The 72,089-nt window shown below is 39.2% G+C and overlaps 2 protein-coding genes across 3 annotated transcripts in view; one reads left to right on the top strand and one right to left on the bottom strand.

Moving 5' to 3' along the window:
- Positions 1–12,414: 12,414 nt before the first annotated feature.
- LOC140238961 (kazrin-like) lies at positions 12,415–39,838 on the bottom strand. The gene is made up of 13 exons (XM_072318856.1): positions 39,677–39,838; positions 28,504–28,621; positions 24,983–25,195; positions 23,727–24,034; positions 22,928–23,153; positions 19,465–19,674; positions 17,922–18,124; positions 17,166–17,278; positions 16,195–16,429; positions 14,670–14,771; positions 13,938–14,104; positions 13,109–13,262; positions 12,415–12,598 (listed from the first exon to the last, which is right to left on the bottom strand). The coding sequence occupies exons 1-13, from the start codon at positions 39,767–39,769 to the stop codon at positions 12,461–12,463; spliced, it is 2,280 nt and encodes a 759-aa protein (XP_072174957.1). The 5' UTR covers positions 39,770–39,838; the 3' UTR covers positions 12,415–12,460.
- A 25,891-nt stretch (positions 39,839–65,729) lies between these two features.
- The window catches only part of LOC140239007 (uncharacterized), an 11,625-nt gene continuing 5,265 nt past the window's right edge, over positions 65,730–72,089 (top strand). Inside the window, exons 1-2 of one of the 2 annotated variants that reach the window (XM_072318904.1) lie at positions 65,730–66,935; positions 67,970–68,034. In XM_072318904.1, the coding sequence (XP_072175005.1) occupies positions 65,730–66,935; positions 67,970–67,978 (1,215 nt within the window). In that variant the 3' untranslated portion in view covers positions 67,979–68,034. Of the gene's footprint in view, positions 66,936–67,969; positions 68,043–72,089 lie in introns of both variants that reach the window. The other variant, XM_072318905.1, reaches the window with a different exon arrangement.

Genomic DNA, 72,089 nt, shown 5'->3' with positions numbered 1-72,089 from the left:
CTTCTTATTTCTGCGACCATATTTCATCTGGATGTAGCACTCTTATGCTTGTGAATGTATGCAGTGACTACAGTACTTACGTTTCTGTTTGTGAGAGTAGGAAAATCTGTGATGTCAGACCTTCAGAGAATTCCATTTTTACCATCACTGTTTTGTACCATTTTCCTGTCAGTTTTTACAGTGGAATTATGCGACAAAATTTGTCTTGTAAACTTGAAAGTGTGTTGGTTGTCAATGAAATTTTAATATTCCATTTATGTAAATAATTTTGCTTCGAGAGTGTTTTTTTCTAGAGAAATTATATTTGTAAATATTCAGAGATATTTATTCCAGATCGAAGTTTTAGCAGTGGGAGGAGCTGTGATCGGCAAGTTCTTCTATTTTGTTGTGTTTATTTGTTTTAAATTTTAATGTCATCTGGCAAACACAAAGCTGAATATATTAAAGATACTAGCATGATGGCTGCTTTGATGATTCTCGAGGGGCTCACTAATTTGTTTGCTTTACCACACTGTTATCAAGTATTACCATGAATTGTCCTGCTTATTTTTCCTTGTCAGATAAAGTGCCAACGTTCTGTCTGATGGAAAAAAAAAGTTCCTTCAAGGGGGAGGATAAATAAATATGGCAGTAAGAAGTCAGTTGATGAATGCATATGTGATAGTTTTGGCGGCAAAAACTCAAGATAATGGTTTTAATTGAAATCTAGCTCCAATGCATGGAACAAGAAATGATATGTGTGAAATCCTGTGATATGCAAACCTTTTTCTTTATTCATTATTCTATTAAATTCAGCAATACCAAAGGGAGAATGCAGAATTGAAGACACGAAGAATGAGTAGTGTCATTCATATAGCTTACACATGCCTACCTTCATGTATATGGCCATTTTCTACTTGTTTAGATTTGACCAGCAAATACATGTAGCATGGACAAAATACAAATATGCTGGTGATATACCTCTACACTTTTATAGATCATACATTGTATGTACCAGTGTGACAATTGCATTTTTGATGTGCAGAAATCTCTAGTCAGAAAGACTTAATTGTCAACTTATCATTATTGATATCATTATGATCTTGATATTATTTTAATTGTTATTGTTCTGCTTGTTAGCACTGTTATGCTAATTGCCATCAATTACAGACATATTACTATCATTACTATCCTTGTGATTGACACTCATGGTGATTATTCTGATTTGAATTATTATCATTATTTTCATTGTTATTTTGAAATCATTGTAGAGCTTACTTTGAGCATTCTGCTGGCAACAGTTCTCAGTATTAAACAAAAAGGTATTAGTTCATGTTACGGGATAGTTTTCATGGTACAAACACAAAATGGCCAAACAGCACTGCATTACGCATCTCAGATGAGTTTAACCTGTGATATTTGTGTCAGTAATGTGCATCATCTTCACACATAAATACCATGTGAGCAGTACCAGTCTCAGAGTCTGGATGTCTTAAGATGTATTAAGATGTATTGTCATGGTACAATTTACATGTACATCCATGAAAACTTGTAATAACTAGCAGCAGAAACCATGAAGTCAAAGGTTAGTACAGGAATATGCAATTGTAAAAGTTAAGGATTTCAGTTAACACATCCTAAATTGAAAATGTGAGATACAAGAGTATAGTTTGAACTATCAATTGGAGAGAGAATTTTTATCTGATTCAGTTCTTGCTGATTATCAGTCATGATGAAAATTCAGATTTAAAAAAAAAAAAAAGAAGAAGAAAAGAAATGAACTGGGAGCAGCACAAATGATTGGATTTCCTGTTGATGGCTGTGTAAAAAATTTTGAAATTGATGTGGATGACCCCCTTTCAGTGTCATTGGCTCAATAGCTATGTAATCTGAAAAAGGAAGTTAGGTCTAGAAGTCTTGCTTTCAGCTGGCTTTGTTGACAATGAAAGGTATACAATTTGTATCTGCATGTTGCAATGTATTTATAGTTTGCTGAAAAAAATATTTCAAAACTGCCTCCTAACCAACAAAGCACTCCAGGAAAGTCTCGTCGTAGTGGAAAGATGTTTTTTTTTTTTTTTTTTCTTTTTCTAATGCATAAATGTGCATAGTCCAAATGTGAGTCGTGAATCTTGAATCTTTGCACAGGACACTGTGATACAAATTGCTGCTTGCTTAATGAATTTTGGTGGCATTTCACTGAAGGAATACTTACAAAAGAAGGCTGCATGTTCACTTTAATATCCAATTTTGACAGTCATTATATATATTTTTTCCTTTGCTGTCAGGATTTGAGACGTCATCACACCTACCCACAATTGCAGACAATCATCAGTGGTTTCCCTTCATTATCAAGCTGGTCATGATGAACAATTTAGCCAGCATTGACATGTGAAGCCCCATTTGAATTGGAAACCATATAATTTCTAATTACGATAATTCATGTGTCCACCAATACTCTTGGAATGGATGTGTGCCCAACAGGAGTAGTTAGCACCTCTTCTTCAACGTTCAAACCCTCACATCTCAATACCTTTTTTCCCCCGCTTCTCACGCCCGAATGAATTGGCGAATGCATACATGTCATCTCGCTCAATTTTGCTCGCTTGAGTGTAGATTTGGCGCACAGTTTCGCTCAGAAATTGCCGTCAGTGATTGTCGGGGCTGTTATGCAGATGGGTCATCTCCACCGACGCGAGTAATGACGGAACGCCTCGGGCATTTATACGCAGCATGCGAAGAGAGAGAGCACATTCCCCTCTCGTTCCTTTCCTTGAATGCACAGTCAGCACAAATTGATTTAATTCTTGTTGTCGAAGTCTATACTACCAACGTTGAAGTCAGGTGGCATTTACCATTCATAATGTGTCAAAGATATGACAGCCTGAAAAAATGAAGAACCTAATAACTTTTCAACATGCAGCTTTCATACATCTCTAGGGATGCAATTTAGCAAGGTGGGCAAATTTGTTCTTTGTATTTCCTCCACAGAATTTGCAATCCTATTGCATTTGATTGAAGAAAAAAAAAGACGCTTACTTGAACTGTAGAAGGTGAATCATTTGTGTGTGTGTGTGTGTGAGTTCATCAAAACACATTATACACACATACCCTTTAGATAAATTTATCGTATGTTAAAAAACAAAAACAAAAGAAAACAAATTGTTCAAATTGTGGCAAAATTGCAATTGCAAGTTTACAATCTATTTCCCGCTCATTGTGGAACCTGCATGAGTGATCATTTTAGGTTCTTTTAATTTGAGGGAGAAATTTCCGTGTTCGTAGTCCGTAAATTTGTGTCTTTTTTGCGACAGGCTTCAACATCAATGCATGTCTCAAAGCAGTTAGTCTGGTAGCAATTCACTCATGGTGAAAAGCAGAATGCTCGATATTGTATCACATGGTTGAGCAGGAGGACTGTGTAGGCGAGTGAGTTGCTATGGTAACCTTGATGCTCTGAACCCAAATGATGTGATTGTGCCTGCCTTATCACCTTGTACACTTTGTCTACTGTCTTTGCTGTATTTACTTTGTGATTGTATTCATAGGAAAGTTTGCTTTTTCATATTCAAAGGTGTCGTTTGTAGCCTTCTAAATGATTGATATTCAACTTCCTATACTGCTCAATTTGCATTGTAACAAAGCGCAAGGATAGTAATTGGGCGATAAACCGGGCTTTGAAGTGGTGTTTAGTGGTGATGGTTGTGACCATGGCAACAACTAAAATAGTTGGTTATTTCTTGCTGCACAGCTATTATGGCAACTGCAGTTATTGTAACAATGCGAGTGATTTTTGAGAAGTGGTGTCCCAAACGTTCCTGCCTCATTTTGTAGACAATCCCAAATGTACCTATGTGAGAATTCAATTCAGTTTTGATGGGATGTCTATGTCCTACTTGCAGGATACAGTCAGTTATATGACTCTAGAGATATTCTGTGAATTATGATCGCACACATAATTTTAATCTCTCAAGATTTGATTGTTTGCTCACTTCGTTTTATTTTGTCTGCAACCTCTGCTAGTGTTGAAAGAAAGGTCTTCTGCCATTGTTTAACAAATTTGTGACACACAAACTAATTTGACCATTTGTAACACACATGAAAAGAAACCAATTTTATTAATACAAATCGTTCAGTATGAGAGATACTCCTCTTCATTTTTTATTGTTTTTCATGCTCTTACATTCCAGGGAACGATCAAGGTTAGTCTGTAGGCCTATACTGTTTTTTGTTTTTTGGTTTTTTTTGTTTTTTTTTTTTCATCTGGGCTTTCGCATAAGTTGTTGATACCAATTTGCCCAGTTTTCTTTCTGTGTTGATGAGATAATCAAGGGCCTCTGGGTAGCATGTTTACCCTGCATAAACTCTGTTTAAAAAAAAAGAAGAAGAAAAAATACTGGTAATATAAATTCCAAGATAAAGGTGCAGATAATGGAAGTTTTGTAGTGTGTGGTAAAATAATGTTTGAACTACCATGGTAGTGGCATTGTAATTGCACCTTTCCAATGTAAGTTCACCCATCTTGATGTGAAAAATGAGACTTTCTTTGTTCAAAAAACTGTATTGAAAACTCAAATACCAATATTCTAGGCTCGAAGAGAAATGTACTCTGATATGCAATGTGTACATGGTGTATGGTTAGAACAGTGTATTCATTCATTCATTCATTCACTGATACCTTTTGCCATTATTTTATTTTTGTTTTATACACCCTTAATGAATCTAAACCTTGAATGTGATGACTCCTTCATGTGTCAAATATATAATGCATACATTATGCACTGTGCAGCAGTCGAAGTGGCTGGTGCAACTTTACAACCCATACCCTTTCACATTCATTATCAGACTTTGTAAAGTATACTTCATTGTACATGCTGTACCTAATGTGAAATACCTGTAGTTCCTGGAGACCTACAATAGCCATGGGCTGTTTTGTTATCTTGAAAGAATTTCAGAAACCAATCTTTGATATGATCTTCACTGTTCTCTGTCTTGTTTCCCTGCCTCAAGTGTGCCAGTTGTACTTATTATTTTTCCGTCCTCAGTTTTGCCATTTGTAGAAAGAGAGAGATTTAAAAGAAACACCTTGTTTGCAAAACTCGATGCCAGACTGGACAAAGATGCAGAAAACAGGGAAATCACTTGGCCTATGTAACTTTTAAAGGTATGACAGAAATATCTACGTGTGTATACAATATATGTATAAATTTATATGAATATACTCTAGAATTTTACTATGATCACGAGTAGTCATGTGAAATTCAATAAAAATGCGACTTTACAAGGAGATGTACTTGTGCATCCATTGCTGTATTTGTTCTGGGTGTGTTTGAGGTTGTGATGTGATGGTCGAGGTTGTGATGTGGTGTTCATATTATTAAGGCTGTCTATGAAGCATTTTCTCCTGATGCATAGTATCACTAGGAATGACCCCCTACGACTTAGTGTCTTTATTACTGCCGGAGGAGTGCAATTCATTCGCTTCATCCCTAAATCCTTTTGATCTTTCTTCTCCATCCTTGGTCGTAAGCTATTGTCATCATTGTTGTCATAGCAACCAGACTACTATGACCAGCATCTTTGCGTCAGATATCTTCAGACATCATTATTTTATTACTATTGCAATCATTCTTCTCATCCTCCACTTCATCATCATCATCATCATCATCATCATCATCATCATCATCATCATCATCATCATCATCATCATCACCATCACTCGGGGCCAGGTGAGGTTGTTTACAACCAGTTTCCATGGTGATGAATGGCTATGACATCACACTTTTGGTACTCTAAAGTGGTTTATGGTTGAGGAAGGAGGAGGAGCAAGTGGATGAGGAGAATGTGATGATGATGATGATGATGATGATGATGATGATGATGATGATGATGATGATGATGATGATGATGATGATGATGATGATGATGATGATGATGGTGATGATGGTGATGATGGTGATGATGATGATGATGATGATGATGATGATGAGTTGGAGGAGGGAAAACCATTATCACTAAAGCCCCTTATTGTCATTTATCATCTTGATGGTTACCATGACCACCATCTTTGTCAAATATCATAGTCATCAGGACTACTATTACAATCATTGTTGTCACCGTTATCTTCACCACCATTGTCATTCCCCAACTACAACATCATCATAACCATCATTGTGGTCTTTCATCAAACAGCCTATTAAAGTTTCCTCCTCTTCCTCCTCCATCCCCTATCGTACACCATTATCACTATCATCGTCATGGCAACAATGAGCACCAGAGCCCCCTCCTCATTGCTGCTGACATCAACACAGTTAGGAGTACCACCTTTGTGTCAAAATATATTGAGCTGCCATTATTACTATCTATCACACCACCACCATGATCCTATCTTAGTCATCATTATCAGTATCAATCGGTCCATCACAATCACTGCTACAAGAATCTCTACCTACACTAGCACCACCGTATCAGTCATCTTAAACATCATCATCATCATCATCATCATAACCACCATTATCGTTGTCATCATCACTATCATCATCGTCACCATCATTTCATCGTCACCGTCACCATCACTATCATCATCATCATCATCAAAATTAACATCATAATCATCGTTGTCATCATCACAATTACCATCATCATCATTGCCACCTACTAGTTAGGATGAGGCAGACACTCACAACAGAAAACAAGCATGTTAATAAATGCTGAAATTTTTCAGGTTTTATTTCATCAAACTATGATTACCCAGATCACAGTTGTCCTTTTTTCTGTTTGTTTTAAAATACAATAATATATATAGATATATTTATTTTCGTCTCTTACAAATCTTCACACCAAATACTCACTCCTCGCTCTCTGTCACACGCTGGCAGCTCTATTGCCTCTCAGTTATATACTGTGACACTTAATGAAAATAAAAAAAGTGCGAACAGGTTAAAAAATGAGAAAAATAGTGACAATTAATGGGCAGGTAAATCCACTTTTTCTACACAAGTGTTGGGGAGAATATAAAATGGGCACACTTGGTATAATAGTCAGATCAGTCATGTAGGTGGGCAGTAGACACTGCACTTGCTTTCCCTTCTTTAGGTTTCTGCAAATGACCGAGAAAAATGTGAAATACTCTAGGAGGAAAGAGGAAGAGAAAGCAGTGAAGAGGTGAATCTTTTGATTAGATTGTTAAATCAGTTACGCTAATGGGATCCTTGAATACTAAAAAGTGGTGAACAGTAATCTTTCATATCAACAATTCATTAATTTTACAAGTCATTGTACCTTCCCAGCATAACCTCAGTCTCACAGCCTTTCCCCATATGTCTGCTCGACAGCTGTTCTTCTGTTGATTCAACCATTTCAAGAGGAACATCTTATAATTCTATGAACACTGTTAAGTAAATAGTTCGCCAAAAGGACCGTAATAGTTAAGAGGAAACAGCCTACTTTTGGTTACGAAACAAGGAATTTCTCCTATTACAGGCCTTTGATTACATCTGCCACCCCACTGAAAGCCTTCAAATCACAAATTTTCAACACTTTGCCTCAAAAAGGAAAGCACAAACTTCCTATGGTGCAAGTAAGTTGACTTTTAGGTTTGATTAAGTACAAAATAGCAAAAAGGCAACCGCACTTGCTCGACCACAACTCACAGGTGGCAAGAATGAGACTTCAAATATGTAGTCCACAGTAGCATTGCCAGCAGCATAGAACACGGCGGGTCAAATACTGAGATCTAATAGCATCAAACATAGGAAATGAGGTTTTAAAACTTTGACTCTGTTATGAATTCAATGACACTGCAGCATTTGGCTAAGAGCATGGGCTCTATATTTTTCCCCCGTTTCCATAATATCACTTGTGAGGTCTGAACTTTGACCTTTGCCTGTGATTTGAAGGCATTTTATTATCTTTCTTTCTTTTTCTTCCATACATTGCAAATACTGCATGACCTATCATGAACTTATCGTTGAACAGGTGGGTCCTATCAGATGGATTTCCCCCCGGGCTTGAAAGAGGGTAAACTTTTCCCAACTCTTTTCACAGGCACTTCACACCTGCGATTGATCAGACAATATCCCTTTTAGATCAAAATAATCACCTTTCATCCTCGATCATCTGGGTTCACCTAGATGATTCCCCTTCTGAGTAGAAAAAGGAAAGAAAGAAAGCGAGAGAGAAAAAAAGGCAGGTCCTACAGGAGAAATATACCAAAGCTAAAGAAATGAGGTTTTCACAGAGATTGACAAATTTAAGGACTCTCAACAAAGAGCTGATATTTCATGTGCAAGGGTAAAATTTTGAAAGAGAAACATAGAAGAAAGAAACAACTCCAGCGAGCCCACAGTACAGAATATCAAATCATGCTGCAAATTAAGCATAACAACAACTAAAGTGACATATTTCACAGCATAACTGTATAAAGTGAACTGCCATAACGTCTCACAAACCCACAAACAGTAGTGATTCCTATCAACGGCTCTGACAACAATTTTGCCGTCTTTGTTGAAAATAATCTCTAAATATCTATAGAAACTCTTCAAAGTGCAAAATATACAAATATCTTTTTTTTTGTCAATTTTTTTTCTCAATATGTCATAAATGCTGTTTTAATCAATAAAACATACCAGACTCATTCAGTCTTGATTAATATGCATAATGATTTTGTGACAATTCAATTATTTTCTCACAATAGCTGTATGTATGTTGTTGTTTGTCAGCATTCAAGCACTGGAAAGGATTCTTCTGACAAACAATGGAAGTAGGTACAGTGCCTCCCTTTATCCATTATACGCCATGAATGGTTTCTCTTGACAAATATATACATATATGTCGTCACTCCTCTTCTTTTCTCAACCAATTCAGCATTAGATGGCAGATGGAAAAAAAAAATAATAATGCTGCACAACCACTCCCCTTCTAAGCAAGGACCATGAAATGATTTTTGCATTATTTTCTCCATGTTGGATACAATCCCCTTTTGTTGTCATGTGACTGACTTTAATCCTTTCCATCCCTCGCACCCCTGCTGTTCACTGCCACAGTGATGGTGCATTGGGAATAAGATGATGGAGTCAGTCACGCAATTTGGCAGATGCAGCAAATCGTTAAAACGTGTCCTTTGGCAAACTAGGTGGACATTTTAAGATTAAACTTCATCAGCACGGCTGACAGAAAAAGTAATTTGTTGAGATTCAAACTCTGGCATTATGCAACTAACAACGACAGCAAATAGTCATTGCATCAATGTCTGAACCTAAGGGGGGGGGGGGGCATGTTTTTTCCCTTCTGCTGCTCTTCTACACCTATTGAAAATCATACTGTACTGAATAAATATCAAACATACACACTGGCATAGCATATTATGTCATTATATCTACACTTGCTGAATTATGACTTGATGTGGCAGTAATTTTTGAGAAGCGTTAATGATACCACGAAAGACACAGGTGTGTTAATGTAAATAAACCTGACATGGATTCCAAACTGATAAATGGCCCACTTCTTCACAGAAAAGCTATGATTTGCATAAACTAATCATTTTGGTAGTTGCACTAGATAATCCCCCACCCTCTTTTTTAAAATCTTTTTATATAGTCTTGCCATTCAGCTCTCGAAGCAGCCTCATACAAATCACTAATCCATAGCATCTCCTCTTTACCTCCAATAACAATACAGAAGCAAAACCTCCAACAAAAGGATGGGAAGCAATTTATATGTCTGAAAATGTTGGGAAAGACCTTTTTCTTTTCTTTTCCTTGAAAAGAGGCTCATTATTATCACTCTTATCACTATTTATCACATATGACATGAAATCAGTCGCCGCTGTGCAGAAAGTGGTGTAATACACTAGAGACATTGATGGAAGAGTGTGCTAAAAGTTGAATGACCTCAGACATAGAGAAGATAAGCAAAGATAATGACAGCAAGCAGATGACATCACAATAGTCCAACTAGCAATAAATGTGGAAACAAAAAAAAAACAAAAAATGTCACCTACAATGTACGCTTTGACTATGACCACAAAAGTAAAATAAATTAACACGAAAAAAGATACACATGTTTGCACATTATGTAGCATGTGGTCATAACAAAATACGAGTGTCCAAAATAGCAATGTGCATCTAAATCTTATTCCCTCATTTCCGTTTTCCCCCTTCAAACATAAACCTCGTTTGGTAAGCTGTAGGTTCTTTACGGTGTAAGCAGTACGCAAAGAGAGACATCGGCATATATTGTAACAAACCTTCTATTTATGATTGCACGTGAAACATGTATACAGTGTAATACAAAAGATAAAAAATAACTTTGACACAGTGGAAAGCAGAACGATTTTCAACATTTGGTTATGTAACAAATATATACATATGGCTTGCAGTACATAAAGGGACTTGTGACAAATTTGTGCTATGATAAGTAAGGGTTTGTTATTTTACTGTTTTTTTTTTACTAGCAATCAGGCAATACATCCTATGCTCTGCTGATTTGATTGCATTTTCTATTTGATTGTGCATTTAGACAAAAATTATATCAATCTCACAAAATATGATATATTTGTGTACATGGCTTCTATTTCAATATCTTACTAATGGATGGTGTTAGTATTTTATAATTATTTTCCCTTTATTTTCACAGAGACATTCACCTCCACTAATGGCATGATACGTAACTGTTGCCAATTTGCATTAAGTTTTTTACCATAATCAAGCACTGTATCCTACTACTTTGGCGGTCTTTTTAGAGCACAAAAGATAGTTTCATCACTCCTTCAAATAAGTATATGAACTGCATAGATGAATATTTTCTGTACAGATGAAGAAGGGAAACATCAAATTGAATATTACTGACTGTCCTGTAAAGTCTAACTGATGTAAATAGGCATCACAGAATCTGTATTCGTACAAGAGTCTGGTCATACAAGTCTATGAATACATCCTGAGAAGTATAATGCATGTTCTACAGTGTAAGTTATACGTAGAGCACAACCGGTGGTACAATATACATCCAATATTTCGAGCCATAGTTAATTCTTCACCCTCTTCTTTTTTCTTCTCTCTCACTAGATGAGCTTTTCTAAAGGAAAACCTCCAGCCCCTCAGCTCTTGTGAAATCACCACGGCATATAATATCTGAAGACTACTGATCACAGTGTCTTCATTTCATTCGTTGCCGATGAATCCCAATAGAACCCCATTTTCTTTGCTCATTTTTCCACTAAAAAAAATTACATGTCTATCACTTTATTTGTTAGTTTGTCTGTCTGGCCGTCTGCCTGTCTGATTGCTTCCCAAGTTTATCTTGTGCACAAAAAGTGGAGGTTGTTCCCTCCTTCACGAATGCATGGGATATACCGAACGGGAGGACGAATCCCAAATCGATGTGTGGCCTCATCCACCACTGCTGGATGTCTTATGAGCAGAAACCCACTAGCTCAATGTGTGAGAAGCACGACTGAATGAGTGTAGCTCTTGTCTATCACTGCAATATTCAGCAAAAAGTTTTATTCCATGACCAAATAATTCTTGCACCTTGCCTCATTAATGTCATTCTCAATGTACTGGTAAAATTGTCACATTCACTTTGCTTTGGTAACAAATATATTTTCCCCTATAACAAAGTTATTGATGCAGCAATGGAGAGAAAGTGGGAAAAAATGTTTATTTCTATTTTATTGTTTGAATACACAGATTTTCTTGATATAGACTGAGCAGTTATCCTCATCAACAATGTATTCTGTGACACTGGAGTTCTACACAAAAAAGTTATTCTTTGTTTTGAGCAAATTATACAGGACACTTTGTGTATGGTATCAGCACCACATAATATGTGTTCCTCTCTTGGGAAACTGTTGGAGGCTTTGTACATAGATAATTTGAGCAAGAATTCGTCAGTGAAACCAGAACAACGCTAGTTGGTTAACAAATACGTCATCCATCAGCATTTAAGGACAATATCTTGCACAACTCGCCCTGAAAACAGTTTTCTTGCAATCTATGAACCTATGTGTTTCACGCATACAAAATATGCAATGTCACTGTCAATGATATTTTTAATTCTTTCAAAGTCTGTTTAAGAGCTGAGATGTGAGATTTTTCCAACGCTTTCCGAACAGCTCGTTCCAACACTTTCCCACACCATGCCTTCGCTTTGCATCATAGTCGTGTCAAGTAATCCATAAACTCCAATGGCAGGTCCTCCGTGAAAGACTCAAACTGCTCCGATCGATGAATTGCGATTAGATCCACACCACATGTCGCTAGTCCTGTCTGCCTCTGAACGTTCTGTATGTGTGGCGCTCCTCGTGCGATTCGGGTTTGTCTCACAGCAACAAAATGAAGTGATATTCTGGGATCGATATCGTGGCAAGCTTTCGTTGCACTGCATAACAACTCGATGAACTGTCCCACAATCTTCTTGCGTTTCTGTAGTGGGTTCGTTCGCTCTGAATACTACACAGTCAGTGATGATAGAGGGTGCCCCACTATACCGCTGTGCTCTCCCCGCTCAGCTCCTGGCTCCTCGACTTCGATCTGATCTGTTCCGGTGTAGCGTTGAACGTTGAGCTGTACGCGTTCATGTCTTGCCGAAGCTTTCGGCCCAGGGCTCTACCCAGTGAGCCCTAGAGAGAGAAGAAATAACGGAGACATTTGATGTCAGCCTACGGTCTGGGAAAGCTCCATGAAAATAATTATATACTGTAGGGATAGGGTGCTATCTTAGTTTCTTTCAACATCAAAAAAAAAAAAAAAAAAAAAAAAAAAGACCAAAGACTTTCAGCACTAATGCAGCTCTATGGTAATCTCACTATAGATACATGTATTGAAAGATTGATAATGAAAAAAAAAAAAATATCACCACAGTCCCACATACCCATCTCCATGTTGGTTTAAATACTATCAAAGATGGTCCTCAGCAGCTTTAAAAAAAAAAAAAAAAAAAGTACTGTCAATTACAAGAGATCATCATGAGAATAAAAAAAGGGGAAAAAAAGTTCTGCTACAAATTTCATTTATGTCTTTGTCTTCCATATTTTTTAATTCAGTAATGACAGTAAAAAACAGTCAATGACGTCATTTGTCATATTTCGGGGTACAAAATGAACTGCCTCTTCCCAGAGGTGGAGACTCACCCTAAAGGTGGGTCTACTCCTGCCACTCTCCCCATTGCTATGGTAGGATCTTTGGAAGGAGGAGCTGCCGAGGGCACCGGCACTGGAGCGGCGGGGTCTGGTGGTGGTGGTGGTAGGGGTTTCTCTGTCTCCACTGGTGGCTTGTAAGGCAGATCTGGACATCATTGGGGATGGGGGGTGGAACAAAACAACAACAAAACAATGCAAAGTAAATAACATGGACGAACAATGAACCCAAAAGATCTGGAATGTGGACTTAATGTTACTCTTAGCTCAGCTTTAATATGTCCATTCATATGAATTACACCAGTAACACTCAATATTCTTGAATAAATACATACAGTTCTTTTGTCTAAAGCAAATAATGCCTTTTATATAAAGTTGTAAAGACGGAAAATGCATTACTAGTATGTCCTCAGCTGAGATACAGAAGGGCATTACTGCTACAAAACTAGATGTAAGTAGTGCCCTTCTTGTTCTGAATTAAGGAATGACAGCAATCATCAATACCAAAATGTCTCTCTGTGCCATATTGAGGGATCCTAACCTTGTACAGCACTGCACTGCAGTACTCTGAGGGCTGAGGTGTAGTTTGGTGGACAAACAGTATTTTACCCTTCCTGCATTAGACTTTTGGAAAACAAAACAATTCAATATTTTCCATGAAACCTACAGAATTTTTGGCTAAAAATTTTGGCAAGAAGAGAACACAATATCGCAAAAGAAAAAAGAAAAAAAAAGTAACAGTTGGCATCACTGCATATTACAAAATGATCTCCTGGTAGTTGGAATACAATGACCAGCATCACTGGTACAGCCAAGCTCTCACCTGGCAGGCAGCACAAGTGCATTGAGTTCGGTGGTCAGGTGCCTCCTGATGATGTTCTTGCTGGATGGAATACCGAGGGCATTGGCCATGGCCTCCGCATCAAATGAGGACTCTAGGACCATGAGGGCTCCGTGGACTCCACTGTCTTGTAGATTCTCTGCATATTCCTGATATTGAGAGATAAAGAGGAGATATACTCACCACTCCATACTTGCTTTGGTACTGTTTGAGCCCAATACAGTGAATAGAACTCTAATATACTTACTTATAAAATCTAGAATCATTCCTTTTATCAGTAATATGTTTCCAAGAAAGAATGATGCCTTCTCCTAAATCAATGGTGAAATACAGGGCAAGTTCTTCAAAAACAAAAATGCAAACATACAAAAGTTAGGATATTATGATTTACAATTTTTAGTATCTTATCTGTTTCTTTTTTCCTTTTTTTTTGGGGGGGGGAGAAGAAAAAGGAAAAACAACAGCACACAATCTTCTTGCACTCAGAGGAAGGAGGTTGTTTCAAAGCTCTAGGGCAAAACAGAAGAGAAAAGAAAAGAATAAGAAAACAACAACAGCAACTAATCTTCTCTAATGCGGGAAGGGGGTTGTTTCAAGGCTCTACGGGCAAAACACAAAAGAAAAAAAGAAAAGAAAAGAAAAGAAAAGAAAAGAAAAGAAAAGAAGAAGAAGAAGAACAACAACAACATCAACAACAACAAACAATCATCTCACATTGAGGTCAATACTCCTTGCCCACTTCATGACCCTCTGTGTGGTCCAGACCAAGGGGTCAATGTCCACGTCTTGGCTCTGGGCTCTCCTCTCGGCCAGCATCTAAAATGGGGAGGTGGAGAAAAGGACAAGACATGCATGGACACGGTCAGCATGTGGTCTGGAGTTTGTATCATTCCACAGGGCTGTCAACAACATTTCACACATCAAATCTTGGGAGGTTTTTAACATCTACATGTATCAGAGAGAAAACTGTTATACAATGTACATACAGACTGTACATCTTAATAGGTGATAATGATATCCAAATCATCAGGACACGAACTAATAGTTGTACATTGAAGGAACCATGAGAGGTGTGTGGGCACTTAGCAATACACTTTGCCCTTTAACTTCTAAAAGAGCCCTCTGGTGCAAAGTTGTATCTTATTACAATATTGTATTTCATTCTTAATGTTTCATAAGCTCAAATACTTCAGTTGTGGAACCATCAAAAACATGTAAACAATCTAATAATTGGTCCAAAAATTGGCAACACATATTGAAAGATGAGAGTTAATCCCCATGTTTAAAATTCACAAATGACTGTTCATCCCCCCCCCCCCCCCCCCCCCCCCCCCCGTCTCTGCAAGATTCCGTAAATTGAACCAGTTTCACCCAATCTCTCTCCAACTGTGAGATGGGCAGTCAAATCCAGAGGTGTCAGTGCAATGATCGTAAGATGACGGCTTCTACAACAAAATTCACCCAAGGCTATGCTGAGGTTTGAACGCTTCATTTCTTGAGGCGCTGATATTTGGACTGTGAAATTGATTTTTGCTCTCCCCTTCTTCCCAGCCTCTCTTAGTGGTTTCTCCTTACCAAGCTGCCAATAGATATGGATGGGTGACTGGCAAACTACTTGCATCACATGCAATTAATCAAGAAGTTTTTATTCATTAAAATTGCTTGATTTTAAGCAGGCAAGGAGTAAAAATCCATTCTGGTGTATAATACCAATCATAATTCTTACTAAACTGAGAACTAACAACAGTTTTGCGAACAGAACTGAATAAACAATTTACTCAGGGGAATTTAAATGCAGCAGTTTTTCTTTATTATCAATCATTATGTGAAATCATCCATACACTGCCTTTCACCAAATTAGAATACAGTGCTTCATCTCAGGCATACTCGTATGCCTCATTTTCACTTTGATTTCAAGAAAACAATTTCTAAGTAACAAGACACACATGCACAAATATGTCCTAAGATGATCTATTGATTTTTTCCAACTCAAAATGCCCAGAAATGTGTGGCTTTCCTACAAAAAAAGTAACAGTATTGAATTGTGCAGACAGAAAAACATATCATGATTTGCACAGAGGAAATTGGCTTTTGTTGTCTGCAAAGCCTGAAGTTCTTCAATCAGCACTGGACGAAATATTTGAGCTTCTAAACACACCTTAAAATCACAAATCCATCTTGGTCTATTAATCCAATGACACAATCAGACATACAGACATACAAACAAATGAAAACTCACTGCTTTGTTGAACTTGAGCATGCGAAGAAGCTCAATGCCGTGCTGCAAGCTGGCCTGGTGGAACTTCCTCGTCACCTTGAGGTACTTCTCGAGGTCTCGCTTGGTCAGGCTATTCAGGACGTGGCCGTCCACCCGCTCGGCTTCGAAGGTCAGCGAGTGCTGGGACAGACCCAGGTCCCCCAGCCAGGTGCGGGCCACCCAGCAGTGGTCCAGCTCGGCCGCCTTGGGGAACTTACTGCAGGGCCACGGGGGAGAGAGAATGGCAGGTGGAGTCGGAGGAGGGGAGGGGGGTGGGGGAGATGGAGGGTGGAAGATGTGAAAGAGGAAAATGGGAGCAAGGGGAGAGAGGAGTTAGAGGAGTTCGGTGAAGCAATCTTCAACAAAGTTTCATGTGACCAATGCATGAGCCTTGAATATATCCATCCTTTCCTCTTCAGGTCTTGAGAATTCACTTGTTGTTTTTTGTTTGTTTGGTTGGTTTTGGTTTTGGTTTTTGTTCTTGTTTTTGTTTTTTGTTTAAGAATATGTTCTTTGAATGCAGCTCTTTGTACAAAAATAGAAAGAAGAAGCAAAAACTTCTTCCCTGCAAAACCATAACAGTCACTCAGGATGACTCGAGAGAAGTTCTTGTAGCAGTGGCCCATAATCTGCAGCAAAAACCCTTATCCCATGACCCGATTTATCACACTATATTTGCTAGTTCCTGAAGATGTGGGGTACATGGCTTGTCACTGACATGACACACAAATAATGTGAACTTGAATGAGTTTTCGTTTCATGGTCAGTGTGCTATTGAGGAGGTGGACATCTCCAACTCCCAGGTACTACTGCGTGCATCAGGCATTGAAACCTGTACAAAAGACTCAAATGGTAATCATGGCAGGTGTGCTGGGGAAAATCATCCATTTAGCCAAGAAAATCTTCTAGCAAGGACATTAACACCAGAGAGACGAGAACGACCCATCACTCACCAGTCGCTAGGCACTTTGTGTTGGTTGATAGCCAGTCTCAGCTTCCGCCTGTGCAGCACGTTGCTGACCCCCATACCGGACTCCAGCTCAGCATTCGACAGACCAAGGAGCACCTGAGGGGGAAGAGACAAGACACAACATTCCACGATCATAACTTGTATCAAGGTTCTCTGAGCTCATTGCTTGTTCAGACTCAGATTCATTCAACACACATTGACAGAAAATACATTTAAAAATAAGATCCATACACATTTTGAAATGGTGTGTACTCACATCTTTGTTACACACTGGACACCAATTACTGTAAAACGAGGAATGCTCGCGTGCATTTGAATTTTGAGAATTTAGTGAGCGCCAAATTTTCACGTAATTAAAATGCATGTGAAAGTTTCTGTCTACAATATATGCATTAAACATCAGTGGCAATTCGTGAAAATTTTACGCCACGAAAAAGGCTGCGGCTCCAATTAGCGAAAATTTCATGCCGCGAATATATCATATTTTACAGTATAAAATGATAGACATGAGACATACACATCGAGTTGATGACAGCATTACTTGTGGCTGAAATGATAATGATGATGATGGGCATGATGATGATGGTGATAATGATGAATGATGATGGTGATGATGGTGATGATGATGATGTTGAATGCTGATGATGATGATGATGATGGTGGTGATGATGGTGGTGGTGATGATAATCATGATGACAATGATGATGTTAATGATGATGATGACGATGACAACATTTACCTTTCCACTCTTGATGTTCTCAGCACAGGCCCTGCTGTATTGGGGCAGACACATAACCAGCTCCAGCCACGCCACCACCATGTTGGCCTTCCACTGCGACATGGGTGTCGACTTGCACTTCTCGGCCAGCCGCGCCTTCTCCTGCTCGTCCAGCGAGAACAGCTCCAGGGTGCTGCTGTGCCGGGAGTTGGACAGGTTCGTGTCTGTAGAGGGCGACATGCAGCAAAAGACAAGAGCGTTAATGGGAACACTTATATAGATATATACGTAAACGCACGATGTCGTGACAACCTTGTGAAAATGTGTGGTGTATTTTTTGCTTGTTTGTCGGGTTTTAATGAAACTTCATTGTTTCCTTCATTTGACTTAACCCTTTAGTTTGAGGTAACTATTGAGAAGTCACTTTGTACAATCCTCCCCCACCCCTACTCCTGACTCATACAACATTGTATATCATTATCTTCCATGAAAATGGAAGAAGTGTGTGGGCATGTGTGTTGCTCACTGCTTATCAGATACGGCCTTGACCACCATGACCCTTTATGCTTCAAACTTTTGGTTGATGCCTGTCGCCACAACTTTGATTTCACCCTGCACATTTCCACCCATAGTATGCTCAGAAGTGATTAATCCCTGACTTCAGTCACATCTTTTTTCTTTTCCCTCTTTTCTTTTCTTTCCTTCTTTTGTTGCTTCCAAAATACTTTCCTAATGTGAACAGGAAGGAACTTTCTCTTTTCCGAGGGAACATCGCTCGTGACGAAGCATCAAGCCTGGTGAAATTAGTCACTCTCCCCGCTGGAAATAAACTATCACCGAGTGCAAACTCTTAAGCTGCAGATGACAATGTGGAAGGCACTTTAATATGATGTGCAACACATGGTCTGCCTGTTGTTAGAGAGTCTACAGTTGGTATCTTCCCATTCTGGCCCCTCAGAGCCACCACCATTTCCTTCACAAAAAAAGAAACCCCAAAAAAGTCAGGGAAAGGGGGAGCAGAAATTTGTTTCTTTCTTTTAAAGCGAACATCTGTGCATTAACCTCTCGGAAGCATATTCATCGTGGACTGGCACGCAATGTTCACATTTGTAGCAAATTTTTCTTACTACAGTAAAGGTAGATATTTTTGCGTGAGTAATTATTCACACTCGGTGGGGTGAGATGAGTTTCACGCGCCTTTAATTCCACGGAATCAAGACATGAACGACTTGAACATATAGCAAGCAAAAGCATTCGCATGTTCTTATTTTTTGTGCTGGTTTCTGGTTGAGCGAAATGTGCGAAAATTTTCAACACCACAAAAATTTCCACTTTTACAGTATGTGGTTTCATGGCTCATTAAGCATGGCATTTCCCTATCTGCAAGGACATGAGGACAGCGTCAAAACAAAAACGTTTAACACAGTACCTACACATAAAAAGGCACAAAACAAGGAGATAACATCACATGCTGAGAAGATATTTGGTCCAGCTGCCAAGTACTTTTCCTCTTTTTCCAACGACCATTGACCAAGCAACGATCTGACGGGAAAAAAAAGCTCACCGTCAAACACGATCTGTTCCAGGGTGGCGCGGTTCTTCTTTCCGAAGATCTTCGACAGCGAGTTGAACTTCTTCTGCTTCCGCTTCTTGAAGCGCTCCTTGGACGTCGTCGACGCCGTCTCCAGGTTGCACAGCTCTTCCGACGACCTCGACAGGTGCTCAGCCGGCGACAGGAGGAACTCCCGGCTTTCGCTGTCGGCTGAAGTATTATCTAAATTTTTTTAATCAGGAGTGTCGATGTATTTTGAAGGGACATTTATGGGGACATGGGATTTGATAAGTGTCGTGATAAAAAAAAAGAAAAATCATATATATGATGGAATCGGTGGGTATCAGATGAAAAGGGTAGCATTCAGTTATGGAAAGTTTGAATAGATGAGACGTCAAAATGATATATATGTAGGTTGGTTTAAAACATGTTGATACAGACAATTTCATATATGACCAGTGACACATCAGGCAGTTTAGAATGGTAACAAATCAAAAATCATTTTGAATTTCAGAGAAATATCATAGTTGCATAGAGAGGTCATTTTGTGATGGTACATGGCATGCATACAGGAGAAATACATATTCATGCACAGGTAAAGGTGGTTGATTGTCACGGTATGACAAGGTTATTTTTTTAAACAGAGTCAAAAGTAGGACGACATTAGATAAACAGGGAAGTAATTTGTCAGAGGTATTTAAGGTAAATATGGAATAGGGAATGGAAGGAAAGGGTTGTTAATTTGACGTTGGATTATTGGGCAAATCCGGGATGGGGGAGAGGGGAGGGGGAGGGGGATTTATGTTTTAATTTAGTTTTGTTGTGGATTGAGAGATTGAAAACAGGAGAGACAGACAGACAAACAGACAGACAGACAAAGAGAAACAACAAAAGAGAAGAAACAAAACACACGGGCATAAGCAAAAAGGTGCAAATGTGCAAATACTTTGGCAAAAGCACAAACGCCATGATGGCTCTAGTGCAGTAAGTACACACAGAATCACACTCAAGATCATATAGTTATTATCAGAACAAAGGATCAATGCTTTCATTTTGTAGTCCATTCTTTTTCAGTGGAGATGGGAAATGACGCAATGGTAATATTAACTGTGTTTCTTCTCCTCAAGGTATTTAAAACAAAGCAAGATGTGGGCAAGCGAGTTCGTAGTTAGGATTGTGAATTAGCATAATGAGGTCATTTGCATTGGGAGGCTCAAAATCTTTTTAATATTTTTTTTTCTAATCCAAAATATTCATCGATTTATCTATTCTTATTTTGTTTTGCTTTGTTTGCGAATGAGCTGCTTCAGGGGTTGCGATTTGATGGCGACTCGAAGCGCATGCAAATGACCATTCATACCGTGACACAGACGCGGAACTTTTCTTTTCCACGGTGGGCACGAAAGCTGTTCTTGGAGAGCCTCAACAGCTGTGAGAGCATTGTTTAAGAGTATAGATCGAATGTGGTGTGGACTGGGAGACGTGTATAGCAGGTTTCAGAAATTTGTGATTGAATGGATTCACATCTGATGGTACTGTGCTAACTACGAACTGGCTTTGCAAATGCTTCCCCATCTGGATACAGCCTTCCTTTTAAAGACAAGTAACTTTTCCTTCTCTCTTCCAACACATATTTGATAGACAAAATAAATAAATAAATAGATACATAAATAAAAAGTTAGAATCAAGGGCACATCTAGAGAAGGAACATATTCAATTAGATAATGACAAAAGGACTTAAAAGATGCTGAAAGGTGGTCAAATGACAAGGATATCTCCTGGGATGTGAAATCTGATCACTTGTAACCCACTGGATGGCTAAATTTTGATAGCCATCACTAACAACTCAGCACATTTACATGGTACTAAATAAAGTCCCTGTTCTAATACTTGTACAGAATTCTATAATACTAAACCCATTTATAACTGCCATAATGCAATTAGAAATAGATTTCAAGCCAGATCTGAGCATGGAAAAACTAAATGACATATGTGCATTCCAACCTATGCTCAAACTTCTGCTTTTCTCGCAACTCAAAATGCTGAAATATAATGTATTTTCCTACGCTACAATGAAAACAAAAATGCCATATGATCAAAGCAACTGTCTAACCATCACTACGGTGAATATACTGAAACAAAAATGAATTGGGACATCTGTCCTTCATGCTCTAATAGTATGTACATGTACATGATTGATATGCATAATGGCAAAGTAACCTCAAAAACCGAACCAACTGGCTATCAACTTTAAGAGCAGAAGGGCCTTAGTGCTGTACACACACTGTACAGCATTAATACCCTTCCAATCAACTATTGAAATGACTCTTCTGTATTGCATAACCTTCCAACTTTTACATTCCAGTATTTGGTCAAAATGATCACCATGGTATAGACATCCTCGCAACAAATTTGAAAATGAAAATGTGACAGCAAGATCACAACACTTCATATCTTGCAAGTTATGAATGTAACACACGGAAACAGAAAAAAATCTGACCAGAAATGAATATAATTTATTAGTGGAAAAATGAGCAAAGAAAATGCTCATTTTTTTCCACTAATGAGTTATGAATGTAACGGTCAGTCTGCAATCCAAATGAAACAGAACACTGCATCCCCAACATTCATCCCATGTTAACACACTGAATGTGTATGATCACGCATGATCGACAACACAATGAGCAAGATGCTTGACTCTTGACACAAAAAGTGGGTCATCTCATTCTGATTTTGAAATGATTCACTCCATGTTAGGTGAAATGCTGTTAAGGAGGAGACCATACCTCTGTACTCTTGGACTTTGCGTGTAACAAAAAATAAATCAAAGATAAATGCATTACAAACTTTCACTCTCATCATTGCGTGGATGCAGAGATGGATTCAGTTTCATCAACACATTGTATGGACTATATTTTGTGTTCTGAATTGGCTCTGGTGTGTTGTCGTCTTTTGTTTTGTTCGGTTTTTCCCGTCTATAAAGCTTTGTTTTTTCACTTTTATTCATACAGCTATCCTATAAGAATAACTTGAATATTGTAGTGATACCCTTCAACTTTATCTATGCAAAATACTAGCAGGACATATTGCACATTCAATTATTTTCTCTTTAATTTTTCCTCCCATTTTTCCCTAAGGTGGTAATTAATTTTCTTAATAAGCATTCTGAAGGAGACCCAACTCTCCAATGTTCAATACATTGGAGAATGATTCTCTTCCCTCTATCAAATATCAAGCCCAGAATGTGTCAGTGTTTTCAAAAGTAATGAGCAAAACCTGAATGCTACATATCTACACATACAAACAGCAACACTATAACCCCTCACCATATACTTTAGGTGCTTCCAGCCTAAACAGATATTCCAGATATGCAATAAAACACCCACACATCTGCTTTCATGAGATGCTTAGTTGGCACGAACTGGTTTCTTTCAACCACAGGCATGTCTACGTCGGGATACCCCGGATGCCTCACCTGAGATGAAGGAATGGGTGGTCCGGATACTTCTGGCTGACATGGGCGGAGTCTCCGGCAGGTCGGAGCCCGGGGTGCTGGCCTCGGCGCCCTGCGAGAGGGCGCTGTCCGATCCGATGGACCCATCGCGGTGGTGGGAGCCCATGAGCATGGAGTCGTTGATACTACCCGACGTGCTGAGCATGATGCGAGGGGCCTGCCTCTCCATGATCAGCTGCCGTCTCACCTAGCAATGCACAGTATTACTCGGTTAATATCTTCCTGCTTTTTCTCCCTCTCTCTAACTTGCATAACTTACAAGCTGAACTTAAGTTTTGCTCGTAATCTCTGCAACTTCGCTGATGGAAATTCAAAACTAAAAAGATGACAAAAGAGGATTTGGGGGACTTATACAATTCTACTGGATGTGGCAACTTTTAATTTTTTTTTTTTAAATAAATTTATCTATTGTTATTTCACTTACTCAACTACCCAGTTATCATTCTTTTAATCTGTTAATCTATTGTTATTTTGTTTATTTCATTTATTTATTTATTTATTTATTTATTAATCCAATTATTCATGTATTCATTCATTCATTTATTCATTTTGATTGGGAAAATGTGGGAACATGCATTACCAGATGTGGGATTTCTGTGAATCTTGTTTTGGTCTTGAGGATAGCTTCTTTCCCAGAACCTCTCAAACATTTGGACACAAAACCCACGAAATTGGGGGGCAAGCAAAATCTAAATAGTGGACGGTGACTTTGATTCCTTTGAGCACTATCTATGCTTTACCTTTGAGACCCCAAACTCACCTTTTCCTTCTCCTCCTCCAGAAGTTCATTCTCCTTCTCCTTCTTGTCCAGCTGCTCCCTCAGCGCCACCGAGCGCTCGGCCGCCTCCCGCGCCCGCTTCAGGATCTCCCACCGGTCCTTCTCCACCTCCTCCTTCTCCGCCACCATCTTCTGGAGGCTGGCCTCGCTCTCCGTCATCCGCTGCTCGTACTTGCGGATGAAGTCCCGCATCTCCTCCTCCTTGGCCTCCAGGGTGCAGTAGAGCTGCTTCATCTGGTTCAGGAGGTCCACCTTCTCGCTCTTCAGCCGCTTCCGGTCCGCCTTCATGGCTGGTTGGTGGATTCGAGACGGGAGGAAAACGGCACAACATTTACGAAATAGTACACAGACTGACCAGACGGGTGTTTCATAAAGCTGTTTGTAAAGTTACGAACGACTTACGAGCAACTGGTGATCAGTTCTTGTGCTGAATTATGGAAATTCTGCTAAGTATAGCATATCAGAACTGATCACCAGCCGCTGGTAAGTTGTTTGTAACTTTACGAACAGCATTATGAAACAGGGCCCAGATGCATGAGAATGGTTATGCTTTGTTCATGGACTAGTACAGAAAGTTTACTCCTTTTCAACACTACTCTAAACAACTCAACAGACTTCATCTGCTTCTGCTCTGCCTATACTCTTTACAACAAGGACCAAGATACTCCACAACATTGCTTCTATTACTCCTTCATTTACAGTTTTCATAGACATGCCAAACACAATGAATCTTGTGCAACGGTTTGTTTTTCAATTTTGTTTTTATTTCATCTACACATTCTGACATATGAGCCCCTCACAAGTCAGATTTGTCTTCATCAAATTATGATTAGTTTACATGGCCATGAAGGACTATATGAATGCATGTATGCAAGCAGCTAGAGAACTGATTGCTTAAACCACTAAGTCCTCTTGGAAGAAGTGAAGCCACAAGAATATTTAAAGAGTAATTGCCTAGGGGCACATTAGGTGCTACAGGGGGACTTGAACCAGGGACCTCATGATTGACAGTCAGTGCGCAGGGTCTTATCCACTAAGCTACAACAGGGCTCCTGCGCCACAAGTCCTCGATCCTGTACATCTGCCATCATCATTTCCTTCGCCATGGGGAGGGGAAAGGGTAGGAGGAGGGGAATGGGGATGGGGGACGGGGGACGGGGGAAAGGGATGGAGGAAGGGGGATGTTGGGACGAGGGAAGGGAGGGGAGGGGAGGGGGGCTGACATCATCACCACCCACCATTCAGGGCCTCCTTGGCCCGCGCCAGCTCTTGCTCCGTCTGTGTCAGCTGGATCTTGAGCTCGTTGGCGCTGGGCACCTCCTCCTCCGGACTCCGCCCCAGGATGCGGGCATCATCCACCTGTTTCAGGAGACTCTTGTTCTCCATCTCGAGCCGGGCGCACTTGTCGCGCAGCTTCTGCAGCTCGTGCTGGTCCTGCTGCTTCTGCCATTCTGTTGAAACATTGGGAAGAAAGTAAGAAAATGTTACTTTACTGAAATGGGTTTGCAGTTTCAACAATGATGATGGTAACACAGTGTTAGTTGTGACATTATATCAATGATTATACTTAGTGTTATCATTGTAAGTAGTAGTAGTAGCAGTAGAATTAGTGGTAGTGGTAGTAGTAGTGGTAGTAGTAGTAGTAGTAGTAGTAGTAGTAGTAGTAGTAGTAGTAGTAGTAGTAGTAGTAGTAGTAGTAGTAGTGGTAGTAGTAGTAGTACTGGTAGTAGTAGTAGTAGTAGTAGTAGTAGTAGTGGTAGTAGTAGTAGTAGTGGTGGTGGTAGTAGTAACAGTATTAGGAGTAATAGTAGTAGAAGTACCTGCAGTAGTAGTGGAAGTACAATAATGCTGATATAACATTGATGCTAATATTATTGTTTCATTGTTATCACTACTATTATAATTATCATATCATAATAATTATGATAAATGATGACAACAATAAATGAGTAAATAAGTTCAGCTACAGCTATTAAAAAAATAAAGTGAAATCATGCAAATCAATGTATCCTGTAGATGATTAGTATTGGTCCGTGAACCCAAAGCCACACAGTAATGGTGCAACGTCGTCCTACCACCAGAAGCTCTTCCACCGTTTGGTACCACTTCCAAGGGTGCAAATAAATCTTACAGATAATGGTATTATGAGTAACTGTTTTGAGATTCTAAATATCTAAGATCATGGTAAGTGCATGAAATGAGATAATTCACAATATTCTGGCACCAGACTCCCCACACGCCCGCCAAAATATATCGACAATCTATGGCATTAATGGTCCATAGCTGGTCCCGTTATGATAACAATGTGATTCATTTCATCGCATTAGCTAACTTTCATCCCCACTCGCCCAGCATTTAGAACATCAAATTTGTGGAAAACGAGGCCATTAAACTTTAACACTTCCCAATTACATCAATCTTCTCCCCATTACATGGCATCTGAGGAAGAGATTAAAGAGAGCCAAATGTAGGTCATGTATACACATGCCACCCTGGCGCCACATCGGTTGCTATTGTTACCCTGATACGTGCTTCTCAAAACCCGTAATAAGTCCTGTTGGCGAACTTTTCAGTAAGCCTACAACATGATAACTGCACTCTTGTTAAATATAATGAACATAGTTATAATGAAAATTCCTTTCAGCAAAGTGAAAATATAGGTCCTAAAAAGATATCTAAATCTATGTATATATCTTTACATGCTTTGTTTCCTTCGTTCTTTCTTTTCTTTTCTTTTTTTTTGGGGGGGGGGAATAACAAAATATGGATAAATGAAAGAAACCTGCCGATCCCGAGGACTACGTCACAACACGAGTCACCTCACTTTCGATTACAAGCCGACTTGGACAAGTGGGTGTGCTTCCTACAACAATTATTATTGTTTCATTTTTCTTTTCTATATGAAACTGAACACGTCTAGTGTAAGAAGCTTATCAGCTATTTATGTAGACCCAAATTTTTGACACATGAAACTTGTTTTGGCTGCTCTCCACCGATGAAGCAGGAAAGTTTATGTGAAAATCCTACACAAATTTTACAAAAGGGTAAGAATGTTTTCTTTGAAACTGAAACTGATAGGTGCATCCAACAATGTGTTGAAAAAAAAAAAGTAGACAGAGCTTCTTATAATAACTATTTATCTCTCTGGTGATGGAATAATCCATGCCTATATACACAAGGGCTAATAATGCAATTTCAGGGGGAGTGGTCTGTCATCGACACAAGTTAATGGATTTTGTGCTTATCCCCTGCTGAATGACCAGCTACTGCGGGCTCCCAACATGTCTTCCAGAGTCTCTTTTGAGTTGGTCTGACGACAATGCCATGCCATCACATGGACTGGGAATGTTTGCATGCATCGTGTCACGTTAAGTGACAGTGGCATCTTTCCCTGCATGCTTCGGGATTCCCCGCGGCTGCTTTAATGGAATACTTCGGTGTGACTTTGTTATTTAGGTGGTCAGATACCACGTGATGTGGTATGTCGAAAGGTACTACTGTACACAAAGCACTGAACGATGTTGAAAGGGATAGATATGTTTTGGGAAAGAAAGAAAAGTTTACTTTACACTTTAAAGGTGATGGATACATAGATGGAAAGGTTGAGAGACAGATTGACAGATGATAAAGCTAGGTACTGTAGCTATGACATGGATGGATGAATACTGATGGCTGGATGGTGGGTGGGCAGATTAATAGAATGATGGATAGAAAGATTGAGGATGGACAGACAGAATGATGGAGGGAGGGATAAAAGATTGAATGATAGATGGACTGATTTATGGAGGGTGGGATGGATGGATTGAAGGATGGATGGACTAATTAATGGAGGGTGGGATGAATAGATTGAGGAATGGATAGAGAGAAGGATGGATGGACAAATGGACAGGTAGATGGACGAACCAGTGGACAGCTAGGACAGAGGTACTTGTATGTAGATTGATGAACAGATCAATGAATGGTTGCGACTAGACCGACAGATGGACGAATGTAAGAACTGACTCTGACTGGATAGATAGATAGCTACATGGTGTGGATAGATAGATAGCTTCATTGTGTAGATAGATAGAGAGCTAGCTACAAGCTAGCTAGATACATACATTTGTAGATGGTTGGAAATATAGATACATAGATGGTTGGGAAGATAGAATAAGATCTATACACAATCTACATAGATGGTTGGAAAGACAGATATATAGATAGATACATGGTTTGCTACTACTTAGATAACTGGATAAGTGAGATTAAAGGTCCTGTTTACCTTTGGGAGCAGTGATTTAAAAAATCTTCAAGATATGACATATAATGCATATGTGTAGGTCTGTTGTACCGCAGAACATCCTATCATATAAAATTTTCGCAATAAAGCCTAAAATATAATGAGAAACTGTATTTCTCTCAATAAATCGTAACTGTACACGGTTTAGCCAGGAAACATTTTCATTATAACTATTGTTCACATTTTGTATATTTAACAATACTCAACATCGATTTTACTGATTCAAATTTTTACAGCGGTTGTTTCTATCTCTAACTCACATGTTAGAACTATTTTAAAGTACTAATGCTGGGTTTTTGTTTCATCTGGAAATGGTAAATTATGCCTTTAATAGATTGATTGATGGATAGTTGGATGGACTGATAGACAGTTGGATGGATGGATGGATGGATGGATGGGTGGAGAAGACCACCAAGGAGTGGGGTGGCATGGGGTAAGGAGATGTAATGTAGACAAGGCTTGGAGACAACCATACTATACCTTTGTTGTCCTGATCATTGTCAGGAGTAGCCGGTGCTGAGTCTGTGCTCATCTGACTTAACCTCTTGTTGGTGTCTGCTAGCTCTTCTCTCAATGCATCCACTTCTTGATTGGCATTCTGGAGTGAGAAAGAGTGAAGAAGATAGATAGATTGATTGATATAATGAATACATAAATAAATAAATAAATAATCTATAGATAAATAAATATATAAATAGATAGATAAATAAATATATAAATAGATAGATAGATAGATAGATAGATAGATAGACAAATAGACAGATTAATAGATAAGTAGATAGATAGAGATAGATAGATAGATAGATAGATAAATAAATAAATAAATAAATAGATAAATAAATAAATAAATAAATAAATAAATAAATAGATTGACTGATTGATATATAGCTAGATGGATTGATTGATTAATTGATTGATTGATTGATTGATTGATTGATTGATTGATTGATTGATTGATTGATTGATTGATTGATTGACTGATTGATTGAGAGCGAGAGGGGAGAGATATAGAAAATAGTGGGGGGGGGAGAGAGAGAGAGGAAGATGAAGAAAATTAGAATTATATGATCTATCAATCTCTGCCATCCAGTGTGCCTCACTGACAGCAAACACAGACAGAACATCACACTGGAGCATGATACATTACTTTGCCAGACAGTCTGCCAAATTACATGTGTGGTGGATGTTGCATCTATTTTTTGTATCGTCATCTACCACTCACACCGGAACAATGATGTCACGAAAATATGACCCCACTGAAATAATGGTGTGTCTTGGTGTGATGCTCCACTCACTGACTAAATTACCTGCAGCTGCAAAATCCTTCCACTAAAAATAGAAGAAATAAAACAAACTACACACAGTATCATATGTCATGCACATGATTTGTGTGTTCTTCACAGACCTTCACACACACTGTGCCTGGCATGTACAGTGATGTAACTTTAAATCAAGACCATCTCAAAATCGAAAGCTTGAGTATTACTGATGTGGCAAGCAGGCACTGCTGTGATCAGCTTGTCACAACATATGATGTTCCATCTCTGGAGGTATACAGCTGTGGGCATCAGTGTGTGAATCAGAAGCTACTGACGACTTCCTAATGTTTGAATCACTCGCAGAACTTTCAGAACGCTCATCTCCTGTGACTACCAGCAGAAACCATGCTCCCCGTCGGATGCGGTCAGTGATGTTCCCCTGGTGATGATGCATCCCACAAACCAGGAGCAGACATACCCATGTCTTCCCTTCATCCTGTACAGTGTCCTCCCCATCCCCCCCCCCCCCCCCCCCCCCCCGTAATGTCATCACAATCCATTTACCAGATGAAACTGCGAGTCAATTTACATAGTCATCCATCAGCGATGTACTCGATTCATAAGACGGCTCTCCAAACCCCACCGCTGAGGATGGCGGAGAGGGAAAGACTCCTTAGTCTGTCTGACAGGAGCGAATCTCCTCTCCCATGACGAGTGGAGGATGAAGTTCTCCCGAGGAGCATGTGGATTCTCAGACGAGAGGCTCCATGCTTGAAATCAAAAAGTATCCCAGGGTTTTAAAAAACGAAGGATCTCTGCTCCCAAACCTCTTCATAGAGGAATTACAAACTGGCCTCCATTCTAATCTAACGTAATCAAACAAAAGGAAAATCAAATATCTGACACACAAACTCTTGTTGTATAATGTTCATTTTCTGAACATTGTAGAAAGAAAATGTTGAAAGTAAAAAGGTATCCTTGAGTGAGGGGGGGGGGGGAGGGCATTAAACTTTCCAGTTGTAAGCCTATGTTTGGAGAGACTTTGTCTAATATCTAGTGATTCAATTTTATCACGATCATTGGACTGACTGAATTACACCGTCACTAGTACTGGCATTAAAAACACGATGGGGTACACTGCACACCAAATGCCTTTTTCTTTCTGTTGAAAGTAAAGAGGACATCAGAAGTTGTTGGAAGTTTGTTTGTTTGTTTTTTTCTTATCCATTCATTGACTGCGTGAAGTTTAAAGAGTCTTCTATTCCTTGAGGTAGTGCCACATAACGGCCATGGCTGTTCTCTTGTCGCTAAGGTAACCACAAGAGTGGCCAATCTGAGCCACACTGGGCCAGTGATTTCAGTCGGAGACCCCCAGCAGTGTCTGGCATATGAGGGACGCTTCCTGTTCTTACTGCCCCCTCACAATAAATTCTGTGAACTTGAAGAAATCAGGGTCAATTCATATTTTTGCTTTAAAGTGTCAAATCACACTGAATTCAGTGAACTCCACGAAATCTGGGTCAACTTAATGCATCCCTCTCTTCTCATGGATAAGTTTCAATTCCTCAATTCTTGCCCTGTCTTTGCTACTAACATTTACACATACTCAGTCAGTCCGCAGCACCCGATAATTCGCTCGTATTTAGTCAACTCGTATGCAAGCCCGCTTTAGGCTTGCATACGTAATGAGCTGCGTAAGGGGATTTTGTGCTTGGGCTTTCGGCTACAAAAATACACCTTATGTTCACAAATTTGGTATCAAATTCAAGGAAAATATGTAAACTATCGTCACATGTTACTCAAATTATTGTAAATGAAAAATATCATAGCGTAATTGAGCTTGAAAAATGATGAAAAAAGTAATTCGTGCAGTACATTTTCAAGACGTCAAAAAAATACCAAATTCACCTTGCGTCTCAATGAAAATGCTTTATTTGGTAGTCCATCTCCTAATCTTTGTATCCATGTAAGTATCTTGACAATTTGTTGCTTAATCCGGTCAGGAACCAGTAAAGTATACATCGATGTCAGTGCTGATCAGCTTGAAACCATGCAATCTCAAGAGTAAGCTCTCTCATTGGACAGCGCCTGCACTCAGCGCTTGCATTACGTCATTACGCTGCTACATAACGGTTTCATGCCACTTGCGGTTTCTTGGCACGCGTGTAGTCAAGCGCTGAACGCACGCACTGTCCAATGAGAGAGCTCTTTCGCACCACTGTACACTTTGTGCGGAGCATATTTCTGGCTTAGGAGTGAATTTTACAGACATTTCAAAACGGAAAAACTAGTATAAATCATGCTTGCGTCTCCTTGACTCCAATATATGATGAGTATCTAAGTTTCCTCTCTACGAAAAAGCCAAAATCAGAAACAACAGTTTCTTAATCCGGTCAGGAACCAAAAAAGAACTTTAGATGACAAAATCTTCCGTGAAAAGCAGGTAAAATTTACGCAAATTCAACTGATTATATAGTCATGATAAGATTCGATGTTATAGGCAAATTTAGTATCAAAATAAAGATCAAAGTCTGGAAAACAATTTACCGTGACTTGTAGCCATGACAAATGTATGTACAAGTCGCTACACTGTGAAAACCATAGCCCTATCAAAGTCTCGCAAAATCTCGCACGACGAGACACCTTTCGAACGCAAAGATCGTCAACGAGAGTGCTGAATAAATCTTGCCGGATCGGCTCATTAGCATACGTGCTGCGGACTGACTGTACTGGCTTGCTCAGTTTGCCACCTGGCACACGTGTCCTGAAACCAACTGTCAACAGACTAGGGATTATGACATTCTCAAAACTTCTATCATACAATGTATTGCTTTCATACTGTAATACCACATGGCTACAACTGTGTGGGTGCGTCTGTAAAAATTTTCAAAGCACTTTGTTGTGCTACTGTTTTTAAATGAGGAAAGTACTGTACAAACTGTCAACAAATCCACAAGTTTCATCTTTAGCACACAAATGGCAATAAAGCAATCCCACTCGTAAGACAAGTTTCATGACATCTACAGTGTAGAAGAGCATAGGCCATCTCAATATCTGTAACACCGAACAGATACAATTGTACAATGTATTTCCCTTAGAGCATGGGGTGTCCAAAGACTCTGCCTGAGGAGATTTTTGCACTATCCAACTACGATGCCACAACTCATTCCACATAATACTCACTGATGCAATGGAATGCTGTGGTACAGAAACTTTGTATCAAACCTGCCTTTTAATAAAACAGCTGGGCTCATGCACACCTCACAAGTGAGAGTATACTTTGACAAAACTACAGTTCTACAATGTAGCATTAGAATACTGGCAGCAGCAACAATGTATCCTACCAGCACCTGCAAGCTATCAGCGTGCCATATGGAAATACAGCCAGTTTTAGCTCTACAGCCAAGGGGATATTTCAAGCTGTTTTAAAGTTGCAAACAACTTAAAAACGACTGGTGATCAGTTCTGATGTGCTTCACTTATCAGAATTTAAATAATTCAGCACATAAACTAATCACCAGTTGTTCTCAAGTCATTCGTAACTTAACGAACAGCTTGATGAAACAGGGCCCAGGTGTTATATACTATGTAATGCACACTTTTACAGACCAGAACTAAATGCGAGGTGAGGCGAGTGAACTTGCTGGAATGGACTTTGCCACGTGTCTGTTCTATGTAGGCCTACCTGTAAACATTAGACATCCACCTTTTGAGGGGTCTAAAATCTCATGGTGCCAGCATTTCCATTTGTCTGAAGGTCTAGGTCACTGCATTTGACTTCTAGCTAACTTTACAGCTCATGAAATACAATTGCCTTGCATGTATGTACTATCAGCTATGGGGAATTTTCCGTCGATGATGATGCTGTATGAAAAAAGTCCTTTCCCATCTCTTCCATTTCTTTTATCAAGTGATTGTGTATTTATTTCTCTTAGAAACGAAGGGCCACGTGCACGCTGAACCACGCGCAGCAACTTCACTCACAGTGAAGCCACACATGATCCTAAACATGGTATCCGAGGGTCACATTCTTTAATGGTGATCTATGTTAGCCAGACACCTGGACGACATTTATCGGTCATGTAAGAAAGACATACATCCACCACCATCCTCATTCATCCTCCTTGTCGTTATGCATCGGCTCCTACCAAACTAGAGAACGCTTTGGTGGATGGTCAACCTCCAAGTGGCTCTGCCCATCTTCTGGGATGTCCTCGGGATTGATGAGGGGCTGAGATTGGTGTTGTCTGCCTCTCGAGGTTGCGAAAAATGATTCCAGCATCATCAATTAGTCATGTGGGAAGTACTGCCTTTAATACAAATAGTTTTATTCACTACCTGCAGGCAGCACTCATGACACTTCTCATTACTGCTCAATGCATTGTCGACACCGACAGTTACAAATCTGTTCCTTAAATATTCTGAATTACCCATACTCCTCATTTTGGATGGTGCTTTTCTCTTTGTGGCATATCATCTTCACAGCTTTCTGCCTCAGATTCATGTAAATTCCAAGGGTTAAGAATGCACTGACGGTGGTCATTTTTTGCTGAAACACCCTTAAAAATCCTACCAAAGTTTGGCAAAAGACAGGAGGGGGTGGGTTTGATATTTGGAAATGAGAAAGGAGAACATTTCTCACATTACTATTGTCTTTCTTCAGAGCAAAAGACAATTCTGTCCATTTCTTGAGGTAGAACATTAAACTTCAAAAAAGTTTTGATGACATCATAATCGCGAATTCAATGCTGGGAGCCAATATAATGCCACACAAATTTTCACTGGGTAAACTATCCACATTGAGAAATTTTTATCACAAGCCTGAGTGTCCTGCAATGAATTTGACCATGTATGTCATCTGCATGATATAATACCTCATTATTTCAATGCCAGAACATCTCTATTCCTGGCGACTAGAGTCTATCCTTGATGCCATCTTCAGTCGCAGGAGGTCCCACGTGCGAGCCACCCCACATGCAGCAGTTCTGCCCCCATCACATCTTTAAGATGGCGACGGAAGGACAAACTGTACTCATAGTGATTTGCATTCAATGCCAGCACACCAAGTATAATATGAAGTTAGTCTACATGTACATCATTATTTCTTAATCATCAGTGCCTCTGCACCACACCCATTCCAGCCTACCAGAAGATGTTTCAATAGTACACCAACCTATCCAATCAGGCAACATTTCTATATCCACTTTTGGTCTGGGACATTAACCAAATGAATGATTGGGGATGTGGGTGGGCAAGGATTACTGGTAGTAGCAAACTGAATCAAATAATGCATAAGGAGAGTTTCAAAAACTAGCAAAATCTTACATGATTTTTAACACAGAGAACTTCTTTTTTCTCTTGAAAAATGGAGTCTCTAGCTCAAAAGTGGTGGAAATACAGTAAGAAAAATAGGGCCTATTTGAAAAAAAAAGGTAAGCCTTTTCCCTCTCTTTGTTTTCTTATGCTTTATCCTTATTTTACAATAAGTTTGCCCCTTCACTGTTATGTCAAGAATGCTTTCTTGAGAGAAAAGAGGTAGTGGAAAAAAATCCATCTGCCACTGCACCACATGAGGTAGAAAATGAAATAATGGCTCTGCCAAGATTCATGCAAGCTACCCAAACTTTATACCAAATATGGTCAAAGCTGGACTGGAGTCTGATGGCAGTGATTTACAATGTTGTCGCATGATCAGATCATGGATGACATGGGAATGTTCTAATGCACTGTGTTTGCCAAGGATCTGGAATGCGCAGTCAAACATACAATTAAAACATGACAGCAACTTTGAAGTGAATATCCCCATCAATTTTGGCCAAGTTGAAATCACCCTAAAAATCTTTTTCCTTCTAAATAAAGTAAAGAGGAAATGAATCAATAATTCTTTTAAACTGTATCTTATAAATTCAAAATGATGACCTATTTCATACTATATACAGCAAACACTTAACAACATCTGATGATGCAGATGCAGCTGGCTTCTTCGTTTTGTTCCTAAGTAAAGTTTCAAACTGAACTGTCGTCCAATAAACCCAACAAGCACCAGTATTCTGACATAGATTTTGCCAACATTCAATGCTTTCTACAATCTAAGATAATCTGACCAAGAAACTGAGAAATTGCTGATGCCTTCAGCCTGATGCAGAGAAAGAGAAAGGTATGTTGATCAGCTGACAAGCTCATCGGACAGTATCAGATACAGATGGCCGAGGGGGATTGTGAGAACGGCGGGACAACTTGTCACTTCTAAGAATCTATCTGGACTAACAGAATCCTGCATTTCACGGCTACGACTCGGACAGGTTCAATCGGCACGAAGAAGTTTACAGCACTCTCAGGTTAACCTCCCCCCCTTTGCTTACCTAATTTGACGTCAGCCCTCATTTAATTTGGGGCTACGGTGTCCTTCAGACCCGGCAAATGCGGCTCGCGAGCAAACGCTGGCGGGCGCGGTCTTATCTCGGCAGACGACGGACTGAGAAGAGGTGTCTCCATTAGGAAAGGAAACGGGGCGAAGCTCAACGGCTGGAAATCACACCGCGATTTCGGGGGTGAGATATCTGGTAATATCACACCGCCCGGGCGCGTCGCATGAGCAATCGATATGCAATTAGGAAAGAGGGAGGCTTTGAGGACTTCAGTGCTGAAATGTGGCGCCGAGAGCGTAGAGACTTAAATACCATCATACCATCACGACTCTAAGTAACTGACTGTATCATTTTGACAGCAAATAATATGAAAGAGAAAGAACAATACAGTGAAAGAAAAAACAGGTCAATGAACCTAGATACTTGATTGTTTGTAGAAGTATAAACTTTGCGTGAAAAGGCAAAAAAAAAATTTGACATTTAACATAACAGGTAATCTTGGTCAAATTACTATTTTATGCAACAATTTCAGGTTTAAATCCTACTCTTCACATAACAAAACCAATGGCTTTGACCACTGTGTTTTTACAACAGCACAAAACATTGACATGGATATCTCAGCGAAGTCTGTAAGTATAATAAACCAATTAGATGTTGGAGTCATGTGCGACAACTTGCAAAATGGAAGGTTGTGAAAATTCTTCAACAAATTTGAGTGCTATTTTTCGTAGCAGCAGCATGAACTCTCCGCAAATGCAAACAGCAGAGCAAAAAATTCTTACCCTATAATGTGAATACATGAAAGACTTGCAAGCGAACTAAGATAAACCTTCCGTTATTTTTTTTTTCGGGGGGGGGGGGGGGGGGAGTAGGGAGCAGTAGACATACAGGAGAGGTCATAATGATTATGCAAGATGTGAACCAGAAATTAGACATTGGGACAAGGAGAGGGGAAAACAAAAACAAAGAAGCATGTATAAAACGCTATGCTTGGCAGACTGTGAAGAATGTGCACGGTGGAGGGTGGCCAAATCACGCATTTATGTAGCAAAGTACTGAGGCGTCACATCGAATGACGTGCTTTCAGTAAGACACACCACCGGGTGCCCTCGTTGGCGTCTGGGGTCTCATGAATAACATTCTCTCCGCTCTGCGGCATGCGGCTCGTGGCGAATATTGATCCACGGGAAGTGTTTTCCTGGCCGGGCTGCTGGCTGGCTACACCACTCCCTACGTGCCCAATGCTTGGGGTCTGTCTGGGCAACTTGTTGCTGGAGGTAAAAGTAATTGCGGTACACTGACATCCTATCCAGCAATATGTAACTGGAACATCATAATTTTCATGTCTCTCTCTCTCTGTTTACTCTCTTTTGCTCGGAGGATGATTATCTGCCTTCTGTTCTTGATATTTCCATAAAAAATGTTACCTTGTTTGGGGCACAGTTTGGTTAAGTGAACTTAAACATTAATCATAATCTCTTTAATAAATATCTTAACTCGTTGAGGACGATCGAGTTCCCAGTATACTCGGGCAGGTGTCTATGGGAAATGTGTGTTGTAGTAAAATCAGTCCATCCTCAACGGGTTAATAGAAGGCATATAAAATCAGAAAATATCAGGGATATTGTTGTGTCTGTTTGGGCTTTATCAGTAAAATAAACTTCAAGTTATGGAACAAGATGGTCTCACATTCCAAAATTTGTCACCTGAAACATTAGTCTAATCAAGGAGGTATTGGTCTAATGGTGGTGCATATTGTATCCACAGACAAACAGAGATATCCATTTCAACAGCCCCAATCGATCAAAGAAGCTAGGAAACTGGATTTTCATACTAACAGTAAATCAGCATTTTCTAAGGCTCTACCACTTACCCAGGAGCAGATGTTTTGAGTTTATCCTCCATTTATATCAAGGTGGAATCTAAAGGCTCTGAGTTATATGTCCACTGTGACTTGTTGCAGTGGGAGTGGAAATTACAGAGAACCTTCCTAATACTTGAAGAGATTCACCACTTTAGAAAACCACTGATGCCTCGCGCAATAATCTAAATAACTGCCACAGGTATTCAGGACATGAAAGAAGAGTTCATATCAACTGAATCCACTTCTAAAGCAAAATGACCAGGCTTAATTAGAATCTTTCCTATGAAAAGACAGGGATATTATGACCAAATTCCTGTCTGCGGGTCATTTGAGAGCAAATGGTTTGGTAAAATAGCCTTCTATCAACTCCCTCCCACATGCAGTATATGCCAGTGGGTATAAAATGATACACACCAGTGCAAGGAGGCCCGCATTGATCACAGTGAAGAGGTGAATTCATTGGATACACTCACTGGATAAATTCCCATTAACCTAATTCAATGAATGCATGCATTCGCTTTTCCCTCTTTCTATGCACTTTTTCCGGTTTCACAAAGAGTAGGACTAGGGGAAAATACACCGTGGGTGGCTTGGAGGCATTCACAGGCGGTGGATCAATACCCAAAGAGCCAAAACAGTTCAATACATTGATGGTACAGTGTTTGCTCAATATGCTATCGCTGACATTCTTGGGAAGGCCAAACATAAAGAGGAAATAGCAAACATTAATAGACTTAGAGTAAAGAAGTCTAAAAAAAAAATGATATAGTACTATTGTGAGCTAATCGTATAATCACTGTGAATATCATGAAAAACAAAAATGAATACTTATCTAGAGAAAATTTTTATTGGAGTGACATAGAGGTGAATTTATCACTGAAATAAAGCTGTAAATTTGTTCGGCAAAGGAAAATATGTAATTCATATCATCAAAACCAATGTGAAGCAAGAGACTCTCAATCCATCAACTTACAAATGTAGGCCCTACATATGAATATCAAGACATCAAATGGGGGGAAAAAAAGATATTCAAACAAATGGCGCAAAATGAAACATTCACCAAAATATTGGTGAAATACAATCTGAAGTCATGGATAAGGGTCTGCCATACAGACAGTGTGAAGTGGTAAAAAACCAACATTCCCAGCTGAACTGATCTCACTGCTGACAGAGCAGTAAAGCAGGAGGTGATGATAGGCTGTCAAAAATCACCTCTGCATATCGAGTTATCCACATTTTTGTGCCTCTGCGTGACAAAATTTCTCCTGAATTTGCAAACTCTGCCATACTGAGCCATCACAGGAGAGTAAAAAGTAGCAAGGACTGGAAAATACCGCACAACTCACAAGCTCTCTGAAAGGAATGGAGGGAACAGGTTTGAAATCTGTCATTCTCTAATTATTAGCCCCATGACTGCTTGAATCCATCATTACACTGGACATTAGATAATACATCATTCAGTCAGATCTTTTTTTGTGATTTTTTTTTTTAAGGGTATATGCTTAATAAGATTTCTTACACAGAATATTCAGAGTACCTATATACACAACATAGGATATTTTACATACAAATGCATATGCTGTATATGTGCTGTTCTGACAATGGTAGATTTTAAAGGGGGAAAGAAGAACCCAGCAACTCTGCTCTTTGAATATGGCCAGGAATTTTTTTTTTTTAATATCATAAAATTGCAGCAGTCTAATGAAGACTCTTCATGGTTACTGTAGACATGCACTGTAGAGTTTCATATCATCCTAATGTCATATGATTGGTTTTAATATGGGGTGCCATTATCCCATTACCCTCACATGACTTTTCCTATTCAGAAAGTCATGAAAAGCCTTGCCAAACTCCGGATAGATAGATAGAGGAAAATTGGCAAAGACTTTGTTTCTCTTTTCCTACAAAATGTATCTTTCTTGCCCGTATGGTTTTTGCCATTCATTCATACTAAAGTGCTCAGCATCACAGTCTCAAATTTACAACACCAATGGGATGGGGGGGGGGGGAGATGGGACAGTCAGGGTTGACATTGATAAGTACCCAAGAAGTTAAATAAGTCAGCATTGGAAGTTTGCTCAATAGAGGGTTCCTCAAACCCCTTTCATCCAATTTGGGGAGAGCAAACATATTACCCTTCCCGCCCTGGCCCCAGTCTTTACCTGCAGCGAGGTGTCGATTTTGGCCGCCAGTTTCTTGTTGTCGTCCATCATGCGGTGGAACTTGGCCTGCGCGTCCACGAGGAGTCTTCGCATCAGCGCGAGGTTGGACTTGAGCGAGTCGCGCTCCAGTGGCTTTAGGTTGTCGCCGCCCCCGCCGCCACTCACGTCGCACTCCGCGGACTTTGGTGTGAAGATGAACTGCACGATTTGGTCATTGAGCGAGTCAAGAGACTGGATAGCTGTGGTAACAAGACAAATCAAAAAGATGAAAACAGTTCATCAGTCATGAACAGATAGCCAATAAAAGACAAATGAGATCATAAGTGGCACATTATTTGCTGAACAGACCAGACGTAAGACAATGTGAACTGTGAATGGAGATAGCTTGCTGATCCACACATGACATCTGCACACTTTCTATCTATCCACAAGTTCAGAAGATAAGATCCCCACAACGATTTTCTCTCCGTGGAAAGCTCCGCCCCTCTCGACTGGCAGCGATTCCGAGTGACGTTAATCAGTGACACGCGGGGAGCGCTCGGAGGGCAGACACAATGGCACTTTGACGGCTCAGGTAGCACAATCTAATCAGACAAAAGCCTTGGATTTGAAGTCGCAACAAGATACACTTTCGCACTTTTTGATCTCCCAACCCTCTCTTCCTTCCCTCCATCCCCCCCCCCCCCCATCCTCAATCAAAGTTGGGGTAGGTATAGAAAAGCCGCTTACATAGAAAAGGTACTCCGTGCACGCCAACATTATTTGGTCTGTGAGCTCCAGTGTCTCCTGAGGAACAGTGGGACATTCTCCACTAATCAAATCTTCATGCAGAGTTTGGTGTGCAATTTCAGCTGAAGAAGAGAGTACTACTTCACTACCTCTCTGTAGCTCTAACGATTCCTTTAAACATTACCTTTGCAAGTTTTTTTTTTTTTTTTTACCCATTCTTTTCTTTTTTTTCAGCAGCAATCATGAACATGTCTTGAGAGAGTCATAAGAAGGGCTACTACATTGTACTCTGGACAAATGCTTGTAACTATCTTATTCAAAGGGTTGTGTTGGCCAATGAACACACATAAAGATACTTCTTTCTACATGTACAATTGTAAGTCTACCTCCCTCACGTTACTCATTGCTCACTGTTCAAGGTACACAGAACACAGAATATGAAACCTTGTTGCACATCTTTCCATTTGGTATCCAACTTTAGTTCTAGACCACAGGATACCAAGTACCTCCATTTAATCATTCTTCCAGCCATCATAAACTGCACACAGACACACTGACCTGTGAAGACCGACCATGCAAACTTCCTCAAATTTGAGGTGCTTTTGTTCGAGTGTGCAATGTCACATAATTAACGATGGATATTGGTTCATAAAAATTTATGGGTTGCCTCAAATACGCACACATGATGGTAGTGGCATGCCTTGCACATACTGTAACATGCATTATTGAATGGCCATCGTCTGTACAAACTGTATGTCATGAAGGGAGGCAAGAAGGTCACACCCACCAGGCCATGTGTTAATTCTGTGGTGTGTGTTTAATACCATGTGGCAAGAAAGTGACGAAAAGTAGAGCTCTACAAGGCAATTTGATTGAAATGCACCACTCTAGTCCATGCAAAAAACCTTGAATAAAAAGTTATAAGTACTTTCTTGCGCCCAAAATATAAATTTACCTTCCGTTAAGAAAAAAAAAAAACTTTGTGAAAACCACATACACATCTTTTAAAGGCACAAAATGATGAGTTACAATGTGGGTAATATCCAGATATTCAAAAGCTGGTGTATTTCTTCTTGCTTGCCTTTGCTATCATCTGAATAATTTCACTCTTATGTATAAATATACATTAAATCAATCTGCAGAACATTGCGCCTCAATACTGTCTTTGTTGTCAGAGCTGAAGAACAACATTTGCTTTCTAATCCTACTTTTGAAGTGCGGCACAAGGCACTTCAGCTAGGAAATACCAAATCATGTCAATGATAATCTGACATTTAAAAGGCCTCCTGGTACCTGGGAGTGTTTGTAATCGGGCATCCTACACTGAATCTAGTCACATTTCATGAGCTGTAGCCTCACGCCCAATGTGACACTTACAACCGCTTGTGGCGAAAAAGAGGCTGGCATCTTCTGCCCGATGAGTGGATAACGAATCATTAGCTGATTAAAACGCAGGAATTTGTATGTCCGACAGCGCGGCACCCTCGATCGTTTCAGATGATTAATCTGAAGTCTTCTGCCTCCAGAGAAGGAAACTCGAAAGGGAAGATCGGTAAATCCTACGAGCGAGATAAAGCGGCAAAGCTGTCAAAAAAAAAGGGGGCGAATGCAGTCAGTGACGTCATGTGCCCATCCTTTGGGGAGTAGATACCGCTGCAGTGGGCTTGGTTGTTGGATCAATCCCTGCAGGTGTTTTGCAACCACATCACGTGGCTATGCCCTCCAATCCCAGAAATCGTATTGATCCACTTTTCTGTGAACTTGCCGAGGCACGGTAAGTACCAATACCCGACAGTCTACAGTGGTATTACATGAAAAGCTCCATGCCTGTATCAAGATTATACCTCTAAGGACTTGCTCATTAAAGATCTGTGTGTTTTGGCTCCTAGAGAGATACGATTATGTTTGATGTATGTACAACCATCAACGTTAATACAAGACTAGGTTTAGAAATGTAAGCATCCTGTAAGAAAAAAGAAAATCATCATTATCCAGGGTTCTCTCTCCTTCGATACATATTAAAAGTGCTGAGTATCACCTGATCTTGAGTAGATTATTACTTAATTGCCTTAATGACCCCATTAAAATCTGACTCACAAAGTTTTCCCTTAAGATATTCCCAGGAATAGCATTAAACAAGAAAAACTTTGCTAATTGGAGGGCTGCGCTGTAGAGTGGGGACGATATCACAAATTGATCGCGGAAACTTTTTACACCGTCCTTAACGGAGGTGGGTGAGGGGAAGGAAAGGTTGGGGGTTCACTCTGCTTGCGAGACTTCTCAGCGAGGGTTTTTCCATTAAATGAAGGTTTCCTCGGCTGGTGCTATTAATAAATACATCTCACTTTGATCTGAAATCATCAGCAGTTTGGCAGCAGCAGTGTGAGATTTGAAACTTCCTGGGAACTCTGCTGAGATATCTTTCTTTTTTTGCTTCTTTTACTTCTTCTTCTTTTCCCTTTAGGTCCCCCCTAGAGATGATGTTGGGAGATTAACAGCAATCCTGCCCTACGCCTGGGGCTAATAAACATCTCGACTGTCACTCACAAGTGAGGTTAAATCTTGATGGCGAATAAAAAATGGTGGGCATATCAACTCCTCTACACGGTTGCCTCTGAATTTCATAATCACTCCATTCATCAGCGATAACTATAATAAAAAATACCTATTAAAAAAAAAACAGCTTAAGCCACAGGAAAAAATGAAGATAAAATGAAATCTGTTAGGAGGCAAGTACCTCCCAGATTCAGTGGTGCGCATCGCTACGACATCCGCGACAAACCCACTTGACCTATATCTGCAGAGGCAGTTCAAGCGTGATACTTTGCACGTACACTGTAAAGTCCACATATCTTTGCATACCAGGTATTTATGAAGGCAAGGCGAGTAAGTTTGGCATCTCTACATAAACGATGATGGAGTCTCAGCAACATGGTCACTGCCATCTTGAATGCCAATGAAGATATTTCTTAATCTTATTCCAGTCTTGTTTTTGTTTTTGTTTTTCAAAAACAATACAAAAATCCATGATCAACTCCTCATATTGATACCTCAGCTTGTGTAGCGGTTAAATACAAGAACTTGACAGTAACTACAAAACCAATGAAGCAATCGACAGAACAAAAACCCAATCACATAAAAGATAAAATCCATTAGATTGTGTGCCCATGATAACTATGCTGTACCTTTTCTATGCAATGGCTGTATGCATAAGTCATTCATTCAGCTTAGGAGGGAATCTTTTCTATTTTTTTAACCACCTTAGCATGACACATGAAAATATGAAGAAAAAAAAAAGAAGAGATAAGAACACTATGAATGTCCTCTACATGAACCTTATAAAAATACCAACATGCCAAAACTTTTATTTGCAGTATTTACTGTCTACAGGCAAACAAAGGCACACGCAAGGCGATCTCCCACGCCTTCCTAGGGAATTGGCTTCACGTTGATCGACGCAGACAGTTATTATTCCATTCCAAAATAAACCAAAAATAAAAAAATAAAAATACGAGCAAACGGCTTATGAATGGCATTTGAAGTAACCCAGAATGGTAGAATAGGAAAGCATTCTATGGCAAACTGGATCTTATTGGTGGCACTGTAAAACACTGCTTGGAAATGATGATTATAAAAAATGCAGTATGTGTGACTCCATGCTGTGAATGCCAATAGGGATAAACTCTTATCAAATGTCTATTCAGACAATGTTGTGCATAATAATGTTAGAAAGTGGCATGGCTTGTGAAGTTGCAGATATGGTGATCATTCAGGTTTTGTGCTTGTTGATGTTGTTTTGAATCCAAACAGACCACGCTTGCATTAGTATGACACTTGGATACAGCTCAAAGGCATACAGAACAGTACTATGCTATAAAACCATGTGCATCATATCCATGGGCATTACTGAGGAAAGGCAGTCGAAGTATGATGCATGTAAATGTGTCTACATCACAAACAAAACATCTACCTGAGACAAAATAACGGAAAAAAGACTTTCAATTTATTTGTATTGCAGTAAATTAGAAACCCTGCTATCCTCTGATGACAACTTTTTAAAGTCCTTCTTTCATTTTCTTTTTAAATGGTTCAAGTGTAGATTGAACACAGCTTGGATGTTAGGTTTTTTACAAGAAATGATCATGCAAGGTGATTACATATGATTCTTGGAGGGAAATTAAGGAGAGGAAGGGGAGATGTCCATTAAACGATCCCCCACCTCAAACTCCAAGGGAACAATATAGCACCTTTAATAGGGTCTATCAAGTAGTCGGTGACACAACTGGGTTGTTATTTGGCCTGTTCAAACAGATTGGAGTTATACAAGGCCCCCTCTTGAGGCTTACAGCATTTGAGCTGAATTAGGACAATAATGGTTCCCTCCTGAATAAACCTCATCCCTGGTCAAACAAGGCATATAGCCCCCAATAGTCCACTTGACACAATGGCACACCATGCACCCAGGGGTGTTTGAATGGCCATAAAGTAAAGGGTCAGTGGTCAGAGGGATAAAAGGTGTGAAATACACTCCTTTATTGGGGCTCTAACCTGTCCCAGAAAGATCTTGCTCAAAGTTGACCGAACAGCAGGGACACTCAATAATTGAAATCTCAATCTTGCTTTATGGCAGACTGCAACTTAAATTTGCTGGAAGCAAAGAACAAGAGCTACTCAGTTTATAGGACAGTATGCACAGTAGATGAGCACACAGTCATTGCTGTATAGATCTGAGAGCATGTCAAAAAGTGACCTCAGACAAGAGGGGTGCAAACTCTAGCAGCCTACACTGTATTCCTTACAAGAAAAATTTCTAATACTACACTGTCTTGTGGATCATATGTTCATCTCCAGAAAATTGCCACATGACTGCCTGCAACCATAAAAGAGTGCACAAAATAGTGCTTTCTGCACATGTACAAAGCAAAACTATATGGTTGGGGAGTCTACAAAAGTATTTTTAGTTTTGTGTATTAAATTCTGATAACATCTCTTTTGAAACACAGAAACTTCTTGAGATGCAAAAAGGTACTATATAATGACTTCTCCTGTCATATTTTCCCCGTCGATTCACGAACAATATATCACACACTTCCTGTAAAGGATAGAGGCAGGCATTACTCTCATCCTATGAACCCAAATTAAAGATGATGTCACGACCACTTAGCGTGTTTCCTATCGTCAGAACTGGCTTGGAGGAAGCCCCAAACCACGCTATCAGTCTCATTCCACGTACAGCGTGATATAATCGTGCAGCCTGCGGATAATTTTAGGCCCTGAATAAACAGATCCCCGCGATGATGACTAGAGATCACACCCCAATGTTTATGTGTGGGACTAACACTCGAGACTTTGCCCTGGCAACACATCAAACACATAATTGGGGTTACTTATCCCCACCAGATGTGTCCATGATGATGTGCAGAGGGAAGGAAGGATATTGGCAGAAATATTATGACTACATCTTCTCCTCTGGGGGATGGGTTTAAAAAGGGGGGAAAAAAATGAAAATCAGAAAATAAATCTCCAAACATTCATGATGAACAGTCACTGATAAGTCATGCCATTGTTTGGGCGTTCGCCAGAAAAATCACCAAATTACCTCATAAGAAAAAAATGATTCATATGTGGCCAAGTCAGACTATTTTCCATAATCTTAAAACAACCTGGAACGAGACATTATAAAATGTTGCAAAGATATCATCAGCAGTAAATTGCATCCACCACTTCATCCATCTCTATTTCGAAATTTCGAAAAAAAGTTCTGCAAGTATATGAATACTACTCCTTAGTGGTTGCAGTTAACAGAAAGTACAGACAAATGAAGTAATCAAGGCAGGACCTCATCCTTAGAGTTACAACCAAAGTACAGTAGCTGCATTGTTCAATTTAGAAAGAGACTTGAAAAGTCTGTTCTTAGTGCAGAAGTGCCACACCTTCAATGCTTGATGTACATGTAGGGCCTACCTCTTCATCAGGGCATGACATTGGTATGTTTCCTATTGTGCATTCAGGTAGAATTTCCCAGGGATCACACAGCTTTTCAGAGATTAGCTTTGGATGAGCTTTTAAGAGCTAACTGAAGAAAGACCAATGAAATGGTAGTCCGAATTCACAAACTTTTCAAAGCTGTGCCATGTCTCTCATCTACACTACAATGTATGTTTTTTCTGTCTGCCCCTTCCCCCCCACCCCCCCCCCCCTCTTTTTAGTCCATCATTCTTTTCAAGATTATCTGATCATTAAATACAGCCGATTACAGAAGGACAGATTGACACCTTTTGGTATTAAAGGTAGGGAATCCCATTTGCATGCCTTAAATGAAGAGTTGTATAAACACAGTGGTATGTTGAAGAGAGTATCATTTTAGAAACTCCCATATAGTATTGAAAGTGGAAGGTAACATTTAGTACATTTTCATTGACCGTTAGATTTTGAATTGAATTTTTTTTCAGGGCTTGTAGATAACTGTTGACTTCCAAATTTCTAAGTAGTGGCCCAAACAAGTCCCCTGAGGTTCATATTTAATGTTTTGCTGCATTTTGGGAGTTCTGTAAAAGGTATCCCCTACCTTTAACCCAAAGTGTAGTTTGGAGGTGTTGGCAGTAACAATGCCTATACTTTACCTTACTATAGTTTACTTTACCACTTCAGAGAAGTTTTTCATGAAGAAAGGCAACAACCTTCCATTGGAGTAAAATCCTAGGTGTGACAAGAATGAAATGACAGCTGAAATGCCATCACATCATACTGTCATCCTGCAAAAACCTCAGATTTGCACTTGTAACATCATGGCCACAATCTCAGCATGTTTCTTGGAGAATGAACATACAAATTTTTCTTTACTACACATTTTGTACATAACATGGCCAAATATGGATGATTTTATTATTATTATTATTATTATTATTTTTTTTTTACTTTTTTAAAACTTTTTTAGATTCATCTGGAAGAATTCGGACTTATCTCTTTACTGGTCTTGGATGCATCTGAAGCATACAAACTTAAATGACTATTATCATTTTATCATCTGAAACATTATTTTATTGCATTTTTAGACATAAAACAAAGCACATACATGTGTAGGACAGACGTTGGCAAGTTACCTAATGCACATATAATATCTAAAACACAAGCCAAATCAAAGACAGAATGCTGATTAGAGAAAAGATAAGATTAAAGGTGATTCTACATCGGTGTAGAAAGGGAAAATGAGAGTCCCTTGTTTTTTTCTTGCAAGTGACGTACATCAGTCATGTGACCCAACTAGTCATGTGACACAACTATTTCTTTGTGCTTCCTGTATACAGCACCATTCAAGATGACTCACAGACAGTCATCTGGCCATTAACAGCCATTCATCTGACGTCGCTTGAATCTTTAATTAACCGCTTGCTTGTGCTCTTCTCTGCGTGTGATCTGAAAGACTATTATCCCAAGAGTGCATTCTTCAAGAGCTAATGGATACGGTATTTGGGATCTCAGCTTCGCAAACAAAACTGTCCAGTATTCCAAGGACTGAAAAAGAATATCTTTGTCAGTTTGTGGAAAAACAGAATCTTTACCTTTCCTGCAATAGACATGTGTATTACTGTAAAAGTGGACATTTTCGCGGTGTTGAAATTTTTGTGCATTTCGCGCAACCAGAAACTACCGCGAAAATAAAAGCATGCAAATTTTTTTTGCTTGCCATACATTCCTGTGCTTGATGTCTTGATTCCGCGGAATTAAAAACACGTGAAACTCTTCTTACCCGGCCAAGCATGAAAAATTAGTCGCGTGAAAATATCCACTTTTACAGTAAATCTTCTAAAAAGTAGATATTTTCGTGTGAGTAACAATTTTTCACGCTGTACGGAGTAAGATGAATTGCGCATGTTTTTAATTCTGTGGAATCAAGACATTAATTCAGTGGTACACATAAAAGGCAAATTCGTGCTAGTTTCTGGTCACACGAAATGTGTGAAAATTTTGGCACCACAAAAATTTCCACCTATACAAGTCTTTGGGGAAAACAGCATTTTCCATGAAACTTGCAGTTTTTCTAAAAAAAAAGTAAAAAATGTTGCCAAAAAAAGACCCCCCTCCCCCCCCCCCCCAAAAAAAAAAAAAAACCCGTAACAATAGGCATCTCTGGACTATGTACCTTACTCCATAGTCAGCGCTAATATACATATTCAATGTTACGAGAAAAGAGTACTATAACACTCAAGGTCAGTCCAGACTACATGGTATATTCCATAAAATCTATTCTTCTGCATGACTTGTTGCTCACTGTCACTACCGCTGTCATCCTTGTACCACACGCTATTACATGCAGGGAAAATATATATTCCGCCCCTTGTGGCTGGCATTATGGGGGATTTAGACGGACATCCTGTTTTTCGAGTTTTAAAAGCCGAGAAGCGAAGTGTGGTTCGCTGGGCCTTGCAAATGGGCATGAGCCGCGCACCCACGTGAGCAGCTGGCGAGTGCGAGGGACATGAAAAGAGAGGCAAAACAAAGAGACCCATCTGCTGTATATTCACACCATTTGTTATCCATGCAAGGCACTTTGTGGCTTATACCCTAAATATATCTTTATTACATCAACTACACCACAGACACATGTGCATCCTCGTTGAATAAACTCAACAATGTGCACAAAAGAATCAATACAGTGCACAATCTAAATCACGAATCCCACACCATTCTCATTTCCCCTCCCCCATGTGAAAAAAAAAAAGAGAAAGAGAGAAATATGTTTCCCTTCAAATACTTGAAATACCTTCTAACCATCATCCCACATAACACACATTACAATTTGGCTTTGGGAACAAAGGCGATAATTTCACAGGCAGGGAATGAACAAACGTTACATTTCTTTGATGGCAACATGGTGCGATTTATTCGACTGGCGAGCTCAAAAGCGACAAATTCGCAACAATCAAAGGTCTCTAAACAGCACCAGAGTGCATGTGCCTTACCACAGGGACAGACTGTACTAAAGTCAAAGATCTCTCTCGCATTTTTGTGTTCTCATCCATTTCGTTGAAGGATACAAAAACTCTGCCAAAAGCCTCGTCAAACACGCGTGCAAATAGTCGGTTAGGAGATCGTGCAAATATTCAGTAAGGGACACATTTCATCCTTGTCGCATGAAAATGTTGAATATATTCTGGTAAACATAACATTGCAAACGTGCAAACACAAACATCCTTGATAGGCTAACTCGTCAAGGAGATAGACAAACATTCGAACTCAAGAATGAAATGGATCACTCTAAGTCAGCTTGAAAACTTTGACGCATATCAAACATAGGCTTGCAGCAACACATGACAATTGCCAGTTATGAGTCATACACAGGTCACCTTCAAAAAAAGATTTAGTACGGATCAACATTGCTTCTCATTCGAGCATAGGGCAAAGTTTCATTCCATTTACTGACCAGGTGTAATTTCGAGACTCTGATTGCCGAATCAGCTGGAATGTCTGACTCGCATTTCAAGGGGAGAGCTGGGTTAAATCCAAGATTATCAGATAATGACAACTGCAATTGAGCATTTGGATTGAGGGAAGGCCAGTCAAACGCATCTGGGATAATCCTGTTATGTAATGAAGGTCTAGATAACAGTTTATGTTGTCAAATGACTTATCCTTCTGACAGCTATTTAGGGAACACTCATTGTATTATATGATCTCTCTGATCTATCTTTCTCCATCTTTTTTGATTTATCATACTAAGATGTACAGCATCTTCTAAACTAACAAAACTTGCAACAAGAACAAACATTCTTAGTTCAAATTTCATATAGGCCTACCTACTTGTTAGATTTTTTTTTTTTTAATGACTCTTTCCATTTACTGTCTGTCCATCTTTTTCTCTATTTCTCAATCTCTTTAAATCTGCTTTTTTACAGTACACAAACTGACACACACACACAAACACACATCATGGACCTATAGGTCTATGCACACACGCACATGCATAAATTTATATGTATATGATACAGACCAAGAGCAGAAAGAGAAGAAATGAACAGACAAAACAGAGCAAAAACAACAACAACCTGAAAAGAAACTCACATGGCAACCTCGAAACCTAATTACCGAGAGATACATGGGACTTCAAATCAATAAAGTCAATGGGTGCACGGGGAAAGATTAGTCGCGAGTGACCTCAGGAAAACATTGCCACTGCCTACAACGTCCTTTGGACCCTTTCGATTCCTTGGGGTAGATCTGCACGAGACTGAAAGCCAATCTCCACGGGCAGACATGGCAGAGTTGCGGCAGACAATTGGCGCACAGCATGAAGTGACATCATGAATCTTGTTTGTTCTGCATTCAAACGGCTTCATTGCCTCTTATCTCAGCCATAATTGGACAATGGCAAGACGCTGATAAACAATCATACCATGTGAAGTGCAGGCACACTGCATTGTGACACGTCAGATCGTCTTCACTATGATATGGAGTTTCTGGGAAAATCTGTGCAGGTTCTGGCAGATTTTTTTTTTCTACGCACTTCTCCATGTTGGACATCTCCTCACACATTTTGTACATATAGATGAGAAACAATCCATTAACATTGTCATGAGTAAACAGGACACACAAATATTTTGACTTAAAAAATACATACTAGCATGACATACACTACCTTTTCATTCTCTTTTCTCTTGCTTTTTGTTGATGTTTTTAAACCTGCGAGATATTTGTTATAATTTGACCATGCAATATAATAGCACTGTACTTTGAGCACAAACATTAGGCGGATACAAAGCATACAAATGATTATTATTATCATCAATGTTTTCATGACCACATTCATAACTCCATCAATGGCTTCATTTCATTCGATGGGGCTGGTAAACTCACAGAGCCACCATTTTACAGGTTTCTTGTTATACAGCCCCGTGATACTGTATTTCATAAGCAAAATACTCAAATAGGAACAGTGCATGTCAGGAAGGCATGAAGCAAGATAATTGTGATCACTTTTTGTAAAAAGACTTTTCACTTGTAATAATACATGAACCAATTTAGTTATAATCGAACCAAACTCACCAGGCAAGAGAACAGATTTCTTGTTTTCAAATTCCATGTTGGTTTACAAATTTGTATGACAGGAAGTGATGTAAACGGTAAAATTCCAAGATGTTGATCCTGATGCAATGCCTAATGACGATAATCAGTGAATTTGCTAGTACGACTCTGCCTCACAGAAAGACTTCTCAAAACCAAAAATGGACCACTCCAGTGTTCGCTCGGCCCACAAAATATGAAATCCTCACTTCACACATCCATGTGTAATATTGCCACAGCTTCTTGAAACAATCCAAAGCTAAAGCAGGAGGTATTTACTGCAAAACCCACTCTCCTGAATCACCGTCGCTAAAAATCACAAAGCACGAGTCGGTGTCCCGCGTCAGTACGGTTTTCCCCCCACGCTACTTCGCACAAGAGAATATCAGCACTCCATAACAAACCCAGTAAAACTTCGTCAAGCGTCATTGAGTGGTGTGTCTCCCATGGCAGTCAGAAGCGGAATGAAGCTCGCTTTTAGTGAGACAGGATCTAGACAGAATGACGCATCAAGTGAGCGCACGCAAGCAGTGAGCTAACTGTTGACGCACGCACAGACACACACACAGACACACACACACACACACACACACACACAAAGGTAGGCATACTAGTGCTCAGGTCAAAGTCCAGTTCACATTGTTAGCCAGTGGGCTTTCTGTGCTTTTGTCTGTCCCTCCGGGAACTGTGCGCTCAACCGGAGAAATCAAGTTACAGGCAGGAAACTGAGAGAGACTGGATTAGTCGGTTCTATCTCTGAAAAGAATTTGCGGCTGGGCTATTCACTGAGGGATTTGTATTTCTTTTTTAAGGCGATTAGCTCATCTTGGTGGTATGTAAGATCCTTGCCCCTCATGTAAATTGACAGTCCCTCTCAATTTCTCCTTTTCTTTCTTACTATTGCCAAATCTTTCACAGACACAGTAGCTCTTTTCCATCTTTTCTTCAATACTATTGCCACATCGTTGAAAGACCTGATAGCTCTTTTCCATCTTTTCTTCTTCTCCATTGCCCCATCTTTCAAAGATGCTTGTAGCTCTTTTCCATCTTTTATTTTCCTGTGTCTTCACACTTTACTGGTGGTGTTGCCTGGAAAGGAACATTGTTGATTCTTTATCACATAACTTTCCAGAGCTTAGGTTTGTATACAAACCACACATCACAATGTCCCTGAATGAGTGATTCAAGTGCGGAGTAAGAAGATTTCTTCTTCTTCAAACACATAACCACATTGCCAGGCCAAATGACACAAGATTCTGATGATTATCCCTTTCTAAGTCAAAACCTAAGCTGTGATCGAATGGAACAAATTTGGAATGCATGGCTTGAAATAACTAACAAATTTCAGTCAGATAATGGTTGAAATGCTACCTTCACTGAAAAACAAGAAATGTTCGTGTACATCTTAATTTGCAAATTTTGTGAGAGCCAAGATTCACAAATTTAAAATGCACACAAAGGTGCTTGTCCACTTCCCAAAAATTTCATGCTGCAAAAATATCTTGCATTACAGTACTCAAAAGCCTTTGATTAATATCTTCTGAATATCACTTTTTTTTTTCCAATGACAAGCTAGAAAAGTTAAATCAATAGAGTAAAGCTTGTTGGATAAATACATCTTCACTCATCTCAACATCAAATCTATTATCTTTAACAGAACAAGAATATTTCGTCATAATTCGTCAAACAAAAATGAATGAACCAAAACCCTCTTGTAGGATTTCATACTAACAGACATAATAGTTTGGAGCAAAAGATAAACAACAGTGGCAGAGAAACCAGTTGGAAAGGTTCATTCATGCCTTCGAAGTAATGTGATCGTAATTCATTACCGTGACATCAGCATATCATTAACTACGTCATGAGCGGAGCGGAAGGACGAAGTACATTCCCTCACTGGATTCATGCTACAATGTACTCCACATTCATGCCGGATGACTCATCGCGTATCGGATGCACTATATTATTGGTTGCATGAAACCTGATAGCCTGCCACATGCTGTTTGATCATCAACGTACATGATTTATCATCTCTTGAGGTCTCCTATCAATTCTAAGAGAAAGGTACGGCTATTACTAGGGGGTGGGGAGGGGAAGAGGAGCTACCTGTAAAAACTCTAGAATATCATTGGAGTTTGGCATCAAGATTGTAATAAAAGTTCTCACAATGTGTGACATTTCTACATTTGGGTATACATCTGCTTTTTAATGCTACCACTTCCATGGAACTGTGTTTGTTCAGTGTTTAATGGGTAGTTCTAAATATTGGTCCTGAGAGGCTTAGAGTGCAATCCCACATCATGTTTACGTTGCCCTCTTGAACAGAGTACAATCAGCTGCACAGAAAGGCAGAAGTCTCATCCAAATTTGGCAGGAAAAGAAGAATGTCATCAAACTTTCACTGATTCAAATTCATGAAATTCTTCCATCGAGGTGTCTTTCAAAGATGAAACTTTTACTGATTCACACATTTTCACTGAAGATTTTATCATTGGTTGCTATAACACATGCATATTTAAAGAAGAGCAGAAATATGTTGTCCAATCTGAAAATAACAACTAGAAGAATCATGTTCTTTTGACAGATCATTGGCCACCTGCACAAACCCTCTCCCATTTAATTGCAACTACTGCCACTGTTTCATAAAAAACGTAATACACTAGAAAATACTGGTCATTACTTTCCATTTTCAAGTCCAATCTGATGAAACAGTTACCACCTTTTTTGTTCATCTAAATTTTATTGTCAATGAATAATGCAGCCGACTCGAACATATGTGTCGAGATGCATTTTAACCCGTTGAGGACGAGTCCCGAGTATACTCGGGCAGGTGTCTATGGGAACTGCGTGTTGTAGCAAAATCAAACCGTCCCCAACGGATTAATTGGATACTTATGTTCTTGAACTCCCTCTCCTAGACTTGAGCAGTTGCTATTAAAACACACTATTAGCATGTGTGATGCTGTCATGACAGCGCCTACGTCTATTCTTTCAATGGCATTTCAATGCTGTAATCAGTGATTCACGCTGCCCAATTTATAAACGTCATCTTTGAACAACGGCACAGGTTAACAAATGAGACGGAATGAGCGGCGGAGAGACAGTCAGAGAGCTGGAGAGAGAGGGAGAGAGAAAGAGAGAGGGCAAGAGAGGATTAAAGGAAACATAGAAGCAGGGAGATGGACAGATAAAGGCTAGCCCCATCTCCAGTAGGAAGTTTTAGTTTAGGCGGAGGTAATTAACACGTTGCCAAAAATGGCACCGGGTCGCAGGTGAGCGTCAAAAAATAGCCCCCTCACCTCCCAACTGCTCGCAAGCGTTGCGGTCGTGGTGACAAGGTCCCCCGTCAATCTCCTTTCCCCAACACACCTATACATACATACACACACAGATGCACAGACAGACACTTACACACAGACAGACAAGCCCATCTGCAGGATTATGAGTGATGTTGAGTGTCAAACTTCATGGATGTCACTGCCAAGGAACAGAGGGTAGACTGAAGGGGGAATAATAAAGGAGTGCGCAGGAGCTAAGGACCTCCCTCTGTCATCTAATGGCTGAGTGGGGTGGTGTGGTGTTAGCCATTTTTAAAAGGCACTCCTACTGTTAGCACTGACAGCGGCTGAGTTTATCTAACTCGAGAGAGTGAATCACGTTTAAAACATTTCAAATAATGTCTGCGTACATGGTTTGAAATGCAATTCTCGGGGTGCCGCATTTATCTAACCATCATAATGTATTAACGATTCGAGTCTTGTCACGGCACATCTGCCTTGCACCGTTTGACCTGGGAAGTAGAGGTCACCTGTGCACCATCAAACATGCCCTCAGCATTCATGTACAAACAATCGCTAGAAAACACAAATGGCGTGGGTTTTGTGTGTTTTTTTTTCCACAACCAGAAACAGGTGGAAGTTGACCTGCTCGGAGGTTTAGAGATATGAACATGTTTCAAAACGACGCTGCGTTTTCTTATACTCTCAGAAAGGCAATCACAGTCTAAAAACACATTCAACTCGCCCTTCTTTTTTAGCCTTTCTAAACACATTTGAAAGCACAGTTGCATTTATCTATTGCTCCAAGATGCTTCATATGCATTTAGGATTACGATCTGCCTCAGAAAATCTTTAGATAAATGCACCCAGCACCCAACGAAAAGAGCCGAAGCCGAGTGCATTTCACACAAGAACCTTCTGAGATCCGCGAATGTGATTATTATTCATGTGCCGGTACAACTTCTATACTGCACAATTGATCATTTTTATAAACTGATGAGAACTGCGAGCTTCACCAACCTGCAGTCAGTGCAAAATGAATAACGCATGAGCTTCTCTAAAAAGAACTGTTGATTGGCTGTGATTTTTTACTACAAGAGCTTGTTGGCAAAATTTAGTTAGTGATTTAGAGTTATCATTACTATCATTAATATTATTATTATATCATAATCATGTGCTGTTTGAAAGTTTGAAAGTTTGGAGTGTGCAGGATCTATTGACCTAGCCTCCCTCTGTTACCTAATGGGAGAAGGGGCTGGTGTGGTGGCAGCCGTTTTCAAAAGGCCATCTCACTGTTAGCACTGACAGTACCGAGCAAAAAGCGCCCAGCATGAGATTAAAAGACATTAGGACAGTGTCCGAAGGCCCACTTACTACTGACTTCCCTCGCATTGGTGACTTTACCATGTCTTGCATGAAAATCCTCAGCTGGCTTCTCTTGCAATTATTCAGCCAGGGAGTCTTTGACAAAGACTAGTATGATGTACATTTAACCCTTTCAGACCCATAATGTCAATGACTTTGTGTACAAACAGGTGGCAAACAAATACATGTATCACTTCATGTCCCTCTTCTTAGAGAGGGGGGGGGGGGGGGGGGGACAAGGGGTGGTTGGGGGAAAGGCTGATGGTTGTTGGTGAGTTCCCTCAAATAAAGTGCCACCAACTGCCATGTACAACCAACCACAGGCTGTTAACACTTGGTGACTGACACAGGTTCAAATAAGTTAAGGCATTTTGCTGCAACCAAAGTCTAGAATAATTCACTCACTTCTGCTCCAGCAAGTCATTGGGGGGGGGGGGGGGGGGGGCACATACAATATGTGTTGAGCAACTAAGAATATACGATCATCATGTTATATCCTCACACACTATAACATTATTTTATTTCACTAATTTCTCACTGTGTCCCACCATATACTAAGGCCCAAGTTGTCACTGCATTTTAATACCATGCTTTCTTTGTCTCCCACTGGTTTGAATTAAATAATTAGACGCACAATTGAATTTTGGCATTTACCCCTTAAAGGCATAATTTACCATAATTTACCATTTGCAGATGAAACAAAAACCTAGCATTAGTGCTTTAAAATACTTCTAAATGCGAGTTAGGGATAGAAACAACCACTGTAAAAATTTGAATTGGTAAAATCGATGTTAAGTATTTTTAGATATACAAAATGTGAACAATAGTTATAACAAAAATGTTTCCAGACTAAACCATCTACAGTTACAGTTTACTGAGAAAAATAGAGATACAATGTATCTCCTGTTATATCTTAGCCTTTATCGCAAAAATTTTATATGATAGGATGTTTTGTGGTACAACAGACCTGCACACATGCATTAAATGTCTTGAAAATGTTTTAAATCACTGTTCCCAAAGGTAAACAGGACCTTTAAATTCTGTCGTGACATCACAAGAAAAAGCAATAGACAAACTTTGCAGCATGGCATTTCATGGAATAGCTAGTCATTATGCATATCATGCAGTAATAAAACATCAACAAACCTTGCAGACATTTGAATGCGCCGGAAACAATGGATCCTGCAAAACATTCGAGCTAGTTTATGTCGCTAGGCTACCGAAAGATAAGCGGCCTCTCGACAATGAGGTGTGATGTTACATGCCAACTCGGTGGAATATTTTTTTCTCTTGAACCTTGCCCATTTAACAGTTCACCCATTTGATGAGCATGCATTTCCGTGGCCCAACTGGCATGACGTATATCCTGTGATGCGTCGTCAGATTCCTGAATTTCCACTTAGTTTCAATTCCCAACCATTACTCACTGTCACCCTGTTACATCATAATAAGGTTATTTGAGATCATATGCTACTCAATTCTCTCTCTCTCTCTTTCTTTTTAATTCAATTTTATTTTATTTACGTGTTAGCCCTATGCAGTCTGGGTACAACACAGAAAGCACTGATTTGTTCTTGTTATTTTGTGTGGATAAATTGAATCAAAGTTGTGAACATTTTCATTTCAATAAAAGTGATAAATCTACCCTAATGAATGCATCATGACAGCAAAACTTGACAGCAATGTGATTAATCACATGAAATTCAAGCAGGAGTCCCTATTAACAAAACCATTATCTTCTCATCACGATCCAGCCTAGAATAGTGGATGTTGCTTGAATAGAACATACAGTATCTTCGATGCAACATATTTTACAATATTTTGATCTGCACTTGGGTCGGGCATTGGTACACCATCTACAAAATTTAGAAAGGAATGTAGGACCCCTTTTTCTCTGAGATAGAGACGAATCCTTGAATACTGGTTTGTTGTTGTTTTTTATTTACAACTTTTACACTTCACTGTTCAAGAATTATAACTACTGGCAACATCAAATGATCATTATATGATAGATACTACATGTATTTAAACCCGTTGACGACGAGTCTCGAGTATACTAGGGCAAGCGTCTATGGGAAATGCATGTTGTAGCAAAATCAAATCGTCCTCAACGTGTTAAGACTTCATATAGATGTACTCTTCAGGTAAATAAATATGAGAGAAAAACCTGAATGGTGCCACATAAAATTCACTGTTCTTGTATTCCACACATACATGTTACATGCTGTAGTCCCTGCAAAAGTGAACAAAATCAAATTGGGTGAGGGAGGGAGGTCTTCCACTGTACAAAGAACATTATAAATCCAGTATTACTGTACAATTATATAATGCATTAAATATCACACTGTATCACTGTCATAATCAAGTCAGAGTGATTCCACATTGTGCTTCTGTTTGAGAACCAGTAATTCTTTTATGTTTGACCACTACTACTATCGACTGTACTCAGGAAGGAGAAAAAATCTGACTTTCACAAACTCTCTTTGGCTAATCCAATTATTGTATCAATATGCAGTGTTACATACAGTAGATCTATATAAAAAAAAAAAAAGGCAACCCTTTTGGTGAATGTATCACGGTCTGTTCTTGCATTTACTTTAATCAGGGGATGAGTTTAGAAGCATCCCTAAAAAGAAAATTTTCAGGCAAAAGTTGTCTTTTTTTCCCCATCAAGGCAGATCGCTAGCAAGCTCGCGATAACCTTGTTACGAAGACGAGCTCCGAGAGAGCTTTTTACGTAATACCTTTGGCAGGGCTCCACATATGACTCATACCCAGCCCGCAACTCCCAGTAAAAAAAAAAAAACTAGAACCGTAATTTGTCAACACTGACAAATTAGGTGATCCGATCTCTTTGGAAATCAATGATATTTGTCCTGATCCTAATAGGCATGACCAACAGGTTTCATCTGTGTTAATAGGGACATTGGCCGTGTGATGTTTGGATTCTCATTTAGAAAAGGGAGTCATATCTGCCATCTTTAGTACCGGTACCAAATTCTGTGTACACTAGATAACGAAGATACAGCAACAAATACGGTATAGGCATGACCATACAGGGGGGCATTTCATCAACGAGTTCGATCGTCGGAGTTTTCACCGACAAATTTGCTATCAGCCAATCAGACGCAAGGATTTCATTAGCTTTTAACAGTTGTCAGTGTAAATCCTTGCGTCTGATTGGCTGATAGCAAATTTGTCAGCTTTTGTCGGTGAAAACTCCGACGAACTCGTTGATGAAATGCCCCCCAGGTTTCATCTGTGTTTAGGGACATTCGCCGTGTGATGTTTGGAATCTCATTTAGAAAAGCGAGTCACACTTGCCATATTTCGTGCCAAATTCCGTATACATTATAACGAAGATACAGAATGAAGTATATTTGACCTTTGATCCCACTTTGTACACCCAAGATGGCATCTGAGCAAAAAGTGGTTATTTTGTTAAATGATTCTTGTAACATGGTCTTTGCTTGTGCAAAATATGGAGAGATAGGATATGTTTTCATCAAGATACGGGATGAAACGTTTATGACCTTTGACCCTAATTTTCATACCCAAGATGGTGTGCGATCAAGTAGTTGTTATTTTATGAAATAATGTACGTGACATGAACTAAACATGTGTAAGTTATGACGGTGCTGTACGTAGGAAAATAGGGGTAGTGCAGTGTTAGTCACGAACATTAATCATACAGTGAGAGCTGGCCTTGACAAAATGGTATGTTTCCAGAGACTCCAACCCCAAGCACCTTCTGATCTGGAGATTCTCCCGCCCGAAACCCCTAGCAAACGGGAGACTCCAAGTTGGTATGTGCGAAGCACGAAGTTCCTAGGGTTCTAGATGTTCTCTGGTGCTATCCAAGCCTAATTTTTCAACATACGATAGCAATAAGTAAGAAATCCTTTCCACCTTGAGACACAGAGCCAGGGCGGGAGAAATTAAATCTCCAGCGGGAGAACGGGAGGTTCTGCAAAAATGGGCTTTCGGCGGGAGAGTTGGAGTCTCTGTGTTTCCTCTGCTCTGTAGCTGCCTGCGCATAATTAGGGATCGATCTTTGTTGAACATTGTCTTACTGTGACCGTGACTGCGACGCCACTAAAAGCAAAACAACAACATGACATTTCGTATATCTTTATGAACGCCAAGAACATAAATTAGTGGTAATGTTTTGTGTGTGTGTGTGTGTGTGTGTGTGTGTGTGTTTGTGTGTGTGTGCGTGTGTGTGTGAACGTTTTAACAAAGTTAGACTGGTATTTCAATATTTTATCATCGTTGATGCAAAAATATACCTTTAGGTGAAAACGTGTATTAGTCATACATGTACAAAAGAATCACGGTACTGTACCACTTTGTAGTATTAGCAAGTGTAAATTTGAACGTAATTGAAATTAACAATGGTTAGGAAATACACTCGGCTTGCCATAGTATGGGCGTTCGTAAAGTTGTGCGTAACTTTACGAACGATTTTATGAACAAGCAAGGCAATGAATTCTCGGGCATTCTATGGAAGGTACTAGGTCGTTAGCAGCGCGCACCGCCTACCTAGTGCATGCATGCCTTCCTCTCTGGCCTACCGATGACGCAGCAGAGTATAGAAGCGCACGCTGCGTAGTGCGCTTGTACACATACAGTGTACCGAGTATGTCACATCTCGACGTCTCTGATATTCAAGCTCTAAGCTATATGACCACACTACGTCTGATTTCTTAATTGAAGGGTGATCTGTACACGACCTTTCCCGGATCCCTGACACTGAAAATTTGGTTCACCAATACCAGGTAGGTATGTAGACACAGGCATGCCCAAACAAAGACATGGCGATGACTGTAGAACTTCATTTCATGTGTATAGTTGTGATGTAGTATCTAACCCCACCTTTAGGCTTTATGCATGTAGCACAGGCGCCCAACGCACCAGCTAAGTACGTTGTAGTGCTTACAGGTAGACCTAGACATTCTATACTTTCAAGCGTTTAGTAGAGCATGAGCAAGGCCAGGCTTCGTAGAATGTAACTGCGACCAGCCCCAACACTATAACTGTGTACACGGAGCATCCCGGGGTAACTGTGTACACGGAGCGTCCCGGGGTTACGTAGAATGTAACGTTAGACCGTGTTACCTGAATGTGCAAGGTGAGAGCCATATCATGATTTGTTATAGAATTATTAGGAAGCTTAAGTTCTAATAAGCTACGGTAAGAGTTGACATTAGGGCAATCGAAGACTAAACCTAACAAAGACTCTAAGAGGGCTTTGTACTCTCGCGATTGCGTGTAGATCTATCTACAGTATATACTCAGTAAGCTCCCAGTAAAATGAATATGGACGCCATCTTAGGTAACTAAGAGACCGATAGAGGGCGTATATTACGTGATCACTATATTATTATAAACACTAGCTCGATCGAACAGACGCTGTAAGTACGCTGTGCGAATACGTGCCTATGTACAGCGACTGGGCTGTGTATTGACTGATTTGGGTTCGTTGAGGGCAGCAGACATGTTACGGCACAGGGTTTAGCCATAGTGTGTGTATCAGCCGACCCCCCCTGCTCTCCCCCACCCTGGGGCAACATGTTTATCACGCACTTGTAACAAAGGTTCGCGCACTAAGCAAGCATTCGCGCATTCAGTACGAGACGCCCATTGGCTAAAGCAGTTTTTCATTCTGCGCGCGTGCTAATGTAGGGAGAGGGGTGGGTGAGTGCGGAGGGGGGTTGGCTGATACACCCACTATGGCTGCGCCCATGCCAAAAATACACATAGCGCGTCACAGAATCGGTCAATAGTTATGCTATAGTATTACTAGTATGGTTTTATTACCGGTACTAAATAATGTTAGTAGTAGTATTGAAATAGCAGTGATTTCTGTTTTTCTTTCATTTTATTTTTCTCTTTTCTAGGGGGCATACAGGGAAGGCGATGTACTTGTTTTGGGACTTATTTTGTCATAGATACCTACAGAGTGTCAGAAGTATCATTCCTGTTTAATCATGAAATGCAATTGAAGATATGTAATTTATTTTCTAATGGCAATGCAATATGCAGTCCCTTGCACATCTAGGAGTTGTAGGACTGTTGGGTATTTACATGTACATTGTAGAACAGTCTACATGTTCTATTAATATTCATTAAATTTTCGGATTGTATTGTTCATCTCTCTTACATTTTCAGTTCTTCATACTTGTGAGTGGCAACTGAGAACAACACTCACGCCACAGTATAAACTGTAGTCGCTGTAGACAGTGTTTACAACAAGGAGCGCTCCCGGATTACCTTACTGGTATGTGTCCTTTTGCAGAGTTTAAGCTCATTATACAAGGTTAAAAGTTACAGACGGGGGTCAGCATATATTTAGGGCCCAATGTTATGTTACTACAGTGTGTTTGTATAGTGGTTCTTAATTTCTAATCCATAAGTCTTGTGTTATGAAACCTTGCTGGTCAAGTTACAATGTGTAGTTGTTACAGATAGTCTGTGTCAGAACCAAACATACTGCAATGTTACATGTATGAATTGATTATTCTTATATTTTTGAAACAATAATGTTTGCACATTTTATACAGCTGTATGCATATTGCATATTTGCACATTTTAGAAATGATATTTTTTTTTGTTTCAGAATTCCACTGATCAGTTACTAGCTCTCCATTAAACATGCAAGTTTAGAAAGATATAGTTAGTGGTCTTGTAAGAAAGCAAATGCTTTACAAATTTCCATTTTTTTTGAACATTTTGTAAAATTTTGTTTGCGAATACCATTTTCTTTTGTGATTTATTTTGGCAGGTACCGATTGCTGTGGAAGGAGATTCCTGTTTGTGTTTGTTATTGTTAAGGTGTGTTTGTACAGTACATGTGTTTGTCGTTTTCCAGTACGTGTCATCTGTTCAATCATTTTCATTTTCCATACCATCTCATACCATTTCACCGTCACCCTCAAAACTCAAGATCTCGAGTCTTTGAGAAAAGCTTTTATTTGAAACTTCATTCACCCACATTTTCATCTGATACCATTACATCTTCATCCAGTGAAAACCATTGAAACTTCATCTGAAAAATCATCCAAGCCCTTCATTCCAGGTTACCATACCTGAGATATAAATTCAAAATCCAGGTTACCAGGCCTGAGATATAAACTCAAAATCCAGGTTACCAGGCCTGAGAAATAAACTCAAAATCCAGGTTACCAGGCCTGAGATATATATTCAAAATCCAGGTTACCAGGCCTGAGAAATAAACTCAAAATCCAGGTTACCAGGCCTGAGAAATAAACTCAAAATCCAGGTTACCAGGCCTGAGAAATAAACTCAAATTCAGGTTACCAGGTCTGAGAAATAGGTTACCAGGCCTGAGATATAAACTCAAAATCCAGGTTACCAGGCCTGAGAAATAAACTCAAAATCCAGGTTACCAGGCCTGAGATATATACTCAAAATCCAAGTTACCAGGCCCGAGAAATAAACTCAAAATCCAGGTTACCAGGCCTGAGAAATAAACTCAAAATCCAAGTTACCAGGCCTGAGAAATAAATTCAAAATCCAGGTTACCAGGCCTGAGAAATAAACTCAAATTCAGGTTACCAGGTCTGAGAAATAGGTTACCAGGCCTGAGATATAAACTCAAAATCCAGGTTACCAGGCCTGAGAAATAAACTCAAAATCCAGGTTACCAGGCCTGAGATATATACTCAAAATCCAAGTTACCAGGCCCGAGAAATAAACTCAAACTCCAGGTTACCAGGCCTAAGAAATAAACTCAAAATCCAAGTTACCAGGCCTGAGAAATAAAATCAAAATCCAGGTTACCAGGCCTAAGAAATAAACTCAAAATCCAGGTTACCAGGCCCAAGTAATAAACTCAAAATCCAGGTTACCAGGCCTGAGAAGGAAACTCAAAATCCAGGTTACAAGGTCTGAGAACTAAACTCAAAATCCAGGTTACCAGGCCCGAGATATAAAATCAGAATCCGGGTTACCAGGCCCGAGAAATAAACTTTAACTGAAAATTCAACTGAATTGAAACCAGAGAGAAAAAGCAACAAATTTCAAAACTCTGAAATTGAAGTTGTGTATCTTCAGTTATTAGAAGAGTTTTAGTTTTGAATACACATTGAGTATTTAGCGATAAACTGTAGTACATACAGGTGAAAATTGATTGTGTGTGGAGGAAATTCGTCTGACTGATTGATTTTTGAAAGTGCACGTGAAAACATGAATCAGGAAATATAATTGAAGTTTTTGAGTGACTGCTTTAAAAGCTGTTTGCAAGAGAAACACTTGTGCGATTTTGTAAATTCTCAACTGAATTTTGAAGTCAAAAGTAATTCAGAAAGCTATCAACTGGTTGAAGCAAAATAAAAAGTAATTTAGTAGGAGGGTATTTCCATTCACTAAAACCAATAAATATACTTGCATTTTTGACAGTACAAGCTTTGTGAAAGTAATTTGAAATTCTAGATATCATTAGAAAAATAGTCTGTGGACAGTGTGATTGTGCAAATATCCTTAGGCACTGAATCTTATTTAGTTGTATCTGAATCTCATCTCAAATTGTATCTGAATCTCATTTGGAATCATATCTAAATCATACCTCCAATCGTTTCTGAATATCATTTTCAGTGGTATCTGAAACTTGTCTTGAATCATATCTGGATCTCATCTGTCTATATTTTATGCTATTATCTGAATACAATTGGTGTGTATTTAATAGTTAAATTGTCTTTATTTTTCATCAGATATTGTATACTTCATTTTTATTGCAAAAAGTTTTTGAGTCACAGAGTTGTGGTTGACAGCCAAAGTGTAACTATTAGACTCTTGAGAAAAACAAAGATACCTGAAGGAAAGACAGAGAAACTTCAAAAACTAAACAAAAAAGAGTTTGGAGGAAGTAGATTAGACACAACATTGAGGATTAAGTATTAAAGACGTCTTGATTTTGTGGAAGAATTGATTGATTTTGGCATTGTACATGTACATGTGCTTATAAAGAGATTTACCTTGTGGGGAAAGAAAAATATTGCGTGTAGTTCATATTCACTTCCATATTAAAGCGACCTGACTGATACAAATTGTGTATTGTTATTGAAGCTATTTTTATATTAAAAAAAAAAAAAAAAAAAAAATCACACCTGTTATTCTGGTAGCAAACTTGGTAAACACAAAAATAGACAAACAAGTGTGAGTGTAGTAATCACATTGCTGCAACTGCCACAGTAACAATTACCAGCACGTAACAGACAAAGAGCGCCACATTTTTGTAGAAACAAATAGCTTCAGTGTTTTTGATTGACTTTAATACAGTGAAGTACAAAAGAAATTTTGAGTACATAGCACTAGCACACACATTTTGCTTGGTAGACAAAAAACGGCATCTGTTGGTAAAAAAGGACCGGGTGTTGCATCATTGCAATCACATTGTACAGTTAAGTACAGTACACATATTCTAGTACATGCAAGTTTCAAGACACTACAGTAAACGCAATATTGCTAGAATAAAATAATAATACTAGTGGAGTAGACGTGATTCATACAGGTATACGGATTCAAGAAGTATATGAATTGAATAGTTGATTGATATATTGTAGCATATGTTTAAAGATTTAAGGCCATATAGTTTGACAATGGAAGCAAGTGAATTCAAGGATATTATTGGTGATATCCTAGATATCCTCCATAGTTGTGTCTTGATGAGAAATGTAGAGGTCAGTGAATGTGATGCATGTTGCAATGTGATCAATGAAAATGAAAGCAGAGTACCATGTGAGGATTGTGGCAAGCAGTTCCATGTGATGTGTACAGGAACCATTTCTGAGGCTAGACTGTGTGATGCAACGTTGATTTGGATATGTTCAGCATGTGGAAGCAATAATATTGCCCATCGCATCTTTGACAAAGTTGGCATTCCCTGTCATTTCAATAGATACGAGCTTCTCGAAGACCTTGGTGATGAAGATTTTGGTGTTGATAATTCACATTCATCATGCAAGAGCAACCAGAGGAAGAAATCAACCAAGAGACTGAAAAAGAGATATGTGAAAAGAAAGGGCAAAGTTGGAATTCTAGAAATGACAAATGTGTGTATGCAGAAAAGAGCAGATTGTGAGAGAGATGAATCAGATTCGACATTTATGACAAATCTGACCAAGAGCCAATTTCAGCCATTAGAAACAGCAGTTGATGATGGTTGGACAACAATGAAATCAAGGAAGACAAAAATGATTCGGAAGAGAAAAGTGAAAACATCCCAAACAATGACTGACAATCCCAAGACCAAGACCAATAACAAGAGCTCAGTGAGATCAGTAAATGGTGTGATTCTCCAACCTGGTGTGACCTACATTGGCAAAGCAATGAAAGCGTATTATCTTGAAAAACAGAAAAGAGCCAAAACCAGCAAGGGCAAGAAATCAAAAGTAGGAACAAAGCAAAAAGAACCTGGTAAACTTGTGAAGCGAAATGTGAATGCAAACTTGGACACAGAACAAAATGATAGTCTGCAGGTATATACTGAATCTGTATTGAGTGTATATTCAAAGTGTGTTCAGTCACCTCATGTTATGGCAAAATACACTGAGCAAATCTATGCAAAAACACAGAGAAGTTGGGCTGATGTGGCTAAAAGCACTATGAATATGACTAATGGATGTTGCGTACCAAATGATGATCAGACTACGTGTGCTTTTGTCCCTTCCACAGACATTGAAAAAGAAGTTTGGAATGTGAACAGGCTTTATGGAGGTGGAAATGCACGGCAACCAAGAAAGAAAGGTCGTTTCACGAAGATCAACAAACAAAGTGTGCTACCGGTAAAAAATGCTGACTCACAGGTGTGTAATACTGGAAAAGTCAAACCTGACATTCCTGAAGAAGAACATGTAGCAAAGAATGAAAAGTTGTGTAAGAATGAAACATCTGACCATGCGGACAGTAATTCCACAAGTAGAGACAACACAAGCTCGAATGATACATCCAAAGTGAAATGTGACAGAATCCACAATGTGCATGAACTGAACGCATGTTACAGTGAAAGAAAAGATGTTGAAAATGACAGACAAATATCAGTGAAGGAATTGTTCCCTGTGAATTCTTGTACAGATGTAAGTGTTCACTCTCTATGTCACTGACCTGTTTCAGCTACACAGTGTGCTCAAGTTTGTAGTGAATCAATATTCTTGCCTGAACGTCAAAAAACTACTAATCCATCTGACTGCATAGTAATGAATGATGATTCTGCAAAAAGTGCTGACCACCATAATTCATATGATGTGCAGGAATCGACAGTACATGTATTAGATGATGAACCAGCTGCAAGTGATTTAGAGACTGAAGAACGTGTCTGTAAGCTTGTTTCATTCTCAAGTTCTGAATGTGGTAGAAGGCAATCATATCCTATGAGTAAAACAATTGCACAAGGAAATTTTAATCAAGGTGATCAACGATTTGGTTATACTGCTGGCAAACAATGTGCATGTAATTCCCTTGTGGCAGTTCTCTACACTGAAACAAAGAATGGAAACGAAATGAGACCTCGTGATCTTGATCAGATTCTGACACTTGGGAATGAGTTGTATTATTACATAAAGAAGGATTCACCATTGAATGAAGAGCTTGTAATGATAGATGAATTACCCAAGGAACTTCATATTCTGGATGAAAACTTTCAAATAACCTATGCTGAATCAAAATATGGAGTGTTGGATGGAAATCAAAACAATTTGTCAAATTTTGGTGCTTTGTCATTGAGCCAAGCATTAGAACAAGAACTGTGCAGATATGATGCATGTCTTATGAATTTTGCTGAGAGTACATTTGCAATCATTAGACATCACAGTGGTTATTATGTATTTGATTCTCATTCCAGAAGTCATGATGGATACTTGGTACAAGATGGATGCAGTGTCTTGCTTAGCATTTCATCATGGCAAGGTATACAGGTACACTGTTTGAATTTGGCAAAATCAATGGCATGTGATTTACGTAGTACTCAGTTTGAACTAACAGGCCTGGCATTAGAATCCAATTCTAAGAAAAATGCATTGACAACTAGTGGTTCCAAGAAATCAAACTCAGTAAATACTGCATGTAGGAATACAAATGATCAAAATAGCAACATTTCAAAACATATTGATCATGTTAAAGGAATTAACAGTGACAGCTGTAACACTCGAATTGAAACAAAGGAAAACAGAGTAAATGTAAACAGTGATGACTATGGAAATGACAATGAAGTTGAATTTGTTTCAGTTGAGAAGACAACAGAAAGAAGAAATCGAAATTTCAAATTTGTGCCGATTACGTACGAAGACAAGCAGTCTTTGTGCAATAAATTGAATTTCAGTTACAGTGGTACTGCCAATGAATTTATGGAGGATAGAAATGAAAGTTTGAATATTGGGAAACCTGTAAATATCAAGAGAGTTATGGGTGATGGCAACTGCTTTTACAGAAGTATTGCTCATGTAGTTACTGGCAGTGAAAGAAACCATTTCATGCTCAGGAAATCCAATGTGGCACATTTACTGGAAAAGGGTGATTTATTTAAAGATATAATAGACACAATGAAATATCAGAGTGTCAGGGACTTTGTACTTGAAGAGAAATTGATGGATTTAGGAACATGGGCTAGTCACACTGATATTAGTTCAATGGCACATATGTTAGATTGTGATATATATGTGTATGATGATCGAACAGAAAATTGGCAAATACTGTCTGCAAGGAAACCTGGATACTACAACAAAGTAACAACTGAGAGGGGCATATATATTCTGTTCACTGGAGGCAATCATTTTGACGCAGTGGAAAGTGTAGCTTCTGTTCTGTCTAGTACTTTGGATGAGAAATTACCTGTATTTCATGTGACTTCAGATACAAGTGTAGAAAACAAGGAGGAAAGTCGTGATTTATCATCTAAGATTACTGAAACCCTGACATTAAAGAAATGCAGTGTTAGAATGAGGAAAATGACACAAAAACAAATGATGGTATCAAACCTGCAAGAGACACAAATTCCATTACAAAACACATGTGAACAGACAGTAAATGCTGACATTGATGCATCCGAGGTGAAACAAGTGGGAGAAATAAAAAAGATTAATCTCATGTACAGTCCTGTGAATAGATCTGACAGAGAGAAGCTTTGTTGCAAATTAGGTATAAAGGTTAATGACAAATGTAGCAGTAGTGATATGCAAAAAGATGTGGTAGAAAACGGTGATATTACTATTCTGTCACAACCATTGACTATCTGTAGAATTACAGGTGATGGAAATTGCTTTTACAGAGCTATATCATATGTCACAAGTGGCAAGGAAGATTCGCACCGTGATGTTCGAAAAGCAATAGTTAAGCATATTTTACAAAACAAGGGAGATTATGTAAGCCTTTTAAGATCAGGATACACAGATATTGTAGAATACATTGCAAAGGAAAGAGTATTCAACAATGGCACATGGGCTACAGAACTGGAAATAATGGCCTTATCAAATTTACTAGATACTGATATTTATATATATGAAGATAATGGTTCAAAATGGAAATTATTTGGTGCGAGCAAACTTCAGTTTGGAATTGTTACATCACAAAGAGGTATTTACTTGCAACACACAAATGGCAATCATTATGATGTTGTAGAATCTGTATGTCCAAGGATCCAAAAATCACGTTCATGTCAAAAGCTGTCAAGATCACAAAATATTACTGATATGAAAACACCTGTGACAAGAAAGAGAAAACGCACAACAAAGAGGAAAGTTGCAAGATCTGTCAGTGATTGTCAAATCAATGTATTGAGCAATGAAGTATTGGAGGATGACATGGAACCTGCAGTTAAAATGAGTAGGCACGCTGAAGAATCTGAAGAAGTTAAAACTACTATGCAGACTACAAAAAAGAAAAAACAAAGGAAAAAAAGGAATGCTAATGTTACTCGACGAAAAAATAGAAATCGAATGAGAGCACAAAGAGAAAAGAAAAAAAGTAAGCAAAAGCAGTTAGAAACAGAGTTTTTATCAGATGATCAGCCTTATCTATCCCGCAAACTTAAAAAAGCATCTGCAAAGAAAGTAAAATATCAAACAGATGCAACTTACAGGTTAGAAAAGAACAAGAAAATTAAGAAGAGACAAAAAGACAAGTACTCCTTGGATCCCACATTCAGAGAAAGGCTTAAGAAAATGAGGAACGCTAGATATCAAAACAATGCTTTATTCCGAGAGAGGCTTAAGAAACTGAGCAAAGCTAAATATCAAAACAATGCTTTATTCAGAGAAAGGCTTAAGAAACTGAGGAAAGCTAGATATCAAAACAATGCTTCGTTTAGAGAGAGGCTTAAGAAACTGAGGAGAGCTAGATATCAAAACAATGCTTCATTTAGAGAGAGACGTAAGAAAATTATGAGAAAAATTTCAAATATCAAGTACAAGACAAATTCTGTGTACAGACAGCAGGTTACGTTGAGAAACGTGAAACAAAAAAAGCGAGAAAAAGTGAATATGAGAAATTGTGATCATGTTTTGAAAAAATTTAGGGAAATAATTTCACACGGCCCTGAATATGTATGTTGTGTATGTTTGAAATTATTATTCAGAAATCAAGTATTGAAGTGCATGAAGGCAAAATATAATGATTCAGAATGTTTAATAGAGGAGTACTTGCATACATGCAGTGATGACTGTGATGTTGACTGTGAAATAGTAAAGTCACCAAGAAATTCTTTGTGGATTTGTTACACTTGCCACAGGAAATTGTTAGCTGGTAATATGCCTCCTGAAGCTAGCAGAAATAACTTAGAATTACATGCTATTCCTGCCGAACTTGAAAATCTGAATCAGTTGGAAACGCATTTGATTGCACTAAACATTCCATTTATGAAAATTTTGAACCTACCAAAAGGAGGACAGTATGGAGTACATGGCCCAACAGTTTGTGTACCTTCACGCACAGATGAAACTGTAAAGATATTACCTCGACCAGAGACTGATGATCAATTTATTCGTGTAAAACTGAAGAGGAAACTGTCGTATAAAGGACATTATGAATATCAGTATGTCAAGAAAAAGAATGTGCTAGCTGCATTGGAATATTTGAGGAAAAATAATGAGTGGTATTCTGATATTGCTATAGATAATGAATGGAGCTCTGATTTATCAGAGAAAAATAGTCAAGCAGCTTGTGTTAAACCATTAGATTCAAGTGAAATTAATGATGATGACGATGATGTAGAGGATGATCAAGTTGGACGGTTACACGGAATTCAGTTAAACACATGTTTACAGAAGGTTGATATGAGGCAAGAAGTGCTTGATCAATTTTTCGATGATATTATATGTTGTGCACCTTGTGAAGAGAACAGTCCTGTATCACTGTTGATGGATAAAAGTAATGAGGCAAAATGTTTTCCTGCTCTATTTCCAACAGGCCAGCCAACATTTCATAATACTAGGTACATTGATGTAACACTTGGTCGTTATTTACATAATCGTCTGATGCATGTAGACAACAGATTTGCAAAAAATACAGAATATATTTTTTATGCTCAGTGTATCTATGAACTGCAACAAATACTTTCTAATGTTTCTATAGCTGTCAGAAAAAGCTCAGAGGAAATAGATAATCCCACATCGATGCAATGTTCAGATCTCAAAGATGGAAGAAAGGTTCGTGAGATACTGGATTCGAATAAAGGATACAAATTTCTGAAACAAATACGGGGAACACCTCCATATTGGCAATCTACACAGAAAGATGTATTAGCAATGGTTAGACAACTTGGAAAGCCTACATGGTTTGCATCATTTTCATCAGCTGAAATGAGATGGCCTGAAGTTATTAATACATTGCTAAATCAACAAGGTGATAGGAGAAAAGCAAATGATCTAGATTGGACAGATAAGTGTAATTTATTAAAGTCAAATCCAGTGACAGTAGCTCGTATGTTTGATAAACGCTTTCATGCATTCTTGAACAAAGTGATTCTTTCT

The sequence above is a fragment of the Diadema setosum genome, chromosome 15 (genome assembly GCF_964275005.1).
Source record: "Diadema setosum chromosome 15, eeDiaSeto1, whole genome shotgun sequence".
Lineage (NCBI taxonomy): Eukaryota > Metazoa > Echinodermata > Echinoidea > Diadematoida > Diadematidae > Diadema > Diadema setosum.
The sequence above is the reverse complement of the archived record's forward strand: the minus strand, read 5'-3'. Positions and strand labels throughout refer to the sequence as shown.

Coding starts and splice junctions, on each gene's coding strand:
- LOC140238961 (XM_072318856.1), bottom strand. CDS start 39,769: ATGCGAAGACTCCTCGTGGACGCGCAGGCCAAGTTCCACCGCATGATG. Junction 16,430..17,165: donor CACAAAGTGCCTAGCGACTG/GTGAGTGATGGG, acceptor GTGGCCCTGCAG/TAAGTTCCCCAAGGCGGCCG. Junction 14,772..16,194: donor TGCTCAAGTTCAACAAAGCA/GTGAGTTTTCAT, acceptor TCCCCATTTTAG/ATGCTGGCCGAGAGGAGAGC.